We start from the raw sequence: 72089 nt of genomic DNA on the forward strand, positions 1-72089 counted from the left end.
CTCCATGGTGGCGGAGTTGCTAATAGATGAGTTCATAGTGACCCTTTATTAAAATGTTGTAAACCAATCACGGTTATACCGACAACAGACCAACGATCTCTAGATCAACTGTCTAGCAGAGAAACTCTAATACCATTCTTATGTATACTTGGGTTTGTCGCTGTACGGGGGATGGAACTAATAAGCTTCCTCAATCAACCTGTCTTAACCCTTAACCCAAAGTTCACAGTAAATAACGAGGAAGGATTGAATAATTCCAAAGTTCAGTCACTTTTAGACACCATATAATAATGTCAGTGAGTACAATTCCTTACTCCCTTACAGGGGATAAGTATCGATGGTAATAAAGATTAATGTTCAATAAGGTATTTTTTATCATCTTGGAAACTACATGTATTCTGACATCGCCGTTTTTATCGAACGTATCACCCATTGACTTGTTCATATTCATTTCATTTGCATGATTAAGTCAAATTTCTGAAGAAAAAAAATCCTCACGAGATTCCTATCAAAATTATTTATGTGAATTGTTGCTGTTTGTTGTTTGCTCCATCAGCAAACAGAACGGTCGTTAAGCAGTTTGGGTTAATGGTCTAGGGTTGCGTTGATATACTGTATCCCGACACTGCTTGACTTGGCTGCTGCGAGATCAATGATGGCCAACTTAGGCGACGCTGAAAAACACCGAGCTCAGGGAGTACAAAACTTAAAAAAAAAAGTTGGTTAGAATATATTCTGCCGAAACATGCACATGCTACCATACGAATGAATGTCTTTGATATATAAGACTTTCCAATGGCTGTTCTTCCCTTGGTATCTTCAGTAATTACCATTTTCTCAATATAATGTCAGCCAGAGGATTTCTTTGACAGTCTCTATCCAGTTTCCACCCCTGGATCAGTGTAAGGAACAACTCTAAATAGCCATCACGTGTGATGAGAAAACGCAAAACTCCATTTTTCCAGATATCTTTTCTGAACAATTATGTTCTTTTCCTTTATCAATCAATAATTTTTCATTTGTTTTTTTTTCATTTACTTTGCGTGTACATTAATAGGCTCAAACTCACAACGGTATTAGTAAGTCTATACCGAATACATGGTAAGTACGTATTATGAAAAAGCTTTTTGTCGTAATATTCAGAGAACTGATTTAAATCGGTAAGAAGCTGACTACGGCGAGGAGTGTTGCACGCTATTCTTTGAATCATCTTTTGACAAAAAAAGAAAACTTTTAAAATTTCAAAATTTCTCTTATCTCCCTTTAAATTGAATAAGAAGTACCAATGCATTGGTATTTAGAACTAAGCAGTTTTATTGAAAACTACATAATCTTAGGATGTAACAAAATGTCTTGTCAGCTTCAAGATTTGTGCTCAAAGGTATTAATCTGATAAAAATTCACTTTTCACAATTATTGCCCATTCTAAGGAGGAGGCTCTTGAAAGTCTAACCCCAGAAGCACACTCCTCCCTGTTAGAGGTCTAATAATTCATAATTGGAAAAGGAAAAAAATAACAATACATATTGCGGGTCACCAACTCTACCTAGCCACGCTTGTCTCATGGTCTAATAAGAAGACCGATGTTGTAGTATCAGAGTTATCGTTCCTTACAATTAGACTACATATATACGACAGTAGGTATATCAATACATTAAAAAGTTTGTTTGTTGTGATACGATATATAACTTAGGGCTTGTCTTTGAATCACAAAATTGTAACAATCTGGAGGAGCTAAGAAGAATAGTTAAGAAGAAACAATGGATAATATCATTATCTCCCCTGACTGTTGTATAGTCCAATCTACAGTGACTATGTTTATGTGACGCGAAACACTTACGTTAGTTACTGCAAACACAAACTCGCCAATATAACAAATGTGTATTGGAAATAAACGAAATCGAGATGTAGCCAAATCCTTTTAACCGACTGAATACATGCCTATATCACAGAAGGAACAAAAATGATGTTTTTTTATATTGGTTATGTGCTTCCTTCAGTGAAAACACGTTTCCGACAAACCATAATATTTTAATTGACAATCAAGTCAAGGTTGTTTACTGATATCGCATGTGAACTATCACCATAAAATCTAATTGTGCTGATGGATAGTATATTTTACAGATTTTAATATTTGTACACGAGATCTTAGTTTGATTGCTTTCTTGCTTGTTACATCATAACTGCTGTTTAAACACGTGCTGCGTTCCCTAGATACATACTATTTGGTTTGTAGTTCACAAACCTGACACTATGTGGCAGTGCTGTAATTATATTTGCGACTTTAACAGTAATTAATTTTGCACAGAACCGATTTTCTGTCGTAAAAAGGCAATTTTGAACGGTTTGGTTATAATAGTAGTCTTGGAAATTTTGGTTTCTATAACGAAGAAAAATCTAATATATATTTGTTTATCTACATAGCATAATAAGTGGTATACGATGAAGAGGAAGATTAGAACAATAATATGACGGTGCAAAACGTACGTACAACGATAAAGACCGTTACGCAATCTCGTTTAATATTCGGAAGTAAATACTTTTCTGAAAAAAAAGTTTTTTACGACATCTTGACTAAAGCTGTGTGTAAACATGGGTATAAAATGTTCCTTAGACCGGTTCCCGAATAGAAGGAGGTGAAGATAGCGTCTTCATAAAGATTAAGAATCGTTGAAGCGGAGTAAATTCAAACGTCAGAAAGAAAAAGACAAAACCAATGAATATTTGTCAGAAATAAATCCCTAGAATTCTATTGATCTACAACATACCTACTTTATTTACACACTCACATAGAAATAGTTTTAGGGTCAAATTTCACCATACAAAGTAATACTAAAAGCTTCTCAGTAAAAGTAATGTTGTATGTAGATAGGGGTCGCCGACACTTCCATAGTCTAAAATAAAGCATAGACGCATTAATCTAGAAACATCAATGACTACTTGTTTTCTTACTGACAAATACCGGTCTTCTAAATACCAACTTGTGACATATTAATTGATTGAGTCGCCCTGGAAACAGATAGACCTGTAATCACAAGTTGGGGATTACAGAACTGTTATTGCGATTCATTCAATCAAGCGTTTGGATAATTTGATTTCTATTGGCGTAACATCATGTGGATGTTTGCATCAGTAGGATAAAATGGTTACGGCGGAATTGCGTTTGACGGGCAAACAATGACTGTTAGATGGCGCTGATGTACCACGATCCAGGACGCGCTTAAACATTGTGTTCCACATATATAGTAATATATTAACCAAAACACATCACTATCCATCTATATATTCCAGTGAAGAATCAACAACACTGATTGATGGTGATGTTACGAATAAATATTCATTAAAGGTCAAATCAAATTACCGGGGTCAATGTACATATCAGGAGAGACTTTCGGAGGTTGCTAAGTGATGCGTTATCAGAAGGCGTTTCATTGGTAAACACTTTGTTCTACTGATATCCATTCAAGATCCCTGACGTGTATCTAAGACTTGTCAATATCAATTCACATAACATCGTCATTCCGAGTTAGTTCTATATAGAGGTACTACATGTCGGATAAAACTCTATTGAGATATACGCCACAGATTAGTCGACCTTTATCGGGACAAATATCCCTCTTTATCCGAACAGACAGTCTACACGCTAAGGGACTCCGGCTAGTCTCTATATAACCAATGACCAATTTCATTTTGACACAGTCATAATATCGAAATTATTGATGGGAACGAGATGGTTTTCTCCATGCTTAATTATTCTGGAAAAAAGTCTAGTATTCCATACAAATGTAAATGAACATGTTATACTGATATTGTTCCAATTATACTTCATTATCGCACGCGCTTTCAAGAAACCAATACTTTACCAGTAGGACGTGCTGAATTGCTATGCTCAGAGGCAGACTGGACTACCTGCATAAATCCTGTTTTCTCTGCAAGGCGTCACGTTTTTATTCAGTCGGATGTTTTTTCTACTATGATTTTTAGGCTAGTTACAATCCTTAGATTTGCCATTACCTGGCAGGACTGCCCCACGATGGACAGAAAACATATCTATCTGAATTATTATACAAAGATCCAAGAATGGTCGTTTTCTCATCGATACTGAAAAAGTCATTTTTGAAACGATGTCTGACAGAGGATAGCGAAACTACGATATACAAGTCTGTCATTGCATGAAGACTAATAGTGAAAGTAGAAATAAAAAAAGGATGGCTGTAAGGCAATATCTGTTCCAAGGCAAAGGAATTCGCTCGCTTAACCTCGGCTGAATCCGGTAACAATTACGGAATCAGCCGAGATGTGACGAATGATATAGATGATACCAGGAAGGGACTCTACATGTGCTTCGACATAGCTTTTTTCTTTTGAGGCCACCATGACAGAAAGGACAAGATCGAATTTGTTGCCAAAAATATGAGTAAAGCATCCACTTAAAGATGAAATATGTGACTTTGTCAAGCTGATGAATAAGGAAAGTGCCTGGTGATAGATAAACTGGTATAAAACAGTTCTAGACTCAGACATATTAACTAACAGAAACCGTTATCTATGGCTGTTCACGCGTGACAGAGATTTAATTATTTAATTATCTCACCGGTGAACTATTTTGTTGCTTGTAATTGCTAGAGGAAATTGCTCTTTAGCTCATCTGAACCGGTAATATGTGCATGTACATCGCGCGTATTTCTTGGTTCGATTCCTAACGGAAACATTAAGAAAATCGTTATTTTACCAAGATATTTGTGTATGTGAATAAATGATTTGAGAAGCAAACTATTCAGAAATTCAATAAACCTTGTATCATTTCGGAGTCAACACATGGACTGTACGCCATCGTCTGATGGGCTCTCTCACATTTCGACTGGTACCGTAACTAATGATCAATATACGATGAAGGTGCCGGAATCAGCCGAGGTAAGCCGATTTGTCAGATGAATTATATGTATTGCTTATTATCAGACTGAGATGAGCAATAGGTAAAATGACATTCGTAGCAAACTTCTTTTAAGAACACATTCTTGGATGGTTTTTCAATTTAGTATTGATACACCTTCTTAAATATTTATTCCTCAATACGAGCAGTACAGTGGAATGCGTCAGACTTTATTCTGGGACTCTCCGATGTTCCTTATACAGAAGACATCTCAGAAACTATTCCCGATTGCAAAGGCAGACCCACAATCCGTCGCCTCTTACGCCATGCAGTGAGATACAACAGGACAATTCTTTCATTATCATCTGCATGGGTCAGCCAAATCCGGATAACAAGAGAGGTGAATATCCCCGTGCTGAAAGCAAATTATCACATCTCTTTGAGCCCGATTTCTACTGTTATCCTTTCTAAGATGAGATCATATTATTCTCGTAACCTCAAAATCATCAGCAATATAATTTAAAATTGTCCAGGGAAATATAACTCCACCATCTGTAGCACCTCTGCAATGACGTTTTGTCATGACAATATCCACTGGTGGCTCTTATCGGACGTGTTCATCCAGACATGCGTATATCATGCGCACTCGATCAGGTCTAATGTCATCATTAATTGCCACAATTTCTAACACCAGACGTCGCTGCCTGTCATAACGTGCAATAGTCAATCCATTCTGTTTCCGTTAATACCTAAGAGAGTCGTTGATGGAGTTGCTATGGTTGTTTTTCGTCTCTAATGACTACCGACCAAAAGTGGTACACTGTCGTGATGGACAGCTGGTTAAGGGGTCATCAGGTCAACTATTATGGGTCACTGCATATCAAGGTCGTCTTATACTTGGAGGTCAAATGGTATTGCGTATAATGAGCAAATGTCACCAGGTCAACTAATTGTGTAATGAGGCCATCGTGCATGAGGGGAACCTGGTATAAAGGTCGTAAGACACAACCTTTAGAGATTAGCTCTTCAAAAATCATACGTCATAATCTATCAATCACGATATGTCGGGCAATTCCGGCAAGGCTCGGAATCCGAAGCCATTTCGAGTAAATGAAATTTGATTTAGTATTTTAGTTTGCATTAATTAATGGAGGTAACTTCATGTTAATGTCATTTACACTCGGAACCTTACGCAACACTATAACAATCAATTATTTTATGTAACTAGGAAGAAAATTTAAAGTGTTCACTCATTGTAGACTGTAGACCAACACTAAATATCCCGTAACGAAACGGTTTTTTTTTCATTTATTTCTTTATTTATTTCTTCATTTATTGTACTCGTAGTGGCCAGTTTTGTTAAATGAACCTAACTAGCACTCAGTATTGATCTTCACCTAAGCACAAATCTTGGCACTGCTAGCAACTAACATATCCTGTCCTGGCCATAGACCCTGTGTTTTTTTGGTTTATGTTGTTTTGATGGAAATCGTTTCCCATGTGACCATACGTAGCAAATGACTCTTTATGAGTCGATATCATTTGCGAGCGATTTTTATAGAAGTTTCTTCTCGCAATTTCAAGACAATTATCGGTATTGTTAATTTAAAGACCAATCAAGCTTGTTATATGTGCATTTTATCTTGTACGTCAGCTCAAATACAGAAGGAAAAATACTGTTTTTTTATTAAATAGCCAAATTCTATCGTCTTTTCCGGTCTCAAGCTTTTGGCTTATAAAATGTATATCGTTTTATAAACGAACCCGCCAGTGAAACGAATTGTATGAAAACGAAATGAATAATTGTATACAAATTACGCCATTCATACAAACGAAGACCATTTGATTGGTGTTTGACTGTATACAAACAAAAGGCGTTACATCGAGGTTGTATAGTTTACTGTTGACCGACCGACAAATTAATGGCATATATCGAGATTTTGCAGTAAATAAGAGAACGTTGCATTGATATTTTACCGGCGCAGACGTTTGCGGGGTCCATTTACATTCAGACAAAAGGAAACGTTGAAAATTGGATGATTGTGTCACTTTGGGATATTATACACGTGCATGACCGAATTTATTAATATACAGTCACCTGACCTAGTCCCATTCTGTAGTTTATCCCGATACGGTGATCATTGTGTGTTTCTACATCATTAACTCTGTAACTCCAGCACTACAGATAGTTTATGGTGAGTGCCTTGTAATTGAGAAGGAAGCCGTTTCCCGGTATCTTGCCTATATCGTCTTTAGACGTAAAGATACAGCCCGTGTGTTGCGAGTTTCCGGGTCCGGAATCTCTCCGATTCGAGGATTAGTCCGGCCGTGATTGTGTCTGCTGGGCGGGCGTAAATCAGATAGTTGCTGGTCCTCGTCAACCTAAACCACATCAACGTCATTGTTGATTCTATCATCGGACAAGAAGATCCATATCTCCAACGATCCCGGTGTCTGAATCTGATCTACAGCGGCCACCGGAAGGTACTAATGTCCGCCTCGACCAAAAATCAAATTACCGGCAGAAGTTTAACCCATTTTGAAACACAATGACCTCTTTTTTAAAATTTCGTTCATGATTAGTTTTAATTTGATTTCGTTATAAGCAACAGACGTAACGGCTTTCTGTTTAACAACCGATTGGTTTTCTAGATTATATCCCAGGTCAGCACTGTAGTCGGAGCATATGGTGGAAACTTGAAGAAAAATACGTCTAAATCAATGAAGAAAAACATTTGAATGTCTGATTGACATCATCTTGGTCGAGTATAATGGCAATACCTTCCAATAGACTCCTGGCCTACATATGACGGGAAAAGCTGCCCTTCTGTTGACTGACTTACTTTTGTTTTCACTTTATCAAAACTGGTGACGAAGACTGCAAAGTCCTTCATTGTCACTTTTAGAGATATTGATGACGCCTTGTCTTTAAGGACATGCAGTCATAAATATCAGAACTCGAAATCAAGAACACGATTCTCCTACTTGTATATCAGCCGTTTACCAAGATCCTTTTCTTTTGTTTTTAACCATTGGGGATAACTTTCCTCCTTACTGTATGAAACGTGATGATTTCAATTTCCATATTGTAAATTTTCCGTTTCTGGATAGCAATGACTTGCATCCCAAAGATTCACTCTTTAAGGGCTTGTTCCCAGTATCATTGTTTTCGTACAATACGACTAAGAGACAAACTCGCAACACAGGGCTTCGAGTGATTCAGGTTAGTGAAGATCATGGCGGTCATCATAGTGATCTCCTTGTACGATATGAAGTTGGGCTTGTTTTGTGATTGTTAGTTTGTCAAGTAATTCCTTTGTAGTTCAACTTGTTTCATTTGGGAACGTGACATCCTTATTTGGATTTTTTTTAAGATTTGCACGACGGGTGACGTCGATGAAGCAAAAGACACTTACTCTAGTATTTCGTTTTTTGAGAGAAGCACTCTGACCTTTCCATTATTTTAGGATCGATGGATCGTACGAAAGCCTGTATGACTCACGATATCGTTATCACTACTTAATTCTTTTCCTCTGGGACCTTTGATCGCATCAAAAGGAACTCAGGTGGACCAGTCAAACAGCACGGCCTTGAACCTCTTAGCGTGTCTATTAGTTGTAATGAAGAAATAGAGGTAATTTTGAATCAGAAAATGATACGTGTCAAGTTGTGAGTAAATCCATCACATCATACTCTTTATGGATCACAGTGTGGATCTGACACCGTAGACAGAATCGGCTATCGACAAATACGTCAGGTTCGATCCGCCATTGTCGATTGGACAATCTAAGAAATCAGTTACCTAAATGTCGGCGGGAATATTTACTTCCGTTTACTTGATGGAAACGCCCCGGTCTACCTCATAATAGCTAGTTTTCCTACAAGACTCTCGTGCTGCAAAGAATCCGTCGTAACCGTTTGATTTAGTTCAATGAAAACCGTCTTATACTAATATAGTGACACATAATGACCCTGCCACGTAAGAGCATAAAGTTATTTTACAGTCACACTAAACGCTGGTTGTCCACCTGCCAAGGTTCTGTGGGATCAGCGTATTTTATGACTGTCAATAAGCCTTAACCTGATCAATGTCCAAACATACGCCACTCTAAAAATGCCCTCTTAATCTAACATATGACATTTGGACCTGTAATTTCATTCCTTAGATTTCTAGGTTTGACCTTAGAATAATTTGGATGTCATTTATCCTTTGAAAGGTTAACGGAAGAAGCGACAGGATTACTACCCCTCCGGTAACAATAACGCCCATATACCGTTAAACTGTTGTAAAATGATTAACATTTTGATATACCAAGAACAAATGGAAATTTCTTGAAACAAGAAAAAACTTTTAAGGGCGTTCTGAAAGCCCTTTGACGCTATCTTCGGGAGATATAGTTATATAGATATATATATATGGGTCTATTTTCTTACAACAACATCATATGCCATCAAAAGACTCGATTCGTTAGGTAACATGTAAGGGAGAACACCAACCCAACCCCCACCCACCCCCTCCCCCCCTTTTTGAAGGTTTTTTAACCATCTCTGCGTTATGTTACATAATGATTTACATATATTTGTATATTTGACGGATTTTACTTCCGAACATCAATAACAACGATATTATATGATCGTAAAACATTATGCTAGGGAACATTTTCCTTCGGATATCAAATTTCGTCTGGAAACACCAGTAAACAAACTTTTGTTTCACTTTGTCGGTAAATATATATTTATTTACGTCACATTCAACTAAAGTGATTGTACACACTTTCCACTTATACAATTCATCGTAAGAACTTCCATGTAAGTTTTAGTATGCACATTATTTTCCTGTGTTCTCTCAAACCCACTTCTTGAAGTATGTTTCTGTACTTTGTGATACATACATATATTACCTGTATGTACTGCAAAGGGACAACAGGGCCTGTAGGTCATACGATTCGTGTTTTGTTTTTGTGACTTCCTCGAGAACAAAAGGTTTCACACACCATTCCCCATCTCCTTTGCGTCCTGAATTGTATCTATTCTTGCTCGGTACATGCCTTTTCACGAGGCATACAAGCGAGACCCTTGTGGAATATGTTGAGGCGTCGATGTTTATTCTCACCACAACTTAAATTCTTTGATTTTTGTGGAGTGCCTGTATAATTTTCATATCGTATATCAGTCTTTAGCGATCACAATTTTTCCTATCGGAAAGCAATCCCATTGGTTGTCACTTATAAACAAATCAAATTGTCAATTAAGATCGGACATTCCCTCGTAATAAACAAAGGATCATCGTAAATTAATTAACGGATCTAATAATATTTCTCTCACACCGGTTTCATGCTTAATTAATAGCCTTAGAAAAAGCTCTCTATATCAAGGACCTTTATTAAGATTCCATACTGAAGGTCACCTTTTCTTTACGACTGATACCATTATGAAGCGAAACTGCTGTCGGCATATCAATCAGGGTCTCCCGAACAATAAAGCCCCTTGAGCCGGACTAGGATCCGGAAATGATGGTCCGGTTCCTGCCTTATTTAAAACCTGTTGATCGAAAAACACTGCCGAAGACATGACAAGGTCGGTCTAGTACACACAATCACGAGCTAAGAATAGACCGGAATGACGTACGCTTTTGTTCTTATTACAGTGTTAACGTCCATTGCTTTATTCTGTCATCAACTTGTTTACAATGTTACCCTGGGTGCTGGGACGCTTGGAATTCTTGAGAGTAAAGTACATATATTGGGCTAATTTTATGTTGCTTAAATTTGACAAAAAAACGTTGTGCAGCAATATGACTAATATTACGTGTTTCCACAAACGTTCGTCTAGAATCCGAAATAAATTAATTTCCGTGTTACTGAAATCGCCAACAGCTTTATTTTGATACAGATGTGGATTTCCCAATGCAAGCTGAAAAAAACAATTGCATTGATCATAGCGTTTCAAGAAAAACATCTCTCAACAAGCTGGCTTCTGAATGCCTCAAAATATACCGTTCGTATTTTCTATTCACAATATTGAAAAGTTCTGAAAAAAACTCTATAGAGCTCAAGCGTATTAATGAACTAGATCGAATCTTTGAATTTATTTTATTTCAATCAGGTCCGTCGGCAGTTTTCGTAAACGAAAGACCGAGTCTGCTCTGATACCATTCATCTGTAACAGATTAGTGCTTTAGAGTATGTTGGCTCACGAACAGAAGTAAACCAGGCTCATGATGATACGAACGTACTAGCTATTTTAATACGTTCATAACAGCATTAGGGAAAACCTTGATTTAATTTTTCGTTGAAATATTTACTGTATAGATAGGGTATCACGCAGCGTTTCTGACATGTATTTAATATATAGCATCTTAGACCGGCACACTTTAATATGATTGCATTCCCATCGGTCTATTACCGGGCTGAAATGAACATGTAGTTTAATCGTCATAAAATACCTGTATTATCGACATGTCAAACGTTTGACAGCCAAGCCTGATTTCATTAACATGCGTGCCTACGCTATATAGCTGATTTTCTATAGCTGTTTTAATCAATGCGAAAGGTATGTGGCTTTTAGATTTCACAGACACGAATAAGGTTCCTATATATAAAACAAGAGAGATCGAAGTGTCAGACGTTTCAATCCCAGTTTACCTTCAACGAAACGTACTTCCGTTCCGGAAATATACATCACTTGTCATGACGTTTTAACTCTAATGCAGTGATCTCTTATTAAAACTGACCTCTTGAATAGATGCATCGATTTAGACACGACACAAATAATCATTTTACAACGGCGTCAAAAATATGGTCGGACATTGAGGACATGCGTAATAATCGACATGACATGAGCGTCCTCTTCACCGTCAAATGGCGGACATTTAGATATTAAACAGACAGTAACACGCCGGTAGAGTCCGCATCACTTGAAGTTTCATTTTTTTATGACTAGAGAGTGTCTTAGGACAAGTAAATGCTTCCTCTGACACACAATGATCTAGCAAATTGAATTTTCTAGATACAGTTTTATTGTTCCGGATTTCTTTGGTATGCCTTTGTTGAAATGGTCCATATAACGGAAATGTATTCTAACAAATGAGAAAAGTTGTGAACAGAAGTTAGCTTAGAAGAAAAATATCAAAATTAGCGTTTTTCGTCTGAAAGAATAAATATGACTACTACTACAGTGTGTTTGGCTATTTTGAAATCATCGATCTATAGCCCCAAACCCCCTTCCCTTTCAAAAAAGTATATATGGTGTAATTTCAATGGTCAGTGTCATAAATTCGTTACAACATGTCATAGGATTAAACAAGTTTCAATACAAAATATTCCTTCCCTATGGTGTTATCTTTATCTACACGACAGAGGTGTGTCATTTTACCAATACACGACAGAGGTATGTCATTTTACCAATACACGAAAGAGTGGTGTCATTTTACCAATACACGACAGAGGCGTGTCATTTTACCAATACACGACAGAGGTGTGTCATTTTACCAATACACGACAGAGGTGTGTCATTTTACCAATACACGACAGAGGTGTGTCATTTTACCAATACAGGACAGAGGGTGTCATTTTACCAATACACGACAGAGGTGTGTCATTTTACCAATACACGACAGAGGTGTGTCATTTTACCAATACACAATAGAGGCTGTCTTTTTACCAATACATGACAGAGGTGTGTCATTTTACCAATACACGACAGAGGTGTGTCATTTTACCAATACACAATAGAGGGTGTGTCATTTTACCAATACAGGACAGAGGTGTGTCATTTTACCAATACACGACAGAGGTGTGTCATTTTACCAATATACAATAGAGGGTGTCATTTTACTAATACAGGACAGAGGTGTGTCATTTTACCAATACACGACAGAGGTGTGTCATTTTACCAATACATGACAGAGGTGTGTCATTTTACCAATACAGGACAGAGGTGTGTCATTTTACCAATACACGACAGAGGTGTGTCATTTTACCAATACACGACAGAGGTGTGTCATTTTACCAATACAGGACAGAGTGGTGTCATTTTACCAATACACGACAGAGGTGTGTCATTTTACCAATATACAATAGAGGGTGTCATTTTACCAATACATGACAGAGGTGTGTCATTTTACCAATACACAACAGAGGTGTGTCATTTTACCAATACATGACAGAGGTGTGTCATTTTACCAATACACGACAAAGTGGTGTCATTTTACCAATACACGACAGAGGTGTGTCATTTTACCAATACACGACAGAGGTGTGTCATTTTACCAATCCACGACAGAGGTGTGTCATTTTATCAATACACAATAGAGGGTATCTTTTTACCAATACAGGACAGAGGTGTGTCATTTTACCAATACAGGACAGAGGTGTGTCATTTTACCAATACAGGACAGAGGTGTGTCATTTTACCAATACAGGACAGAGGATGTCATTTTACCAATACACGACAGAGGTGTGTCATTTTACCAATACAGGACAGAGGTGTGTCATTTTACCAATACAGGACACAGTGGTGTCATTTTACCAATACACGACAGAGGTGTGTCATTTTACCAATACACGATGGAGTGGTGTCATTTTACCAATACAGGACAGAGGTGTGTCATTTTACCAATACACGACAGAGGTGTGTCATTTTACCAATACACGACAGAGGTGTGTCATTTTACCAATACACAATAGAGGCTGTCATTTTACCAATACACGACAGATGGTGTCATTTCATTAATACGCAATAGAGAGATGTCATTATTTACAAGTACACGGTAGAGGGTACTAATTTTTCATAGATATACGATAGAGGATGCCATTCTACCACTACACAATCTTTATAGGATTTTTTCTGTTTAGTCAAGAATACCATTTCTAAAATAAATTATGTGCATGGTTACAAAGAGGTACAGTAATGGATTGTAGATTTGAGCGAGTGCCACAGGAAAAGCACGTGTTCAGGAACTTCAGTATCTAATTCCCTAAAATCACTGATTCACAGTCGTCAATAAAAACAAAAGGTAGAATTCTTACATTCTGCCTGCAATTTAATTGTATCAGTTAATCTAAGAAGGATTATAATGATTGACATCGATAGAAGAATAACTGGTAATAATACTTAGTGATTAATATTTTGATTAATTATGTTTCGACCAATTAAAGAACACAAACGGAATTGAAATATTCTTATCAAGAAGTGAATTCCACATTAGTCGTCTCTTAGTGGTATCATTATGTCATTTCTCGACCTACATGTGCCAGATGTTTTAGGAAATATAAAGATAAATATGTTATAGATTGCACCATAGACACACAATTGAATAGTACCTTTGAATACAAATTTAGAATTAATATCGAACTTCGTTAACTCAAAGTCGGACGACCGTGAAAAAAATCAAGCAAGTGACTTTGAATGTTTGATGTGGATTCTGGACGAGACCGACAATCTTTTTTCGAGTTAAATCGGGTTTTCGAGTTATTTGAACTCCAAATAAAGAGGTTCGAATGACGATACTGTAGAACAAATAATTATAATCAATTAAACTACATGCAGCTGTACCTCCTTCTTGGTCTCGTCGTCTGGGATACCATAGGCCTAAATGATCGTAAGAAAAATCAAGATCTAAATTTAAAGATAATGGGATTACTTTATGTGTGGAGAACGCGGCAAACAGATATTTGGAGTTTGGAAAAGATGGTTTATGAATTAAGAAAGTTATTTGTGAGTCTCATGGACATCGGATGATACTGAGCATGAAGTGAACGTGAAAAATGGTACTGTGTAGAATAATTTCCCCATATTTCCCCATATTCAAATAGAGAAGTCCCCCATACGGACATAAACAAGCGGCAATCTTTTTCCTTAACTAGAATCGCCATTGATGAATGATGTATCACGACGAGAGCTGCAAAAAGATGAGTTCGCGAACATCCATCAACGTTGACGTGTTCATACATATACAATATGCTCGTCACTTCCACCACATCCGCGTAAAAAGGACAACTTTATCAATCCCGATACCAGAATGATGAAGAGACATACGATGTTAACTGGACACTGAATCTGCTTTTTGTTTAATGTTGCGACTCTGCAATCCAGAAGAAAAGTGCCACAAAAGAGTTACCAAACACGATCGATCATGGACTTGTAAAGCAGAAAGATAATCGGCTCCCTGACAAAACTGTTGGAAATAACAATACATCTTCGTTAGGAGTAAGTTGGGAGGGCTGTTTGTCGCTCTTTCTTTGGAATTTGTTATCAAAACAATATCGTATTGCCTTTTCTATTTTGGCCATTATTCACTGAGGGAGGAGACTTCCTAATGGCTCACTGGAGTCTTCGTTATTATAATGACAAAACACACTGCTGGCGTTTTTTCATGTCTAGAAAAAATGTCATATGAATGCTTCTGGTTTACGACAACTTGTATAATATAATTATTTCTTCTTTTCTTAGACATATATATACAAAAAATTTGTAAAACATCTGAAGAAGAAATGAAAACGCTTATGTTTTACATCATGTGTTTTCGAGTGTTTTAACTTTTTTCTATTTATGCTTTAACACACACACACACACACACACATATATATATAGGTTAAAGCGCTAGTTCAACAGAGTGGTTGATTTTTATTTTTTAAATTTCTATATTTTGCTACTTCATTTGGCTTTCTGACACATTTATATATGGTCAAATCAGGAGTTACAATATGAGCTGTCAAGAGACATTACTGAAAGTAACAACGTAGCATTGCTTGTACACAGAGATGCGAGATCATTTGATTGCGTAGTCAACTGAAAGAACACGTAGGCCAACTGGTGATTTGCATTTAGTGGGCGTCCCACGTACACCTAATATATAGGACCCTGTGAATGGGAAATAGACAAGTCTTGCTCAATTTTAGTCACATCGAAAGGCGTTCAATATATCTAATTGTATAAAAGAATGGCGCTAAAAGCTTGGCTATTTTCATCCCCATTCTATAAAAGTCGACCAGTCCGGTTTTCACTTGGTATACGACGCACGAGAGATTGGTTGAGTTCAAATTATACATATAGGAGTACATACAGTAGAAGCAATGCTGTATCAATCAAGAGTAACTTGGTTACAGGGCGGCAAGCTTCCGGAAATGTAGACCGACTCGGATGATTGGCGGGTTTCTCGGCCGCCGATGGGAAATGCACGTACACTCTATACGTATTTCATTGATGTTTCCTTTATTCCTTTCTTTCGTGCCAATTTCCATTTTTATTTGTGTTCCTGTTTTGTTGTTGTTTCATTTGAAGGCTTTTAAAGTAGTTGTCTTTGAAAAACAAATGTATTTGTGTTGCAATGATTACTTTAGAACTATGCATCAGGGATTGGGGAATTTAAATGTAGAAAAACAGAAACACTGTAAAAAAAAACATTCATCACAATACTGAGCCAATGATTCAATAAACATATTTTAACACACTTTTCCTTTTTTTCTTTTTTGTGATCAATGGCATAAACTTTTACTATCAATGCTTATGAAAATAGTGCACCTGATTAAGAAACAACTTCCGCTTTCTTTGTGATGCATGTCAAAAATAGTTTGGTAATGATCCTTGAAGTGAGTTTAATGTCAAAAGTTTGGCCGTGTTCTCTGACACGCAGAAGTAGGTTCTGTATTGAATAAAACTCGGTAATAATAATACACTTGTACAAAAATACGGAAGAAACGGGCGAGATAAGGAGTAGACACTATAGTCTGGAAAGATAGACGGAAAGTTGTTTCCGGAATTTGTTTACGGTTGTTGAATATTGTCAAAGATAACAGCAGCCCTCCCTCGCTAATTACAGGGCCGGCTGAAGTGATTACAGACACTAAGAATAGCAGTTGTTTTACCATGCATCACATGTGTCTGTTGGCTTTTCTACTTGGTAAAGGTCGTTATTGTTAAACGGTTTTTTACACTTAAACAATGATTAAATATTTAACTAGGACATCTTACCTGATTTATCGCCAACTTTTACGTATTGTAATCGCCTGCTCCAATTCTGTTGAAGCTGTTACATGAACGGATTTCATCAGTCGAGTGGCTTGTCATTATAAGGAAACAGATTGATTTCGTGTTTAACTCTGTTACATTTCAGTGGTGTATAAATAAATGTTGAAATTCAGAAAATTCATTTTCTCAACAAATGCAAGAAAAATAATAGCAAAGTAACGAAAAATGATAATTTTCATCGACATGCAGCAATATCACGCTATAAACTAACCAGACATATGTGTTATATAGGGTATGGTAAATGATACCCGGCACCTGATTATTACAAGGTCATTTTTGCGAGCACGGAACCGGTCAAAATGGCTGTTCCACTTGACGTATCACTCTCCTGATAATGAATGTTTATTTTAGTTTTAAGTCAATTATCGTCACAAGACAGAAACTCGGTTGGTATTCCGTTAAGCATCGAACTGTTGTTATATGGCATTTATTGTCGTCTTAAATAACGGAGATTTACAGACAAACACTATATCGCACAAGCAAGCCAAATGCAATATGGACACATTTAATAAAACTCTGTCATTCATAACGACCATAAATGCCATAGCATGACAAATAAAGGTCAAGGGAAGACCAACTGCAAGAGCTGTATTATTTTATACGACTGACCAGGTCAAAAGGTCAACATAGATATTTAAAAGCAATGTAAAGGACTAAAATTATGATTATTACAAATACATGACCTTGATGTTATTTCAGGGTCACACGAGTCCAATATATCGAAAACTTTGATCAACTTAACACTGACGTTCTGAAGGCGGAAGTTTTCGTATGTAATGAAGACCATTCTATCTCCTTGTGTAATATCAAGTGAGTTGTGTTAGATACTAGCGTATGTTTGACAGTTTCCGGTGTTGTAGATGGAGCAGAAGACTATTCATCCTTCTATCTATCATTCTATTCTCCATACATATTTTCAAGGGTCTTCGTGTAATTGTTTTCTCTTTCTTTTGTTTCCTCTTGCTCCGCTGATTCAACATTTAAATCCAGATTTTTGTAAGCCACCAGAGTTTATTATTATTATATTTATCGAGTATCAAGTTGATCTAGTACAATTTTCCTCAAGTAAAACCTTCACTTCATGGTCATGGGGATCATATTCATTAAACTTTGAAAACAATTTTTAAGAAGATCTTTGATTGATTCATGATGCTAATTAGTCAACCGAACCTGTACCCAGGTTTCTTACTAATTGTGTAATCCTGGTAAAATACTAGCTGCAATATACTACTTTGCTATAGAGAACTTCTCTTTAGCTCAGTCGGTTGAGCGTCAGACTTATAAGCCAGGGGTCCTGGGTTCGAGAGGCATTGTGATAAAAATGAACTCCTGTTACAATAGTTTGAACGCACCCCTGTAGAGGAATAATGAAATGTAGATGATCAAAGATCTTAAAAGAGTTTTTCAACATGCACCCGTGATAAATATCTGTAAAAATTACCTCGATTACCTTGATTAGCGTGACGATTTGACTTCCCTGTGGTGAATTTTCCTTTTCGAGATAGTAACGATCTCTTCTCAAATCTGTGAATCACATGTCCCAATTCCTTTTGATAAACTATTGACAGGATTTTGTTTCATTTTGCAAACATTATAAAACTTGTGATATTTGTGCTTTATAATAAGTTCAGTTGAATTCAGGTATTACACGAAACAAGTTGACAAACAAATGGAGAGTAGTATGGCAGATATCTTCCGGCCATCTCCATTGAAACACAAACATTCTCAAGGAACAAACTTGGGTATGCCAGTTGAGTTCATATATGACTTGTGTGTTTCTTTCTCCTCTTTCTTGCTGACTTTTTCATGTCATCTAATTTGACATCTGCATCTGGTGACCATGACAATTATCACATGACCTGTATCATATGACCATGACATTTGTATCACATGACCTGTATCATATGACCATGACATTTGTATCACATGACCTGTATCATATGACCATGACATTTGTATCACATGACTATCACAATTTTAATCAAAGAATGATGACAATACACAAAAAACAGATAAAAAAAGTCAAGCCTTAAAACACGACAAAGAAAATCCGTAGGAATATTTATTTATCATACCGTGCGTATATTCCATGAATAATTAAAGTGTTCTATCAACAACTATCAGAAGTTACCTGTGTACTTTACAGAACACCTGGTTAAATGTGATTCTGTAGTTCATGCTGATTATGATTCCTGCCCTCCATAAAACCAGACCCCTGCCATACAATTCCAAATTCAGTTGTTCTACAAGCTTTCTGATCAAAGGTTTCTTCTAAAACTTTGGAATCACCATTATATAAAAACATGGCATCAAATGGAATCTTAATACTTATTTCAACAAGTACAGTGTTAATTTCATAATCTATTGTAATTAGTTATATGTATGTCTATCTTGCAATAAGCCCAAGGGGTCAACACATTACCCTCGTTTTGGAGTAAGGAGGAGAGGGGGCGAGTGGGGGGGGGTGTTATTACCGAAAATTGAAAAAGTAGTATTAAAGTATTTGTAATGCTACTGAGAGGCAATAGATATGGGCCCACTTATTACCAGACATGGCGGGATTGCCATGGAATAACAACATTTTATCAGTTTTTATTTTAAAACTAACAATGCTTTGAACTTCTGGGACTTGTTTTCCCAGTAGGTTACACCACTACAACACCAGGTATACTGACAACACCAATCATCATACACATGTTGTCAGTGTGTATAAAAACAGGTCACCAGCACTAACACAGAAACAGATCTACACAGATCAGGCACTTTTACTGAAGGTCAGTGGTAATGATCACAATTAAAACCACCAATGTTTTTTACACTGTCAGAAATATTTCCAGAGGTATGATGGACGCTGTCACAGATTCTACATGGCCCAGATACACAATTTGGCATCCTTGCCAATTTTCCTCTCCAAGAGTGGGTATGGACCAATTTTGTTTTTTGTGTACCACTGTCATAGTTGAGTAATTATGGTCGTCAACCATTTAATTAGTGTTGTCTATAGTCAGTAAACTGATTCCTGTCATACTAGCTCCCCACAATTTGTAATTGAAATTTTGTCTGTTGGTTTCCCTGATTTGGTTCCACATGCCTGAAAGTAGATGGGAAAGTAGTTTCAATGTAATAACATACATAACCACTATCTTTAATGATTTACAAACAACTCTCCAAAGTGTTTATTTTTCTAAAACTTTATGTATAGATTAATTAATCAATGGATTTATTATGGTATGAAAACTTAAATAAAAATTATACAAAAAAATAGGATTATTTGCTATGGTATTTATGACTAATCTCTATAAAAAACTGATTTTCATCAGTTATCAAAACACCACATCTAGTTCAGCCATGGGTAGTTACATTATCATGGAGATGCTAATACAATAGGTACAGAAAACCTGAATATTCTGACATAATCTATAACCCTTATAAAATAAACTGTGTAATCTGACATCTATCTCTTGTATTTCTACAGTGTTAGATTAGACAAATATCAAAATCGGAAAATCATACAGAAATTCATGTGAAGCAACTAATCAATAATTCATTTAACTTTTTCTCCAAATAATTCATTTTTTTTTTATATCAACAACAATAGAATGTATCATTTACCTCCATTTTCCTGACAATGTCATAACCTTCGATCACTTTGCCGAACACCACATGTTTACCGTCAAGCCTGTAAATTTGATACGTAAATCATCAGTTCTTTCAAAACAGCTTTTATAATTTTCTCCTTTTCTACGGGAATTTTACAGATCTATTGGAATGTACATGTACACTTTTTCAGCAAACCTATTCCGAAATTTGAAACAACTGCAATTTACTTTCTAATACAGAGTCACTGATGCCTGATCTGTAGTGAAAAAACTCCCCCTTCTTTTAAAAAATACAGCCTGCAAAATTGTGAAGGTGTGAGAAGGGAGATAACTTGAATACCAGTAAATACTTCTTAATTTTAAGGAAATTTGCAAGTAACATTACAAGAAATCCACCAAAATAAGGGGGAAAAGTGACAAACTTCAGTTGTGGTAATGTACATTACACCAAAAACTTAATGCACACATCATGCATACACACATGTTATGCAATATCTAATGCAAAATTGTGCGATAGGATTGCACATTTTGTGTGTTTGGTAAAGATGGTTTGCTAATATAAATATAGTTAAATGGAAAACTTATGTAGTTATAACTAAACAGCAATCACAGGCATATTAAAATTGATCTGTGAATAGCAAAGTCATTTTTAATTGGGCAGTTTTTGAAATAACAATGGACCCTGCATTAATTAAGTCTTTCCTTGGTATAGTTTCACGCCTCTGAGAATAAAGAGTGGTTTGTCTCAGGCAACAAAAATTACCTGTATACACGTGACAGGTCCAGATATGCACTGGCAAGGTCTACCGTGTAACAAACACAACACATAAGATTTACCCGAGTATGCATTTTTTGTTAACAAAATGAGAGTAATACAGAAGTAATGAAAATAAAATTTCCTTTCTGAAAATATGAAATTTGAGATGATTTATTGCAGCGACAAAATGAGATTTCCATTTTATTGCTAAAAATGTTGACCTCTTAGGAACAAGTTGTTTTTTTTTTCACTATGGAAAGATGTACCTTCATGTGAGGATTCTTGAGAAATTTTGTCAAACCCTACATGCCAGCATTTAGAAGACACATTGAGGCAATATAACCAGGTTTTCTGCCAAAATTTACCAAAATTTCTAAACAAGTTACCTCAATTCTGTCAAATCAGTCTTATCAGAGCAACAGCATTCAATTCAATGTTTTCAGAAATGACTATCAGAAGTTGATGCATACTGACTATAACGACATATACGGTAGGTTTACTTACTTGGCCTCGAAGTGACATAAAACAAATGAAAATGCTAGACATTTGGACAAGATACAATTAAAATAACTGTTGATATGACAGTATTTAGGCTTCATTCCATGCAGGCTCACAACTGTGTTCATCCACCTCATATTTAAACTATTATTCAGCCAACACACAAAAAGCTACTCACCAATCTGTCTTATCAGTACAAATGAAGAACTGTGATCCATTGCTGTTGGGTCCGGAGTTAGCCATTGACATGATACCTTTTATAAAACAATGGAAAAAGTTACACATCAGCATTTTGTACCATACAATACCTCAAAGTGCTTGCAGTTATAGAAATGACATGCATTTTTTTATCTGGAATACATTTCTTACCTGGTCCTGTATGCTTCAAGATGAAATTTTCATCTTCAAATTTACGTCCATATATGGACTTGCCACCTGTACCATTGTGATTGGTGAAATCACCTCCCTGACACATCTACACCTGGTTAAGGAATACACGTATCATACAAACATGCTCATGCTATCATGGTAAATTTTCTTCATGTTTTGCATTGTTTCCTTAATAGCAGAAAAAATATTATTTGATATAAACTCAAGAAGAGCATATTTTCTCACATGATGAATCAAAGTGAACCATGAAATTAATTAAGCTATATGTACATATTTTTGATTGATATGTGAAGGTTTTATTATCAGCTCAGAGACAAGAAGCAAAAACCCTGCAGAAACCAAAACTAGTATTTTCCTCACTTTCCTCCACTTTCTTTATTCTTTTTAGGTTCTAGTGGGCTTACTCTGTTGTTACTTTGATCATAATGCGATATAGTGTACGCAAAGATTCTTTAAAATTGTCACTGAAACTTGTCAAAAGGGATATCTTTGTAGATTTGACTCAGAAAAGTCCCATACCATATTTATCAAGAAACCAGTCCAGAAGGTTTGACACATATACTGTGATTCAAAGTCAGGGGTTGGCCTTATTTCAGAAATTGAAAGAGTAAAAGTAGAAAATATAACCGATCAGAAATACATATAGGTGGATATACCAGGCCAGGGCTTTTTGTTGGATATGTATGGTAATCATTTATCAGAAGCAAACCTATATCTGTCATATCAACATTTGTCTATCATAGTAACAATGAAGGATACAAATTGTGGAATAACCCTGTGGAAACTGCTGCCTTTGAAACCAAATCCTTTCTCATGCGAGCAGAGACACCTAAAGTTCTCTGAAATATACAAACAATATTTTACTTATTAAATTGTTGTTATATCATCATTAAGATTATATCATTCCATTCTTATATTGATGAAAGGTTTCTGTTGCTATCAACATCAGGAGATTTAATGTCTAGTGCACCAGTACAACCATATGTTATCAGTTACACTTCAAAATATAAGAAAATTTAAAATTAAGTTAAAACTAATTTCAGGGCATAACAGTTATAATATCTTCAAAAATTTTACCTGCAGTTTTTGGAACAACATCTGCTCGCAGTTCTATAACAACTCGTCCAGATGTCCTGTTACCAACCTTGATGTCTAGATAAACCTGTGGGTTACCTTTGCTTTTCTTCGGAGGTGGTGCTGTTGTCTAATTCAGAACACAAAGACAGAGAATGACACATAACCATACATGTACAGTGTACATTAGATAAGAACTTTCCTGGTATGGTATATGTTAGATTATATTTTCATGAAATCAACATAAGTATTAAACAGTGTTGCAGATTTATAAATGTAACACTGAGGTATCTAGAAAAGATGTAAAATGTATAAATAATAATATAAAATATATAATAAAAATATTGCAAAGTTTCCAAAATATGCATAACTAGAAGTTAACTAGCAAATATGTTACACTTGGCATTACTTTTTATAAATGTCTTTTGGGTTTTTAATAATTTGTCAATTATCTTTCAGTGCCACCTAAATTTTATCAATACCTTATATTTTATGTATTAAGTAGTACCTATTTTTGCAATATGATTTCAGTTTCTTTACAGATTTGTGTTGCTTAAACTTCTGTCCATCCGTTGTTTTAATACCACCTGCTAATTTTAATTTAAGTAAAAAGGATAACAGTATAATTTTACTATGTTTGTTAAATAATAAAGACCAGCATTTTGCCTCCTGCTGCGAAGCCATTTTTTTTACAAAATGGAAAAAAGGCAACTGAAATCTGTTTGTGTAGTATATAAATTGATTCAAGGAATGTCGACAATACTATAGTTAATGACATTAAAAATGACACCCACACCAGTCAATCTAAACTCCAACTTACTGTTTCTGAGTCCTCAGCAGCCCTCTTTACTCCAGTGTCACCACTTTCCTTCTCCTCCTTTGTGCTGTCTTGCAGTGTTTCACCAGCATGCTTTTGTAGCCAGGAGTCCTCTGACCAAACTGTAAATGGTACAACATTTTGGCATTCTATCATCTTACTTGGAATACTAATTAAACCTGTCTAAACTAGATGTTATCTGGACAAATTATTTAGTCTGTTTAGACAGGTATCTCATTTTCAAATGTTTTCAATATACACAAATACGAGTTCATGAGAAATGTCTGCCATCTTAAAGTCTGAAACTTTTATTGATAAAAGAAATAAATTAAGTTTCTTTTAAAAAACGTTTGTCATTTGCTATGTATAACATGCCAAGTTTTCAAGTACAAAGATGCTTTCTGTCATGGTTTCGAAGTAAGACAATGTTTTCAAAGCAAAAAAAAATAAGAACACAAAAATTAATCATTTAAGAACAACATTTGTGGAAAAAAAAAAAAAAAAACAACTTCACACTACACTACAGGCATAATATATGCATTGAAGTGATCATCTTAAAAATGGGTGCTTTAATGTGTAATTTTTAATGTTCTGACAGGTAGAAATTTGTCATTGCTTCCTCAGATCATTCAATGCTTCAGTATGTATTGGTATCAAATGGGTCTAACTATCAGTGATCTTACTTTATGATCATGTGTGATAGTTATAAATCAGACACCTAATGCAATGAAAGATCAAACATTTTCCTACTAACCTACATGTGTATCAAAGACATCTACTTTTATTGGTTATTTTATCACAAATTTTTCAAAAACTTTAATGTTTTTTTGTCAGGAATCCCTGAAATAATCTACAGTCGCAATAACAGCACCTGCTCTAGAAGCTCCTTCCTTGATTTTCATTGGTTTTGCTATGTTTACTCGTATTGTTCGCCCAAACAGCTCAGATTCATTCTGTAAATATAATAATATAATACAAATATTTGTGAAATCCACATCATTAGTTCATAAAATTAAAAAATATATGGATACCATGTTTTTCGTTAAAAATCGTAAATAGGAGTATTTCAGTAACAACAGTAAATTAAATATCCTCATAATCATGTCTCTTTGTTATAAAATATTAAAGAAATAAACTCACCATATTGTCTACAGCAGCTGCAGAATCCTGAAACATTAAGGTATAGAAAGACCTAATTTAAGAAATACAACTATTTGTCTTTAATCTTGTATCATCTAATCATATTATATCATTCTAAACATTTTAGTACCTGAAACTCTATCTTCTAACTCTCCTTTCACACATTTTCAAACATCATTAGAGAATCTAACTCCTCTGATATTATGTTTTGTAAGTTAAACAAGCTACTGTATTACAATTTCATGTTTTATGAAAAATATGTTGTTGTAAAAATCTTGTTTTGATCATTCTAACCTTTTAATATCCTCTATATATTTCTTGTTCCAACTCACCTCTAGAAGTTCAAACTCAATGAAGGCAAATCCTCGGTGTTTCTCTAAAACGTAAAAAGTAATCCCACCAACATTATTTCATCATGAACATGTTCAAATAAACTTTAATTATCAAAAATCTGCTTCCTACCAACTCAACAACAACAAAACATCATAAATCTAGGAAGATGAAGATCTCAGACTGGACGCTCGTGGTTTATGATTTATCAGAATTAACAACCCATACATTAATTAATAATTCCTTCATTATATGTTCCTACATATATTCACCTGTTTCATAATCCAGTGGAATCTGGATGTCTGTGATGTCTCCGAATGGTATGAAAGCTGCATGTAGTATCTTTTCATCCACTTCTTCTGCTAAACCGCCTAAAAATATTGAAAATAAATATATTAATATTAGCCACTCTTCATTTATTCTCATTTATACCTTCATTTATAACGTGAATATCTAGTGTCTTCGAAGATTTGTTCAACAGACACATACGTGAATAGCATATTTACTACAAATTTGCAGTTAGACAGGTAATCGCTTCACATCTAGAGACATTCTCTTGTTATTCCCAATCTACCGGCGAACCACATGTCGACAGAATTGCTTAAACATTGAATAGGATTAAGTACTTATACTTTAAGACATATTCGGTACATCCGTTTTTTATTCGTTTGACTAGATAAAAGTGGATGTCATAACTGATACTGTCGATATATATAAACAAAGCAAAACTTACCAACATATACTATACGCTTCGAGTTCGTGGTCGCCATGTTTTTATATATGTACAACTAAATACCACCCAGTTGCTTTCCGGACCAACACTTAATAACAACCGTCATTTCCAGCTGAATTCTGATGTCGGACAGCGTGAACAATACTAAAATTTATGTTGACAAAATCATTCATTTAAAAAGATTGAAGGGTATTCCGCTGATACATTTTGATCAATTCTTCATTTCACACACATTCACCGAAATATCTTTTCGACGAAAAATCTGCGAGATCTGTGCGTATTTAGGATCGCCTTCGAATGTAAAACGTTTGTCATGCACGGCGTTTCTTTGTTGAATGCTAGACGATTCGCCCCAAAACCACAACGTCCGCATTTCTTTGCCCCAAATCCACGGTGCTGCATCAAGCTATTAATAGCCGTTTTACTACTTATTCACTCTTTCATAACATGAAAAATGAATTGTTAACAAACATTCATTTACCGATATGAGAAAAGAAGTCAACACTCACCACGTTTTTATTACATACATTTATTCACAGTAGGTTATATTTCTTTTTATCAAAATTGCTTCTTGATACCAAAATTTATTTTCTGACAACAAAAAGAAATCGACTTTACTTATTAATTTCAGAAAGTATTTAGATCATCGATTTTTTTTTTTTATTATTTCAAAACATTCGTTTTTATATATGTTAGAAAATAAATCATACTTTAGTGAACACTATAAATGGCCTATCAGTCAGATTAAAAGCTAATTCTGTGTTTGCTCTTCCTAGGAGAAGTTTCCTGTTCATGTACACAAAAACATCCGTTCCTTTATATAACTTGTGACATCTTGTGCGCTCGCAACTGGGCGTACGCCAGTCTATGTATCAATGCACCTCAACAAAAGCATGCAGTCAAATTAGAGGGAGTGCAGATCGAGACGAGAGCCACCAAATGTCTTCCAGAATGAAAGTGTTCAAAACTGTATGATAAAAAGTGCTTTGACGAAGTTGTACATTCTACTGAACATCATAGCGCGAAATAAAAATATATGATGAAATAGAAAATAAGTCATTGTAAGGAAAAGCATTTTTTTAACAAAACTGTAAATATTTGGAATTACACGCCTGTAATTCTTGTTATGTGTGCAAAACAAACGCAATAATCATTGGAGGAATCATGTTCCATAACTTAAGAAAAACTGACACAACCTTAGATGCCTAGAGTCACAATATATAGCCGATAACAAACTGAACTTATTGAGTCTGATGTAGAGTACTATATCATAGTGTTTCTTTTCTCTCTAGTCCATAGTTACGTTTTTTTAATTACCCCACCATCATATTCATGTGTATGTAGGTTCCCCTTGGGTCCTAGTTGTGTCATTAACCTTTTGGGATTGATCAGATAAACAAAATGGCTGACTGGCGGTCATCTTGGATTTTGAAAGAAAAATATTACCGCTATGTCATGAGAAGTAAGCTATGGGTCTTACCCAAATTTCATTTCATATGTAGGTTCCATCTGGTCTCTAGTTGTGCCCAGAACAAGATGGCCGACAGGCGGTCATAAAATGTTAACCATGGAAGTTTGTTGTTGCTGTTTCGCCAGAAATACTGAATGAATCTTTCTCAAATTTTAGATATATGCATAGTAGGCTCTGTAGTTGTGTCTTGTTGATTTTGACACTGGTCAGAAAAGAAATAAAGATCAAACAATGGTGGGCACCAGGATCTCTCTGGGATATTATGTTTCATCTAAGATGAAACCTGCAAAGGTCCTCTGTGAATCTTGCGTATTTGAACTGGAGAGGACGTGAATCCATTCATAGCTACTGGACTTTTCTATGTCAAAGTACCCTTTCAAAAGTTCTTTTTACTTGAGATAGGTTCTTGGTTGCACTCATATTAACTTTAAAATTCACCCATACATCACCACTTTTCCCTAATAGTGTGTTAAAACAGCGTCTGTAATTAAACTTACATCATTTCTATTAAAGATGAGATTTGAATTGACAGCTTATCATTTTCGCGTAGGCCGGTGTAGGTAACCTAATGTGTTGATAGTGATAATTGTTTTTGACTAATACATGAAAAAATGTTTGATTTATGAAAGTGATGAATGTTTGTTGATTAAGAACCCCAGTCAATTTCCCTGAAGTTGATAATCCCCGATCACAGCTTTCGTCCTGTTGGTATGATAACGGTGAACATGATTTATTTTTAATTTCTGATAGTACTCATATCCACAGTTTTAGCACGCGCAGAAATATATGCTGATCAGAGTGTGTAATTTTCATCGCTATGGAAAAGTTTTCGATGATGCGTCATGTGTATTTTCTACTCACATAGTCTCTCCTTCTCCAGTTCTACTATTTGTACATATGTAAGTTTTTGTAAGAGAAATTTTAACTTCAATAATAATCGACGAAACAAAATACGAAATGTACGAACAAAAGAAAGATTACTACAAAGGCCAATGAAAAACTACGAGGATGAAAAGACCAGGTTTTCTAGAAGAGTAAGCGTCTTCTGCTTCATCGACGACGTCATGTGTGTTTTGTTCTCATTTTATTGAGTGCTGTTGAGGTCTGTCAAAAACTTATTCGAGTTGTCTCCCTTATAACGTAAGTAAAACTTCCGAGTCGATCGTTATGATCGTATTATTTTCTTTTACATCCAAGTTGAGTTTGATACATGTTGTGAAAATGTGTTTCCAATTTTCTGACTTTTCACCGAAGACTCATCAAGCGGGCGAAAATATATTCATATTATTTAAGTTTTGCAAAATCATGGGTTGTTTGTTTAAGTTAATGGTTTGATGAACACGCAACAAGAAATTACACTTCAAATATCTTAAAAGGTGGTAAGTCATAGCCAGCGTGACAGATACTTGTTACATTTCATCAGTTCTGTGGTATTTGTTCGAGATATGGTGCTTGTTGTGAATGTTCTGTTTTTATAAATCTTGTATAATTCCAAAATCACTCCACATCAATTCCATAGAAAACTATCTCAATATGTTGCACCTGCTACTGATTTTGAAAGTCTAAGAGTGCTTCATCATCCCTGATCAGATGGTCTAATCAGCCACAAAACCAGTCGCATAAAATCCAACAATGAAACTCAATTACCTCTATTTTCAGCTATATTTCCTTCTCAAAATCTGAAATTTATCAAAACTGTTTCCCCTATTGAAAACACAACAACAGGTACGAGTATAACAAACGTGTTTATCTGTCAAATTACATGTAGGTATCAAACACTTACATTGGTGTAATGGTACGACAGTAATGGGGTACTTTAACAGTAGGGTTCGTGTGTCTAAATATATGTAAGATATTTTGATTGTTGTTTAATCTTTAACAGAAGGGTTTTTCACTACATTGACAATTCAACTTTAAACCAACACAATTAAAAGATGAAAAAATGATAAATACAAATGTTTATCACAACTTTTCATTCACAGCATCTTTCATACCAAGTTATTCAAAATGTGTATTTTCTTGATATATTGAATGGAGAGATACTTATCGCAAGTTAAAATACACTGTTTTTCTTTAAAGAAGGGAAAATAGATGATATCATTCATTGCGATAAGGAAAAATGAATATCAAAAAGCCAAGAACGACAGAGGAAATGTACGAGAGATAAGGGTAGAAGGGAAAGGAAACTTGTTCCATGTTAGGCTAGCAATTATTGGATGCAATTAATGAATACCAATTAAATGTAAGTTTAACACTGAATCTTTATGATTCTGTCAACATCCTTACGATAATGCCTGGGATATAATATGTTTCTTCTCCCTATCTCTAAAAAGGATATTCCGGAGTCTGATGATTTTTTCTAGGTATCGTCAACATCAAAATTACTGAGCGGACAAACAAAATTGACTTAAATATCATTTTCCAATTCAACGTTAGACCGACTGAAGATCTAACATTTATCACGTGAAGATTTTGATATCGAAACTCGAACTCAAAGTCATCAGCGACACTGTGAGTGCGTTGCGCATATGCACAGGTGTTGTTCTATATAATATTTCTACAAATTAAATATTGTAGCTTGTTTTTGTGTCGGACTTAGGCGTACTTAGGTAGATACTTATGCGTGCTTATCCTCCTTCTTTTCCCCTCGGAATATCCCTTTAATATCATATGAAAGGAATGATGTGGCACTTCTCATATATCTACACACATACAAACACAATATACCTTTTTTTTCTAATGTCAACCTTAACGTGGTGAAGAAATGAACATGTCAAAAATCTCAATGGCAATGATAATGGAAAAAAAAATCAAGACAACTACAAGGCAACTCTAAATCAGACATCTTTGTACGAGTTACTTCCCTTTGCTCATCTCGTTTCTTTGGTCTGTCATGGAGACAAAATGGTGTAAACTGTTGACTTCTATCCTAACTCACCAACATGTTGTTCATGGAATATGAAGTATTTAACTGATTCACTTTAAACTTTAGAAGAGATCTAATGTTACAAATTTTCTCTGATAAAGTATTTAGATTGTCAATACCATGATATCAAAAAATATATGTTTGGTATTACAACTTAACTTGAACAAAGTTCACAAAATCTGTCATATGCAATGGGTTTCTATTTCAAAATCACTAAATTCACGACCGCGTAACAGGGTTTAAAATTCACCAATCGGTACATCAACCTGTTGGCATTAGTAACATTTTATCACGTGTCTTATGATATGGCTATACATTATCAAAACTCCAAATATCGTTACCGAGAATATGTTTATAGATGTATTTGTAGAACATTATATCATTAGACATGTGATATATTTTCCAGGTCATGGGTTGCTACTTAAATTGGAGTGTAATTTTTAACCCAACAGTGTCGTGGTTTCACTTATACAGATAGACCTAAGTTATATACACTTTGTGAGATAGTGACACTTGACATAATCCCAGTTACCTGTCAGTTGTGTTGATTTATAAACATTTTATAAAATGCTGTGTAATAATCCAATATATTTAACATCTATTCTATCGTATCAAGTCAGTACTACTTAGCGTTAACAAGTCCTCTACTTGAAAACTTAAATTCTGGTTACTGTCACGTGACATATATTGCCTTTGAAATGTATGTTTTTATCGCTTGATAATCTAGTGACTACAGAGCGTGGTGACGACCTCATCTCATTCCCGGCCCCAATCGGATGTCAAGCTTATCACTATACCATCTGACACTTTGAAACGATGGACAGTAATTCTGGGAGATCAGTATGACCTTATCTGTGTCAGGGCGAACCGTATTACTCCAGTTCACTCATATGATAAATTTATGCTAGTTCCGCAAGCACTACACTGACGAATGGTGTTTACACATACAGAATTATACTGTTTGATGAGTAGAACCAACACCTCAAAAAATAGATGTCTCGGTTTTGGACAGGAACTGGAAGTGTAATGCTATTGATATGCATATAAAAGTTTGCAAGGCCACCGTTTTTTTTCTTGTGTGGATTACCAATTTAATTTTTCTTTTGTCCCTTATTTAGAAAACAACATGTTTGCACTAATCAGAAAAACGGGAAATTTTCTCTGACAAACAAACTACCCGTTGTCCTTGCTACTGTACTCGCTACTTTATAGTTGACAAGATCACGATACTCTAGGTGTAAACTTCTCACGATACTCTAGGTGTAAACTCACGATACTCTAGGTGTAAACTTCTCACGATACTCTAGGTGTAAACTTCTCACGATACTCTAGGTGTAAACTTCTCACGATAATCTAGGTGTAAACTTCTCACGATACTCTAGGTGTAAACTTCTCACGATACTCTAGGTGTAAACTTCTCACGATAATCTAGGTGTAAACTTCTCACGATAATCTAGGTGTAAACTTCTCACGATACTCTAGGTGTAAACTTCTCACGATACTCTAGGTGTAAACTTCTCACGATAATCTAGGTGTAAACTTCTCACGATACTCTAGGTGTAAACTTCTCACGATAATCTAGGTGTAAACTTCTTTTTCTCCTATATTGGGTTGTCTGTAGTTATTTCCTTCCGTCAGAGGCATGAATTGGAGACCGTTATCCACAATTTCATCCTCTGGTTTCCGTTTGACCTCTTTTGTGGAAGACCCGAAGCATCGTATGGCAAACATAAATTCCTCTGCCATTTCAGAACAAAGTGATTGCTGAAAAATAAAAAAAAAAATCAACAATGGATATCGAAGACATGAACCATGACTGATATCATATATTTTAGCATAGAAATGGTATATAACAAGTTAGAATAGTAAAAGGTTGGACAATGGAGAGATCGAATATATATATCTATCACATAATCGACTTGTTATCCATGCAGTTAGTGCGCCCATGCAATATTTGCGAGTGTCTATCACCAGCGTGATATACTCTGGAGCTTTTCATTGGTTGAGCCAGTCCAAAATCGTTTGTGATGATTGTCATGAATTGGAAACGGATTTTTGAAAAAAATGGCTGCGTCCGCATTTTTACTTAAGAATCTATCAAAATGTATCGTTTTTTTTAGTTATGTGATAAAAAAATATCTTAAATGTTTTCATTCTATATGAGAAAATGAAATTGCCAAGGCTTGCAAAGATACTTTTAAAAAAATCGAAGACCTGTTTCATAACATCTTAAATAAAAACTCGTTGGAGATGTTATCCATATCATCAGTCACAAGTAGACAATAGATACAGGAAATGACACTTCTTTTGCATTTTACTATTTATTTATTAACAGAAACAGGAATTCTGACCGACAGTTTGTCTAAATTTAGCATCTATTTACTCACATTGCTATTTATGACAACATAAACATATCAATTGCAACAAACATACGTGTAAAATAATTGACACGTGACCACACACACGTTTTGAAATAGCAATCAGGTGACCTATCATTATTAGTGTGAGTTTCAATCTTTAGCACTCCCCATTTGAACTAAAGCTTCAAAAAGCTTTTCTGCGCATCGACAAAACTGCACTACAGCAAGTGTTGCTTGCCCGGAAAGCCAAGAACTCAATTTTGATGTAAAAGTGTGCAAAACTCCATGTCAGAAGCGAATAGTAACTTATTAACTCTTTGTACAAACAGTTTTCGCTCTACCTGATCCAGTCTCTATTACACAGACTATCGACAGATACGTTATGCCGCCATAAGACTGAAAAATATCTGTGTTTCCGGTTTCTACCCGAAAGAATCAATGTCGGCAGGTAAAGATTTCCTTTCTATGTTTGCTTGCTATGACAATGACGCTCAAGTACTACATATATTGTATTGATTTGGGAATGGTCAATACAATTATAGCAATTCAATGTTGTAAAGTAATTATTTACATTCATTTAAACCAACAACTAAACGTTCCAGTATATTTACTGTGGTCACTACTAAAAGATTTCCGCCAATCTCGCGGGAGTTTATTTTTTTGGTAGTGGCGGCCATTGTAAACTTCCAAGAAAGGTGTCGATAAAATGTTTGACATCGGTATGTTTAAATATATGTCAAGCGTCTAAGCGAATTTGTCCCTGGTTACTTGTATTTCTGTGGATCGCTGAACAAGCAATAGTAACATTAATTCGGAGATTTAAGAGTTTTACAAAATGATGAAAAAATTATGGTCGATAGCAAGCCAAATTGGGAAGGTCGAGAAACCAAAAACACAGATAACTTTTTTTTCCTACGACAGAAATAAGGGATGGCCCGCATATTCAGTATCGTGAAAACGACGTGAAAGAAAATAGTCTGACTGTCTAAGAATGAAGATAATCATCTTAATTGGATGGTGCCTGTAAGACACTTGATCTACAGAACAAAACAAAAATAGAAAATTATAGTTTCCTTTCGTTCCCTAATATAATACAGATAATAGTGTTCAGTATCTGATATATAAATCGGGACGCAATCAGTTACTGTATAGTCCGGACACATACAACCTTGTAGTTATAAAAATGTTTACCCACTTTCAAAGCCAGGGATAATGTTTTTATTTAATAATTGAACAAAAGCAACATTTTTATGTCAAAATGTGTAAAATAAGAGGCAGAGTGATTTAGTGTCTATAAATATAGCCAAATAAAACTACCAATAATTCTAAGGAACGAACTGGAAAAGTGGCATGTATACATGTATATCTAATTCCTCTTTCACTCTATTTGTTGATACTGTGAATATTACCTCTGTGAAAAAATGCCTAGTTTATATGGCTTACTTAAGACATATTTTTTGTAGGAAACTACTAAGGGAAAATTGTAAAATCTGTAAATTTAAACAAACAAGCTTAATTGGAAGGTTGAGACACGATGGTCATAAAAGCCATAATGATGGTCAAACACCCCGAGACCCTTCCATCCACGAAGAACATTTGATTCTACCATATCTGGGTGTTGGAAAGAGAACTTATGGAATTTCAGTTCATGTGCCCTTTTGGGCCTCGCCCATCTGCCCCTAGGTGCAATCAGGATCGTATTTATTATTCTAACCAAGTTTAGAATTATTACTTTGGAAATGAAATAAATTCGACTAAAAAGTGTCCCCCTTCCCTGCGGATAATAGGAAACATTGTAGTCACGAAGTTCTTGGTTTTAGAAAATATGATTTTCGAAACTTCCATCGATAAAAAGTATATCTAGATGTTGTGAAGATTGTTTTACAATTTGAGGCCCATAGGAGGTAAGGACAATACTTTTTACAATTTTGGTTCACCTTTAACCATGGAAGTTTTGGCATTGTGTCGCTTCAAATATTTTTCCCAAAAGTCGAAAATGTTAAAAGTTAACAACGCACAACGCATGACGCCGGACAAAAGGCGACCGCAGTAGGTCATCATGGGGCATTGTCTTAGGTGACCTAAAAGTCTGCTAAAGCACTTAAAGGTACCTGTCATACATTTTCAATTTCCAACATTTTTATGACCGTTTGGTGATTGTCGTAATACGTTTTCAATTTCCAACATTTTTATGACCGTTTGGTGATTGTCGTGATACTAATGTCTCTCAGCATACCAATACAGTGCTTTTGCATGTCTCGTGTTAAAGTGCGAACAGTGTCATTGGCATTGTAATGTAAAGCATGAGATGCTGTGTTTTGCTAATATTATCTAGATCCAACACCGGGCTACTTACTGCTAGTCTGTTGTTTCGCTGGAAAAACATGCACAATGACGCGTTATTGAAATATACGTCAAAGTGTGTTAAATAACAGTACAATTAATGAAACGTAGTAAAACTGAAAAAAACACGACGAGTATGGAAAAAAGGATGTTCTACAATATCTCCGAACATTCTACAAGATCGTGAAAAACAAAAATGAAACAACGATTAACTATGAGGCTATATGGAAACAGATATGATACCTGAAGGATTTACAGAAATTTGTTTCTAATGTGCGTGTCTTTTGTACAATACTTGAATAACTAGCTTTAATTTGATCAGAGAATATTTTAGATCAATTGGGCGATGAGTTTCGACAGTTCAATTACCTTGTCTTCTCGAGCATTTTTCTTGGCAGTGTATATGAATTCACATATGGCTACCACAACAGCTGCAAACATTCCTCCAATAACAACGACAAACACACCACCCACGTTCTTCACACCAAGGGCGGCGCTTACTTCCTTTGCCTTGGTTACACACCTCCCTCCACCGTACTTCTCCTTCCACCAAGTGTTATACACTTTATGTATTTCCTGTTCTTCTTGTAGTTTCAGAATCGCATTAGAAATAGGATCTCTGTAAGGCGAATCTACGAGGGAAATTAATTAAGGTTATTTATCCTAAAACGTAGTTCACAATGTCCTGAAAAAAATGATACCATACTGAACAGAGACACATAGCGCCTTATACATCAATTTATTTCATTGGTGCATGTTGCCTACCAATCAGAATTCACATACGGTTTACTCACATGGACATACATGTCGATATCTGTACGGTTTCAGACCATTTAACCTTTAAATTTGCTACATAAATATACAAACTACAGTGATCGATCCCAGCATCACAGAAAGGTATCATTTATCAAATCACAAAATTAAACGAAACGACACGGAAACAAGCATAGATCAAATTCCAAGCAAAATACAGGCGTTGTATTAGTCTGTGTAGACTATTAATGATTGGACGTGATGTACAACAATTTTCATTTCTTTCTGAGTACCAAATATGATAATTTAAACATTGAATTTCCTCTGTTACACGATATTCAATTTTGAGCTTATTCTATAATGTAATAGTTTGTTTTCTTGGTTACGTGTTACGATTTATTGTATACTGTACATATAATTTATGCTTAAAATGTAATTCTGTTGCAACTTTGACAAATAGAAAATAACCAGTTGTTCAGAATATGTCTGATTGTTCATCAGTATAAACCATCTTCTTCATCATGACTTGTAAACAAGCAAATGTTTATTATGGAATATCATCATAACCAGATTTAAACATTTCAGACCCTAGCACCTAGCCTGTAATGGTAAGGGAAATTTGCTGTGTGTCAACACTGTGTAAGACCATACCTCCTTGAAAGCGTAATGACTGACTTATGCGATTTTTAAAGAATTTTTACCTCGTGGTAGTGCGATGCCGTATCCTTTTGAGTCTAGCAAACCTCCAACCTGCATCAAGGAACACTGTCTCTCGATTTCATACTCGACTTTAGACGATTCGGCAAAGAAAGCATATTGTCCTTTTTTCACGCGTGCTATTCCTTGTTCAGAACCGTTGACAAAAACACTAGGCCTTGTTGAATACATAAAGTTCCACATTCTCTGATAGATTGGGAATTTTGAGTTCTGAAAATAAGAAATGATACGAGTTTCACTGAAATAAAGTTTTTTAAGTGTGATGTTTAAAGAAATACAGTCTTATTGCAAAACGAGAAAATTAACAAAATTGATTGACTGATTGTCCATCCCTCTGTCTGGTTCAGATTTTCATGCAAGTATTTCTTAAGGAGAATTGATAAAAACATACGGCAAAGAAGTTCTTCGTGCTGCCTTCATTCAGAGTTCCGTATTTGATCTTTGTCTGTTTCGCAAGATCTTCAACGTTAGTGATGTCGGATACCATTCTTTCGTTAGTGAGGAAAGCAGCCAAGTTAGCGGTATATGAGGATACCATGATCAGCGTAAAGAACCACCAAATACCTGCTACAAGTCGAGTTGAAACCGCACAGGGCGCTATTTCACAACCTAGGACAAACAGTTGATGTTGTTTCAGATTTACAAAGTCAGAATGCCAACTGAATGTTATTTAACAGTTACACTGTATGTGTATTATGAATAAAATAATCACATTGCGTCAGACAGAAAGTCTCATTTCTGATTCAGCGCATGAAAATTGAAATAAGCAAATTAAAAATTATGCATATCAGTTTACCTTGCTGCATAAGGGCGCCTATGGTGAACCACAGGCTATTGAGGATGGAGAATTGGTTTTCTACCACATCTTGATCTGGATTACAAGGATGGGGGTTATTCCACTCGTATGGGGTAAACCTGGCGATTGCAAACAGCATGAAACTCACGCAGAGGTAGCCGGCACACATGTACACCCAAACGTCAATAGAAAGTGGGTCTAGGAAAGAGAACAACTTGGGCGGTTCCGGTTCCGGTTTTTTATAGAGAATAGTGATACCCAGATTCAGAAACGGTTTAGTGAAGTCTATGACTTGTTCCCTGTCCCATGTGATGGTCATTCCCGCTACAGCCAGGTCAGCATTCTAGAAAATCACATTTATACAATGACCTGGTGAAAGGGAAAGGGCACATTTTAGTAATAACAAAAAGTATGTATTATTTGCACATTTCAGTAATAATGAAAAGTCTGCATTATTTGCACCAAGTCCTAATTTATCTATTCGAAATTGATTATTACAACACAACCAGAAAATGAAATTAAGTAAAAAAACTATTAAGTAACTAAAATCTCGATGATGACATATCTTCAAAGATTTTATAAAAGGCACACAAACCATTTGTACCTTTCACTATACAAATAAAAAATCTGACTACATCTTAACAAATAAACAGTTTCCGATAAAGTAAAGATAGAACATCACGTGATCGTCGTATACAGTATTAATAAAGTAACAATTCTAATTCAAAATCATTTAATAACTATTGTCTTTGATGTTTATGGGTTCAGATTTCGTGGTAAGATTGTCAATGATGATTTACCCGTTCCACTAATTCTTTGACCATGCCTGTACAATTCTGGAATCCCGGCTTGCAGTTGCCGTATTGTTGTGTCGGCTTGATGGTGTAGCTAAAATTCAACCTCTCTGCTATTTTGTCGAGTAGATCGATACAGAACCCCTCGTATTTCTTCTCAGGACTAGGTCTGTTCTCCAGCGGTATCTCAAGTATGTACGGTGTGTCCTTGATTAAAATTGATATAATTTGAAAATTCCATCTGTTTTCGTAAGATCTTATTACGAGAATGAAAATCAAAGGAAATGGACATGAAATACGTAATGTATGTTGTTTTTTGCCGGGTTGTGTTCATTACGATATGATTTTTTGGTGAAAAAGTAATGAGCCAAGTGATATGAAATAAAACTTTAAATGGAACTGTGTAAACTAGATAAAATGTCAAATATTTACCACTAATGAGACCAACAATTTTATTCCAATATTTAATCTACAATCTTAACCTATGGCCATACAACTACTCGTTTATTTCCAATAATCTTATATTAATTTTATCATAACAAATTATTTACTAGTAAATTAATAGGAAAGATGACCTCTGCATGGACATATAACCTTGACCTTCGATCATTTTATCCTGATCAAATTTGCGTCACAGGGTCATAACGAAATTACGGTGAAAGATCAAATTTTGGCTTGAACTCTTGATGAAGTTTGACGTGTTTTATGCTCGTTTGTTTCCATTGTTTTATACATGTCCTCATTAGAGATCGTGACATTACTTACTTGAATTTTACAAAGATTTACATGGCATGTGTCGTCGATGAAGAAGAAGAGTCTTGCTCTTTCGGAACACTTGGTCCTATTCTCTCTGTACTTTTTTCTCCGTGTAAATCCTACTTTTTGTTCATTTTTTTTATTTAATCAGAGTTTGGATTATGATTCTGTTCATATTTTGGTATTTTGTTGTTTGGCCGTGTGATATTGTTTTAGTTGTATTTTTTTGTTTTTGTTTTTTTCGTTTTGCTTTTTGTTTTTGTTTTGTTTTGGTTTTTTTTGTCAGCTATGCCTTATAATAGCGCAATTTCAGCGCAGTGCACACCGCCTGTGGGTGAACAAGGTAACTTTAAAATTTCATTGAAATTTCACTATTCAAAAGTTCATTAGTGCACTGAAATGTTTACACTGATCTGATGTTTGATATTGAAATGAAGTTTATCTTATGCACTGTACATTTGTATACTGCCTGTGTTTGATGTAGTTAAAATTTTCATAAGATAGTCTTAAATGGTTAAAAGGTTAAAAAACAGCATTACATATAGATTGAGATCAACAACGACGAGAAGAACCAGGGCTAATACATTATGTTTTCCTACAATCGAAAGAGTACACATAAACTTAGAAAATCGCAATGATACATATTGCCAGCATATATCGATAAAACAAAAGGACTCGAGCTTTGGCAGTCAATAAGTGGTATTATCGTGATTTCCGTCAAAACACATTAAGCTTTTTCTGCATAAATACGAACTTACATTTATTTTTAACATATAAGAGACTGCGTCCGGAAATTATCTGTTTATTAATCATATTCTTTGCAAAAGAATAATCAATGAAATATTTAGCAATTATAACTATATATGTAAATGTCTAAAAATAGAAAAGGATAAAATAATTTCAATAAGTGTGGAGACGTGTTTAGAATTACTTACAAGGACAGTAACAACACGCAGGGTCTTGTTTGCTAGTTCCTGTAGGACCTCTTCTTGTCTCTCCTTAAACGACTTGGTAATGTTCACTCCGCTTCGTGGATTCCATTCTCCTACCTACATATTACCATACAACAAATTTCATTTCACCAAAAAAGAATACGATAGATCCACGATATCGCCAGGTACACTTTAATTCATTGATTGCGTTGAGAAAATATTTTTTGGTAACCGATATTTCTATAATCTTTATCTTTTCATTTGACGTTCTAGAGAGATATTTATCGGAAAATTATGTACTTGATACGTATGTATCTGGTAAGTTCCTACCTGAATATGCTAAATTGACAGCAAATAAAACAAGGGCCGAATATCTATGTATACGTATATTACAGTAGTGTATTTCAAACGCAAGTGAAAAATAAATTAACACGATTGGAATTCAAGCTTTAATCAATTTTTTTTCTTAATTTCAGAATATCTTGTTTCTACCTTTTGTATGCCATGTGTAGTCAGCTCCACGATATCCAATTGAAAATCAGTTCGTTTCCTGCCGTTCGTGTAGTGCACGCGACCTGTAAGACCTTCAAAGTCCATCTAGAAGAAAAACATTGTATTATTAATGATAAGTACCAGAAATCTATCATCATTAATTGTATATCTATCTCAGATCAGTATACAGAAGTTAAGGTTGGCTTGTACTTGCGGTCCCCACGTCTGTGCGTCCGTCGATGCGATTTACAACAGAATACCACATTTACACTATTATGGATACCTTATCTTAGTCTTTGTAACTGTATCTTCGCTTTTGTTTTGTTGCCTTTCTTGCTGATATAGATGACAAGCAGTATATACTGAGTATGTAGATACTATGTAGACTCTAAGGAGATTGTACAAAATATACACACGTGGGTAGCACTTTAAATACAAGTTTAGAATCAGATACAGTAGATACAGCCAAATAATGACGTATACTGCATCATATTGCTGTTTTGTTCGTCTACGACTTAAACTTACCTGAGAGGAAAATCAACCTTGAAAACAACGTCAGAGTGTAGGAGGGGTGCACTTACCCCTTCATAATTAAAAGTAAGATTACGCTCTAACAAAAAGTCACGTGTATGTATATCTGATATCATTATGTACCTAATTAATTTTCCTTGATATTGTTGCTACCCTGGATTCATGAATTCGTATGTAAACCATAGGATAAATAGTGACATGTTGACTTGATTGTTAAGTAGTAGTGGATGACGAAATCAAGTCAAACATAACGAGATTAGAGCTTCAGGAAAATTCAGTCATACAATATAAAAAAAGGAAGTACCGCTCTCATGTAGTTGAGGAGACTGATGCCATCGTTCCAAGGCTGTGGTTTACTGCAAGACAGGGACACGGTCTTCACACTGTGAGATTTGAGGAGCTCGTGCAGAGCACGGGCGAATAGGTATGCTGCATCATACATAAGGGCTGTTTCAGTCTATTAAAAGAAATTATTCGATTATTTTAAATGAAAAATTAATACAGTTAAATCTGTCTTTACCGAACTTAACATGAACCAATATCATCGTAAAAAATTAGAAAGGTTTAAGAGTAAGCCATGTTTAAAATGTTAAAAGTATCCAATATATTGAGTTTTCCCATGATTCCATTTTGATAATGAACATGTATATATTAAAAAAGCATTCCTGATTTTACATGTACTTTAAACTCAACAGAATTTACATCGATTTCAGTGAAAAAGATACCACACAGGGAAAATAATTTGGTAACAATTTGCGTCTGCAACAGCAAATTAGACGAAGATACTGTAATCACTCACACCAAAACTACAAAGAAGTTTTGTAAATATTTCAGCATTGTAAATTTTCACGCTTTAAGAAAAAGAAATTAAATAATTAACAATAAACTATATATATTAGAATAAATTGGATGACAACGATTTCATTACAAAGGAGACAACCTAGACGTCCTAGGATCTTACATGGGTTTCCATTTCATATAAATTCATGAGTCTTAGAATTTTTCTTCTCACCAAGCATCTGGCGAGCTTAAAAGAAAATGCTACAAGGTTCACTTATTACATTATGAAATGGAAACCCGTAACATTTTTCACATATACTGTAGAAAACGTTCCTTTCCACGTCTAGCGTAAAGTCATCCAAGTTTTATATCAGCTTATTTTCTCCATGGTAACGTCACTACTAGCTGTCTACTAATGTATATCGTCATTTAGCTACTGTCAAAGTACTGATTTTGGCGATAATTCTATCTTAGCGCTAAACTATATTGACGCGCAATCTTCTTTTTTTTTTAATTTTTGCTCTAAACTGATTTCAAAGTAGGATATATATAGTGTTATTCACTCTCGAAATAATATGGCAATCGTGTAATAAATATATACCAGTAAACAGCAATATATATCAACGTCTTACAAGATCAGCTGTATTTGTTTCGGGAGAAAAAGACAATAGTGGACTTCTGTTTTCTTTTCTTCCTGTTACATTTATTAATCGAAACTTCAATTGTATCAAACCTTTGTTTACCTAACTACGCTTATTTAGGCCAAATGACGTTTGGTTCAAAATCCAATGTATACAATGCTGTTTTGTGACTTTACTTAAATAAAACTGATCATGACAACACGCAAAATTGCTTAACCTAACAATCTAATTAGTTGCAGGATGAATAGCAGTAGCAGATCAGTGCTGATATCAAATCACCAATATTGATTATCACAAAAACATTATTTAAGTCATGATATTTGGACTACAAATCAGGAAACAGAATAAAGGGGAAACAAGATGAAGAAAGAAGTTTTGTGTTTTAAAAAAAAATGGTTACGTACACAATGAAAGATAAGGATAGTTTCTGTATTCAAACCATTCGATGGGATGATAATCTTCATTGACAGTAAGTATTACATCCTCTAGCTTAACAGTCAATCAATACTCCGAGCTTCTAACGTAAGGAGTTCCATCCAATATCAGTTTATGATCAACAGCTATTTACCTTTATGACTGCCTTACTGATTTACTAAACACTAAAATACATTTTGAATTCTCACAAATACAAAACTAAAGACGATGGTAGCAGTGGTAAACATAGATGTTCCTATCTTGATATACGAAGCACAAAACAGGTAGACAGCACTAACAAGTTACACCATACAAGTTACACCATACAACACAATAGTATGCAGTGAGAGAAGGATTTAATTATATACGAGATTGAGGTCGCCTTCCGTGGGTTGTGTGGTACAACCAACCTACCATAATTACATTAGCACGATGCAAGACTTCAGATACTCCTCTGCATTCCAATGGTAAGCATAAACAGAAATTAAGACAACATGACTACATGACGTGTGTTTGTCAATTAAAACATACCATAAAGTCATCCATGCCGCTTTCTTGTAAGTTATAATAATCAAAGATACACCTTGAAAAGTCACTGATTAAACCACGTTATCAACGCCACTCTGTCTATCATTCAAAGCAATGTATATATACACGTAGATTCGTTTATCATTAAGCACGTTGTGATTAGGTTTGTGATAAGCTATGATCATTATTTGTTAAAGAAACCTTCCTTTTTTATATGATACACGTTCAAATGAAACTTCTAACGGGGCACTTACAGCAAGATTTCTATTTCAGCACAACATCATGGATAATAACTGTACCACAGAATGTTTTTGGACTTTGTAATACAGGTGTATTACATGTCGAGTTATATCAAATACTAAAGAAATGCTAATATATAATAAAAATATCTGTAAATATAGAAATGAAAGAATCAAATTAAATTAAATGAGGAGAGAAATGTTGCTAGCTTTGTTTTAATGAGCACGGGTGTCTTTGAAATCTATCTGAATCTTAAAGGTTTTTCAAAATGATGACCACAATAATGGTTCTTATATACAACTAATTGCTTTTACACGCTGTTGATATAGACCTTAACGGGACGGTACTATAATACAGAAAATACTTATCATAATATTGACTCTTAAGAAAATTATGAATTGCTAGAATATGTTAACAGGTTCCATGCTTTTGTGACAGTAGTTAACAACTGCCAACGAAATTCCAACTAAATCCATAACGGTATAAATTAAACATGTCTACGTATGTATGTGTTCAACGTTTTTAATCAGCATTCTCAATATAGATGCATACTGTTAAATCTATATAAAGCATATCTATGATATATGGAAAGCATGCATTCTGTGCTTTTTTTTTTTGATATTCTTAATTGATCAAAAACAATTACACGTGTGTAACATACCGGTATCTGTCTTTGACCTTGGAGAGGGGAAGGTCGTGAGTTTATTTCTTCAAATATCCAGTCCTCAGTTACAGACATCACCTTTGGTCGGGAAGCATCCACTATTCGCATCGCTGTTATGTTGGCACCACTATATCTGTATTCTTTCAGGTCAACGAGACCTACATCCTACATTATATGTAAAATAGCTCATTCAATTCTAACAAGCTTTAAAACAGAAATAGATCAAAATGTGTTTACTGTTTTAATCACTCGATGTAAAAATTCAAAGATAAAGACAACAAGAAAATACTAACATGTGAACATAATCATAATCCAAACTCAACATCAATATAAGTAGGGCAAAAATGTATAAAACAAAGATTAACACTCCTGAAAAAGTACAGGGAATACAAGACCAAATGTTCCAGAAGACTAAGCGTTGTCTGCTTCATCGGCAACAAATGCCATTTAAATCTTTCTTAATTGAAGTAAGCAATGTCGCGTTCTCAAATGAGAACAAGGTATAAAATAACGGAACCAACAGGTAAACTCACGAGTATCGCATTACGTTCATTTTCGTATCGCACAAAGAAATAGAATATATCTTAACGAGATCATTATGTCGACCGCAAAACTTTTTTATCAACGTGCATCTATTGAAACCATGGTTCATAAGTTTGTATATCAGTTAACGTCATCTTATACGAAAATCTTGATACTAGAAACAAGCAATTGGCATCTAAATAAAATATGGAATAGAAACAAGAGAGAAGCAACGCTTGGCATGGTGGAAAGCTAAATAAAATATGAAATTCTGCTGAACGTGGTCAATAAATGTCATATTATTTAAAGATGAGACGTCATGAGTATACATGAAAGTGAAATGGAAGAACTTTACAAAGTCGTTTTGACCTATCCGATAAATTCGAACATGGCTACCGGTTTTATTTTAGTCTTCCTATCAGCTTAATGTTGAACATAATACCAGACAATGCGCTTACACCTAGAACAACGTCATTTGAATCCACTTACCAAACTTGTGAAGAGATAGTGAAATGTTTCAGAGACCATGTTGACCCTTTTGGCCTGAAACGATAAAAGATGAAAGCTATAGTTGCTATGAAAAGAAACCGAAACATAAAAGGTTCTATGTTACAACCGAAAGTCTTTTAGTTTTGAAATTTCATATCTGACATTACCGACAACTTTTGAAAATATTATTACATGTTCTTACACTTTTTTCTCTCATATATATATTTTCTGAAGAAAATGTGTACCTGTTCTAGAATTTTGTCAACCTTAGATACATCACAGTCAACAATGATCCTATTGTCACCTTCCATTGGATTCTCGACAAGTTCTTTGAACATAGAGGCATAGTTTTCCACCACAGTGTCGAGTTTACGGACAGTGATCCTCATTTCCTTGTTGGCCTTTAAAACTTCCTGCAATCTGACTAAACCTGAAATCAGAGAGTGATATAGCATAGAATGTTTCATTATGGTGACAGCAATAGGTCAATTTCGATATGATAGTGTATGCTGTACAGTTGGAATTATTCGAGGACATCAAATTTTGCTATATTCGCTGTTATCTAAAATGAAATGAAAACACAGCAAAGTATTTCCAAAGTTAAAGAAAATGTATATGTTGCGTTCTTTATTGCTAAAGGTCTCGCTAGACGAAATGTGATTCACATGAAGAACCCGAAAAATCACCCAATATTCGCCCCACGAAATTTAAAACAATACAGTATAAGCTCTTCCATAGCAAGAAGGTATCCTCAATATGACTTCAGTATTAAGTAATAAAACAAAATCAAATCAAAAACATTCATTTTGTTTGATTTCTCAATGATATAAAATGCGAGAACAGTGTATGCATATTGTTGCAACTTGTCATTTACACATGTGACATATCAAATGACTTATTCAAATTAAATCCAGAAATAAGCTATCATAAATTCGAGAAGGAAAACAATTGTTTTCTTTGATTAATGAAAAAACATATAAAGAAACTGTTCCTCTCTACCATTAATGTAAATACATAAATACGATTTTACCCTCGTTATCCTCATACAGCACTGTGAATGCCGTCCATCCCCAATATTCCACAAGAGCCTTGTACGCCTTACTAAGTGTCATGTAGTCGGGGTACAGGCTAATGGAAAAGTACTCTCGAGTTTCACGGGAGTTCCAATGAGCCTGGATATGGGGAATGGACAAAGAATTACAGATTGACTGAACGTGTCCAGACGCTATCGGAGACACGGGTCCGAACATAGCTGCTATTCCCGTCTTAACCTCCCGACATACTGAAAATAACAAAGGTATTTAAAAAAAAAATGAGTACGGCAGCTTTTATCAGTAGTGATAACATGACAACTTCTTACTTAGCAAAATACTCAAAGGAAATGAGTCATTTTCTATATCTAAAATCAATTAATCATTGAATATTGTTGGATTAGGTATGGTATAATCCGACAGCAGGTAAAACATTATGATGTTTTTAATGTCATCACAGTCTATGTTTACAGTATGGTGTTGTTTCATTCATTGTTTGACTCCACTCTTAATTTTAATTTAGTTTTTAATTTTGTATAATATTCAAGTATTCTGTATTTCATGTTGTTATTTTAGAGTATATATATATTTTAAATCAAATTTCCGTTTCAGTGTATAACTTCGAATTCCTTATAAAGTCAATGCCTGTCAGTTCACGTGTTGCTTATAACGTTATGTTAGTGGCCATGTTGTCTATGATTTACAGAGTCTGTGATCGTAATGTTTATATTGTTGTTATAGTGTATGTGGCCTTGTTGTTTATAATGTTATTTTGTGTATATGGCCTTGTTGTTTTTATTGTTGCTATAGTGTATGTGGCCGTGTTGTTTATAATGTTATTTTGTGTATATGGCCTTGTTGTTTTTATTGTTGCTATAGTGTATGTGGCCGTGTTGTTTATAATGTTATTTTGTGTATATGGCCTTGTTGTTTCTATTGTTGCTATAGTGTCTGTGAACGTGCTGTCTATAATGTTTTACTGTGTCTGGGGCCGTACTGTTTCTATTGTTGTTAAAGTGTCTGTGGCCGTGTTGTTTATAACGGTTGTATCGTGCCTGTGGCCGTGTTGCTTATAACGGTTGTATCGTGTCTGTGGCCGTGTTGTTTATAACGGTTGTATCGTGCCTGTGACCGTGTTGTTTCTAACGGTTGTATCGTGTCTGTGGTCGTGTTGTTTATAACGGTTGTATCGTGTCTGTGGCCGTGTTGTTTATAACGGTTGTAGCGTGCCTGTGGCCGTGTTGTTTATAACGGTTGTATCGTGCCTGTGGCCGTGTTGTTTATAACGGTTGTATCGTGTCTGTGGCCGTGTTGTTTATAACGGTTGTATCGTGTCTGTGGCCGTGCTGTTTATAACGGTTGTATCGTGTCTGTGGCCGTGCTGTTTATAACGGTTGTATTGTGCCTGTGGCCGTGTTGTTTATAACGGTTGTATTGGGTCTGTGGCCGTGTTGTTTATAACGGTTGTATTGAGTCTGTGGCCGTGTGGCACGGATTTTTTTCCCTGTTGATTTCTCCTGATGGTGAATTCTTCCGCTTCCATTATCATCATTTGGGACGGAGACAAGATTGAAACTCCCTATTTACTTCTGTGGTACTACTTCTTGACAATTGTGCATATCAGTTATCTTGGTAAGTAATCTCACATAGGTAGATTACAACACCAGTGACTGTTAAATAAAACCGTTACCAAGAAAAACACACACTAACCAAATTCGTATTCGAAGGTTTACAGGACACAACAACCGCGTGATCCAGTGAATGTATTCATTTTGATAAACTGTATCTTAAAAAACTCATTTTTTACAGAAAGGTGCAATTCATTTATGAGTTTTTTGTACAGTTATTAAGACGTAGAAAACCCATTATTCGCCAGAATACCTGGATAAGATCCTGTAGCACTTGGCACCATCATCTAGTTCTTAAGACACAGATGGGTGTCATTACCAAAGACTGGCATGGATGTAGGGACCCTGGTGTGTGTTGTTTATGGAGCTGCGTGTGTAGTGGTTCTGTGATGTGCCTGCGGTATATCCTGTGTTTTGTAACGTCGTGGATTGTTGAACATGTAATCTGGCCGTCATTATACTGTCTGTATAAACTATATCAAAGGGTTATGGTATATTATGTATTCAGACAGATGTTCAAACTTTTTTCACGCAACCGTAGTCATTTGATACGGTAAAGCTTAACTTCCCCAATAGTGATATTTTATTGAAGAAATAGGGATTGATAAACATAGCTTGATCCCTTTGACTTTTACAGAAAAGTGACATCTCTCAAAATAACCTTCATATATAACAATGTTGTGTATTATATTGTAATATTTCACATTAGGAAACATTTTCTTACGATTTTTTTCACATGAGATCACCTTTTTGTGTGAAATCGAGTGTAATATCGCTAAGGCGGCCATCTTGGTTCTGACAGAAAATTTCACTTGTCTCCTTTGGTGTGTTGTTGCGCTCTTGTGATTTTGGGGCCGATCAATGAAATAGCTGACATGAAACATCTTGGATTTTGCCTATGAATAAGGTGTTCTCTCTATTTCATATAAAGTGCTGGATAAATCTTTTCTAGATTTCAAATATAAGTTCCCCTGATCCCTAGTTGTGTCCCTTTTTTTATTCTGATCAGAAAATCAAAATGGCTGACAGGCGACCAAATCAGATTTGACAAATAAAGATTATTAAGATTAAGAACATGAACAGAGAAAATAATCGAAAAACGGAAAAGATCAAACTTTTAATGAGACGGATCAAGACCAAACATGGTGGTAACTAAGATCACTATGGGATTTCGTGTTATAAAATGGTACAATATTTGTGTTGTTAATTTTAGTTTTTTTCTTATTTTTTCACACGTTCTGTTTATATTACCTTTTTTGTTGGCCTCGAAGCTATCTTGAGGTTTCACATCTTGCATCTCATACACAAGTAAGGTGTGAGATAAAATGTCATTCTTCAGGTTAATCTCGTCAATGGCGTGCATCAACGCTAGTTTAGGTCCGGTGTGCGCAGTTTCGAACAAACCACCTAAACGAGAAATTAAATGTAATATAAATAACAGCGTTATTGTAACAGGAACAAACATGTTCTTTGAAAACAGTCTTCTCATCTTTGACATAGATTATTGATTGGCTCTTCGCCATGGGTTTACGGTGGCCGGGTGGTTAAGGCGTCTGACCATCTTCAGTCTGTGGTTTTCTCAAGGAACTCTGACTTCCCTCTACCACTCAAACGTGACACGTCCTTAAATGACCGTGGGTATCAATGGGACGTAAACTATGTACTAAACTTAAGGCAATATATTTATGTACGGTACTTATACTTGTACACGTGAAAACGCACATGGTTGGGCAGGTTACCCAATACCTTTTCACGTCCGTACCGGGAATCGAACCCCGAACGCTATGGTGAAAGGCGAGTTTGTTACCACCCGACCCTGGCACAGACGTGAAAAGGTATTTGGAAACCTACCCATGCACGTGGGTTTTCCCCGTGTACTCCGGTTTTCTCGCACAATAAGACTTCTCGCGCGCTTCCATCAGAGCCAATAAGAGTAATTAATATAAGCTTAAAACTTGTTTCGAAATTGTTGTATGATTATTAAAGTTTATATTTTTCTTTTACACGTCCGTTCCGAAAATCGCCTTGGGACGGCTAGGTGAAGGGCGAATGCTTAACCACTGCGCCATCCTACCGATCTTATCTCACGTTATACCAGTGAGAAAAATGCTCTGTGATGCAATTATGCAACAGTTGCTGTAATATCTCAATATAGCCACAGAGTAGTTATTACAGGATGCGTTCTACGCAGTAGTTTTGTTATCTCCGGGATAGTTTTAGGCGGAGTATCCTTATAATCACTGGAAAATATAACAGAGGCCTATCGCATCCAGAGAAAAAAGGGTAAAGTCCCTTACTGTAGGTAATACCTACATCAGCTTAGACCAATCCATGTCTCAGTTGTCTGGGAAACACAAACCGCCACGGACAGGGAATCGAACCACGCACCGCGAGATATCTTAACCGACTGAGATACTAAGTATCGCAGTCCCCATCGCATTTGTTAGTACAATGTATACAGGAAATGTAAACGTATTCGGTGTCTATTTGAATGTAAATATATATAATTTATAGATACCAACGACTTTTAAATAAGTGGTATCACCATAAACACCTTATCGGTGGCTACTAGGCTGCACTGTACAGAATTCCAAATCCTACACTGCCTGTTTTAATTCTAAGGACAGTTTGAATACAATGTATGTATATTGACTCTTACACCAACAGTGCTTGTGTGAATAACATTAATCTTTATTTGCAATATGTTAGTCGACTCTATTATCTCCCTTGAAAGCATTGGATGGTTCAAAGCCATAGTCGATGATATTAACCCTGTAACTGGTTATTTAAATTGATCTGTGTAACATATATACTATTCGGTACTAGTATATATATAAGACGTTCTCGTATGTCACGAGGAAATGTTGGTGTTAACGATGTCTGTGATGATGTTTGATAGAGGATGCGGGCTGATCGTTGTGATTATTGACTCCCCACAAATTCCCTCGGTGTACGTGTCATGAGTATCCTTAGAAAGACAATATGTATGTTAACAGAACTGACGAGATACAACTATGTTGCTTTAGGCGTTAGCATTATCTTAGATACACCGCCATCGTGGCATGCGATTGTTCAGAGGAATGACAGCCAACAACGCACGTGCGAGATTGATATCACACAAGAAATTGTTCGGCACCTGCGTGATGCACCTAATTAGTTTCATCACGTGTTGATATCAAAGTCCATGATCTCTTCACATCTTTACAATAACACTAACATATCAGAGACGATCAAAACACATAATAATCTCAAACGTCCTGCTGTTTTTCCACTTATGGTTTATAAAGACAGAAACGTTTTTTTTTTTAAGTTAGTGGGGTTCCTTCTTGAAGTAATATCATAAGGTACAGCAACATACAAAGGCAAGTTACTGATATAACTAGTAATCACTAACATAACTACATGTGAAATACGAACACTGCAGTCGGAAGAACTACTCTTTGGCACGTGGTCACATTCTACATACTCCGCTGTCGGAAGTGCTACTCTGTGGCATGTGATCACATTCTACATACTCCGCTGTCGGAAGTGCTACTCTGTGGCACGTGGTCACATTCTACATACTCCGCTGTCGGAAGTGCTACTCTGTGGCATATGATCACATTCTACATACTCCGCTGTCGGAAGTGCTACTCTGTGGCACGTGGTCACATTCTACGTACTCCGCTCTCGGAAGTGCTACTCTGTGGCATATGATCACATTCTACATACTCCGCTGTCGGAAGTGCTACTCTGTGGCATATGATCACATTCTACATACTCCGCTGTCGGAAGTGCTACTCTGTGGCACGTGGTCACATTCTACGTACTCCGCTCTCGGAAGTGCTACTCTGTGGCGCGTGTGCACATTCTACATTCTCCGCTCTCGGAAGTGCTACTCTGTGGCACGTGGTCACATTCTACGTACTCCGCTCTCGGAAGTGCTACTCTGTGGCGCGTGTTTACATTCTACAAACTCCGCTGTCGGAAGTGCTACTCTGTGGCACGTGGTCACATTCTACGTACTCCGCTGTTGGAAGTGCTAATCTGTGGCACGTGGTCACATTCTACATACTCCGCTCTCGGAAGTGCTACTCTGTGGCACGTGGTCACATTCTACATACTCCGCTCTCGGAAGTGCTACTCTGTGGCGCGTGTTCACATTCTACAAACTCCGCTGTCGGAAGTGCTTCTCTGTGGCGCGTGTTCACATTCTACGTACTCCGCTCTCGGAAGTACTATTCTGTGGCATGTGATCACATTCTACATACTCCGCTGTTGGAAGTGCTAGTCTGTGGCACGTGGTCACATTCTACATACTCCGCTCTCGTAAGTACTATTCTGTGGCATGTGATCACATTCTACATACTGCGCTTTCGGAAGTGCTACTCTGTGACGCGTGTTCACATTCTACATACTCCGCTGGCGGAAGAACTACAATGTGGCACGTGGTCACATTCTACATACTCCGATATCAGGAGGGTAGTACTTTAGGATACGAGTTCACATTCCATGTGAAATACCCTGTTGATTGTAGTCACATTCTACATATTCCACTGTCTGAAGTACTCTAAATTACGCGGTCACTTCCTATGTAATCCGCTGTCGGAAGTACTACCTTGTTGTAAGTGGTCACAGTATTGTCAGAACAACCACCTTGTCGTTAGTGGTCACATTACTGTCAGAACAACCACCTTGTCGTAAGTGGTCACATTACTGTCGAAAGTACTACCTTGTCGTAAGTGGTCACATTATTGTCGGAAGTACCACTTTGTAGTAAGTGGTCACATTACTGTCGAAAGTACTACCTTGTCGTAAGTGGTCACATTATTGTCGGAAGTACCACTTTGAAGTAAGTGGTCACATTACTGTCAGAAGTACCATCTTGTCGTAAGTGGTCACATTACTGTCAGAAGAACCACCTTGTCGTAAGTGGTCACATTATTGTCGGAAGTACCACCTTGTAGTAAGTGGTCACATTATTGTCAGAAGTACCACCTTGTCGTAAGTGGTCACATTACTGTCAGAAGTACCACCTTGTCGTAAGTGGTCACATCACTGTCAGAAGAACCACCTTGTCGTAAGTGGTCACGTTATTGTCGGAAGTACCACCTTGTCGTAAGTGGTCACATTACTGTCAGAAGTACCACCTTGTCGTAAGTGGTCACATTACTGTCAGAGGTACCACCTTGTCGTAAGTGGTCACATTACTGTCGGAAGAACCACCTTGTCGTAAGTGGTCACATTACTGTCGGAAGTACCACCTTGTCGTAAGTGGTCACATTACTGTCGGAAGTACCACCTTGTCGTAAGTGGTCACATTACTGTCAGAAGTACTACCTTGTCGTAAGTGGTCACACTATTGTCAGAAGTACCACCTTGTCGTTAATTATCGGAAGTATTACCCTTTTTTATTACTCAGTCACAAATCCCGCTTAGAGTACGCACTGGCTATATACACTAAAATATAATCGGATTCAGCATTTCGGGATAGTCCGTGGAACAGTCGGATTTACATATTCTTTTTTCAGTCTGTGTAATAATACCACTTCATTTAAAATCCATTCAAATAGATAATCTTATGAATTATTCCAGTTGTTTAATGGTTCCATATATCAGTGCCGCAGAGTTTTAACACCTATTTATAGTTTAACTTATGCGTTTTTAATCTTCGCAGATAATCAGTTTATCTGAAATGGTTCGTGTCTCTTTGATATATCGCCTTTCCTGGTAATTAGTTTGTGAAAAGTAAATATGAAATACTCTCTTATTTTGAGATTCGGATTAATATTTCATACAAAATAATTATTAAGAATGATTTTGAAAATCAAACCGTAGTGATAACCACAACAAGGCTGAAGACATGGGGAAGGGAATCAGTTGCAACGAAGGGGAGGGGGTAATTTTATGTAGTAAAAGATGAGGTAATCCGAAGGGGCTGAAGTTGAAGATTTGAGTAACGAATCCATCTATAACTTCAGCCCTCCTGATAATCCTAGCGATGTCACAAAAAGCGTGAAAGTCATCAGCCAACCTGGTGTTCCTTTATACGAGAGGGACCCATACGTTGTACAAGAAGGGGGTATCCCCTGGAATGTGACGTCACCGGAAGTATCGGAGACTTTTGATAACAACGGTGGAGGATTCGCCCATAGAGGGTGACATCACCACAATAATAGGGGTATTCCCTGGAGAGTGATGTCACCAGAGTGCTGACATTTGTTTGTCCGACAACGTTTGTAGCGATAAGAAGAGTCAAGGAGACAGGGAATCTGTAACTAACAAGTTCTCCTGAATGGCATTGTTGTACGTACCTATGCGGATGGTGTCCTGTAGACTGCTGGATGTTGTCACATAAAGGAGCAGCAATGTCCCCAGCCAGAGGATTTTGGAGACCATTGCATGTGTGTGATTTGAGAACGGGGCCTCCGAGCCCGTCCTCAGCAAACAGTTCCCAGATGTCGGGAATCCTCCCTCGATGAATACAACGAATACTTTCCTTTCTTTTTATCACCAACTCTCCGGTGTACACCACCCACAATTATATACTACACTTATGTCGAGTCAGACCACTAATCTCACTAATGTTAATCCCAACTCAAAGAAAGCCAGCTTTTCCTCGCCCTCCGTCGGGGTATGGTTCTACTTCTTCCTTTGTAGCTGTTAAAACGAAATGAAAGAAGACGCTAAAATAAGTTATATGAATTTGGACACGTTCAAGGCGAGATCACAAGGCAATAAAACACAAAGATACAGCTGTATCAGAATCAAACTGGTCACTTTTACATACTTAAAGTTTCTAATCATATGAGAAAATATAACTGTATCTCTGAAATGACGTCGCTTATACATCTTCCGATGTTGCGGAGAGAACGCGATCGACATCAGTTACAGAAAAATCTGGAGGATAGAACTGTCAGATTAGCGGTGATATGGTAATGGGACAACCAGATCAATGGTGATAGGGTAGTGGGGAAACCAGATTAGTGGTGATAGGATAGTGGGACAACCAGAATAGTGGTGACTGGGTAGTGGGACAACCAGATAAGTGGTGACTGGGTAGTGGGGAAACCAGATTAGTAGTGATAGGATAGTGGGACAACCTGAATAGTGGTGACTGGGTAGTGGGACAACCAGATCAATGGTGACTGGGTAGTGGTACAACCAGATTAGTGGTGACTGGGTAGTGGGACAACCAGATTAGTGGTGATTGGGTAGTGGGACAACCAGATCAATGGTGATAGGGTAATGGGGAAACCAGATTAGTGGTGATAGGATAGTGGGACAACCAGATTTGTGGTGACTGGGTAGTGGGACAACCAGATTAATGGTCATAGGATAGTGGGACAACCAGATTAGTGGGGATTGGATAGTGGGACAACCAGATTAGTGGTGACTAGATAGTGGGACAACCAGATTAGTGGTGACTGGATGGTGGGACAACCAGGTTAGTGATGACTAGATAGTGGGACAACCAGATTAGTGGTGAGTGGATGGTGGGACAACCAGATTAGTGGTGACTGGATAGTGGGACAACCAGATTAGTGGTGACTGGATAGTGGGACAACCAGATTAGTGGTGACTGGATGGTGGGACAACCAGATTAGTGGTGACTAAATAGTGGGACAACCAGATTAATTGTGACTGGATAATGGGACAACCAGATCAATGGTGGCTGGATAGAAGGACAACCAGATTAATTGTGATAGGGTAGTGGGACAACCAGATTAATTGTGATAGGGTAGTGGGACAACCAGATCAATGGTGACTGGGTAGTGGGACAACCAAATTAGTGGTGACTAGATGGTTGGACAACCAAATTAGTGGTGACTAGATAGTTGGACAACCAAATTAGTGGTGACTAGATAGTAGGACAACCGATTAGTGGTGACTAGATAGTTGGACAACCAGATTAATGGTCATAGGATAGTGGGACAACCAGATTAGTGGTGATTGGATAGTGGGACAACCAGATTAGTGGTGACTGGATAGTGGGACAACCAGATTAGTGGTGACTGGATAGTGGGACAACCAGATTAGTGGTGACTGGATGGTGGGACAACCAGATTAGTGGTGACTAAATAGTGGGACAACCAGATTAATTGTGACTGGATAATGGGACAACCAGATCAATGGTGGCTGGATAGAAGGACAACCAGATTAATTGTGATAGGGTAGTGGGACAACCAGATTAATTGTGATAGGGTAGTGGGACAACCAGATCAATGGTGACTGGGTAGTGGGACAACCAAATTAGTGGTGACTAGATGGTTGGACAACCAAATTAGTGGTGACTAGATAGTTGGACAACCAAATTAGTGGTGACTAGATAGTAGGACAACCGATTAGTGGTGACTAGATAGTTGGACAACCAGATTAATGGTCATAGGATAGTGGGACAACCAGATTAGTGGTGATTGGATAGTGGGACAACCAGATTAGTGGTGACTGGATAGTGGGACAACCAGATTAGTGGTGACTGGATAGTGGGACAACCAGATTAGTGGTGACTGGATGGTGGGACAACCAGATTAGTGGTGACTAAATAGTGGGACAACCAGATTAATTGTGACTGGATAATGGGACAACCAGATCAATGGTGGCTGGATAGAAGGACAACCAGATTAATTGTGATAGGGTAGTGGGACAACCAGATTAATTGTGATAGGGTAGTGGGACAACCAGATCAATGGTGACTGGGTAGTGGGACAACCAAATTAGTGGTGACTAGATGGTTGGACAACCAAATTAGTGGTGACTAGATAGTTGGACAACCAAATTAGTGGTGACTAGATAGTAGGACAACCGATTAGTGGTGACTAGATAGTTGGACAACCAGATTAATGGTCATAGGATAGTGGGACAACCAGATTAGTGGTGATTGGGTAGTGGGACAACCAGATTAGTGGTGACTGGATAGTGGGACAACCAGATTAGTGGTGACTGGATAGTGGGACAACCAGATTAGTGGTGACTGGATGGTGGGACAACCAGATTAGTGGTGACTAAATAGTGGGACAACCAGATTAATTGTGATAGGGTAGTGGGACAACCAGATTAGTGGTGACTAAATAGTGGGACAACCAGATTAATTGTGACTGGATAATGGGACAACCAGATCAATGGTGGCTGGATAGAAGGATCACCAGATTAACGGTGACTAGATAATAGAATCACCAGTTTAACGGTGACTAGATAATAGAATCATCAGATTAACGGTGACTAGATAATAGAATCACCAGATTAACGGTGACTAGATAATAGAATCACCAGATTAACGGTGACTAGATAATAGGATCACCAGATTAACGGTGACTAGATAATAGAATCACCAGTTTAACGGTGACTAGATAATAGAATCACCAGATTAACGGTGACTAGATAATAGAATCACCAGATTAACGGTGACTAGATAATAGAATCACCAGATTAACGGTGACTAGATAATAGGATCACCAGATTAACGGTGACTAGATAATAGGATCACCAGATTAACGGTGACTAGATAATAGAATCACCAGATTAACGGTGACTAGATAATAGGATCACCAGATTAACGGTGACTAGATAATAGGATCACCAGATTAACGGTGACTAGATAATAGGATCACCAGTTTAATAGTGACTGGACAGTGAGAACCCAGATTATTGGAAACACTCATGAAACAAGAGTGTACATCTGTTTTTTAACAGTGTATGTAGTGGTGTCTGTTTTTGTATTTATGTAGGACCCTGTTATAGTACTTACATGTACGTGTATGTTTACCTGGTATGTACTTGCGTACTCAGTGTTGTGCATGCACGGACGTGTAATATATACGTGGGTATGGTGCCACGAGGAATGTAAACAAAAGCATTGTTAGCTTTATTCTAATTAGTATCTTAATTAGTTTAGACATATTTACTTCATTGTGTTGTAATTGGAAATGTTGCTTGTGTGATATCAAGTTTATGATATTAAGAGCGATATAGATATCCAAACATCTATAGGTCCTACTTTTCTAGTGGTTGAAGAACAACTTTTCCCGTCTACATCAGCACGAGTGGATGGGGAAATATGTAACTCACAATGACTTTACATGTGGAGCTCTGTCGAGACTATACTGTGACAGAAGTGCTAGCTGAAAGCTACCGGGACTTCAGATTTAGTGGATATATAACTATATATATGTATGGCTAGAGAGACAGATAGTCGAAAGCTACCGGGACTTCAGGTCTAGTGGATATATAGCTATTTATATGTATGGCTAGAGAGGGATATATAACTATTTATATGTATGGCTAGAGAGGGATATATAACTATTTATATGTATGGCTAGAGAGAAAGAGAGGACTATTCAGGATGCGGTTTGCCATGTTATATAAGGTGTATTATCATGTATTGTTAAAAAAAGACACAACACTACAGATTTGACTTCATGGTGTGACTGGATAATGGGGCATTAACTTCAATGTTTGGTGAATAACTGGACAATAAGATCAATAGCGACTGGATAAAGGGACATTTAAATCAATGGTGGTTGAGTATGTGGACAATAAGATAAATAGTGACTGGATAATGGGACATTAAAGTTAATTTAGGTGGAATAGCTGGACAATAAGATAAATAATGACTGGATAATAGGACATTAAAGTTAATGGTGTGTAAATAACTGGACAATAAATAAGTGACTGGATAATAGGACATTAAAGTTAATGACGGGTGAATAGCTGGACAATTAGATAAATAGTGACTGGATGATAAGAAATTATAGTTAATGGTGGTGGAATAGCTGGACAATAAGGTAAATAGCAACTGCATAATGGGACATTAAAGTTAATGGTTTGTGAACAGCTGGGCACGAGACATCTTAGTAGAGACTAGCACGTGATATAACAACATCAGTGGAGATCAGATAATGGCAAACGTGTAATATATATATAACTTCTAAACATATTCATATTCATATTCGCCAAAACTAATTCTCTGGTCCTGAGAAACCATTGCGACCTTACCCGTCTTACCTTTTTTGTAGAGGTGGTGTTCCGAACATCCAAATAGATTACGGTCGTTCGACACAATTGTTTATGACGTGAGAGGTAACCTCCGACACCGCCATCACTGTGATATATACTATGTACTCCCTCTGAATGTAACGACCAAGGAAGAGATGCTCATCGCCTGGCCTCTATTATTGTGTGTAAGACTGCGGTACGTGCTTAGTACCCATGGATAGCCAGTCCATGCGTCGTGTTGCGTGGATTCCTCCCGTGCTACAATCGGTGACAGGCTCGAGCACGTCACAGTTCTGTCGGTGTTTTAAATTAGAAATGCTATTTACTGTTGCGGCAGATATGTGTCATTTCGTGATGCCATGGCCAAAGTGTTGTTAATTCGCTCGTCAAACGTTGTCGATTCGACAGAACGAAATAACGAATATATGTAAACAAAATAACCAAAAAACTTAAGTCGTTGTTTAGCGATTCGATGCAAAATGACGACAATTGTCGTTCTGTCGCTGGTAATAACGACAGAACGAAAAAACTAAAATTATCGTCTTTGCGCTCGGTGTTGCGTCATAACGTAAATTATCAACTTTTCTTCTCGTGGAACAAAATTATGAATATTATCGCCTTTCTCGTTCTGTGGGGAGCAAAAGCAAAAGGGTAAATGATTGATAGTTCGTCTCGTGGAACGACAAAATGGATATTTCATATCGCTCGTGCGCGAGAAGCAATAACGATTACAGCGAGAAGGAATACTCTTCTCTGTTCGTCACTTCACGTTACGTTCTTTTATTATTTCGTTCTGTCGATGTGAAAAGACGATTCTTAGCGACAAACGAAATGGTACGTACACATACATAGTCGACAAAAATGTTTGAGTCAGAACTTTTAGTTCGCATAGCCGTCATGATCTAAATACGTGTATTGATTGTGTATATAATGATGTGTATACGTATTTCTAATGAACAACAACATGATACCATGATTAACATCTGATGAATTATGTATGATTTGTTTACTTGGTTTATTGTTGTTTAACGTCCTTATAACAGCCGTAGTTACTTAAGGACGTCTCAGATTTGCGTAATGGAGGAAACTAGAAATATTTTTAAAGTCCTGTGTATTTTTATCTGTATTGCACATCTCATCTTCACTAATTAAAAAGGTATTTACTATCATTTCATAATTCTCAATTGAACAGAGACTTTTGAAGTGAAATTAAATAAATAAATAAATAAACCACACAATATTGTCAAAAGGACATGACCTACCACGGTATTATTTTCTGTCTGTTTATACAATCCTTGCTGGTTTTTTGTTGCGTTAAAAGTATTCATACTTACCCGTACCACTAAATGTCTGTATCATCTGCCATACATCGTTTGATGGCTCTTATTTATGTGTAACTTGGCGGTTTGGCGCGCGCTTGGAAGCTGATGAAAGACACGTGTTAAAAAAACGAATACACACAAAGAGCGCTGTATGACATCAAAAAAGTATCAGACAACAAAGAATTAGTCGATGCTCCGTCAACATCTCCTGTATTATATTTACCAGGCAGATGATATGTTGTATGTGTGTATACGTAAATACATGAGCTTGCCTGTGGTAGATAAGGAGGTAACTTATACATGGTGAAGAATGTCGTAAAACAGAATACTTTACACTTACACAGAAAAGAAATGTATATCTCACATTGTCGTTACCGGAGATATACACTTACACTTCTGAAATATTCCCCGTCGTCGATTACATAAAAATTCAAGTATTTACAAACCATGTCTTGTGGCTGAAATTGGTAAACACTTGGACAACACAGTCATGATCTGTGACTTAGTGTTATATCATTTATAATATTTACACATATATCATCAGCAAACATCGTGAAAATACAATCTTTCATTTTGGTAATCATTTCAATTATAAACTAAGAGAGTAGACAAAAATCATTTAAATGTTATTATTGTATTAAATTGAATAAATAACGTGCATCGTAAAGAAATTAATTGAACAAATAGAAATAACACCATAAAGAGAGAAACGTTTTACGTGTGAGCGATGGCATATTCAAGGGAGATAAGTCAGTTTTGAATACAAATCCAGTCTTGGCAATATTTATTCTAACTTATCACTACTATGAGGTAACACCAACAATACTGTAGAAAGTGCGTATAAAGTACAAACAAAGTGTAGTAAATTCAGTGTAACAAAATATTGTAATAAAGACACACAAATAAAAAGCACCTTTCATCCTCGAATCAAATAATAGATTATACAGCTTCATACTGCTGTTTCATCCTTCTTAGGGGTCATCAGTGAAGTTGAGTTCCCAAAATAGGGAAATCAAAATTGGCCGAAATCAATGTCTAAATATAGCTGGAGAGTTACACTAACTCTATAGTTCAGAAACTTTCATAATCATCGAGGGTAGATTGTTTTTAAATAATGTCAAGTGCGTGTGTGATATTCTTGTTTACAGTAATGGCGAAAATGTTTACTTCACTCCTGGATTTGTAGACTTTCTGATTTTCAAATTTTGCCGTCTCTTTGATTGTATATGGGTCCCAGATATGCTACATATATAATCTAATCAAAACTTTAGAGTAGCAGAAATGTAGTTTTAAACTTGATGCGAATAACTTCGTTACAATTTATTGATCAATTAATAGATCTGTTACGTAAATTCACAAAAATAGATTGAATCGATGATATTGGTTTTATTTTAAAAGATGAAGAACTACAAATCATGTTGACCTGTCAGTTAGGCGATCAAGAGTTTTGCTTCTGTTGATAATTTTATTTGTTTGTTTATTTAATTAACAAAGAAGTTAGATTTTACAAAAAAAAAAAAAACCGTATGAATAAATTAATAAATAAGTTTAACTCCAACACCTATTTATTAAAGCATACAGATTCCTATCGAAAGGACGAAAGTGTAAGATACATTCCTTTAGAATTTAGTATAAATTGAAACTCCGTGATAGATGTCCTTACTTCAGATCAAACTTTTTACTTCGTATTTAGTAAAGATATGTTCGTGATTTAAGTAAGAACTCGCTGGCGAAGAGAATATGTCGTCAGAGACCTATCTTCCGTTCGAAATCGGTCGTTCTGGAAATAACATTTGGGGCGAGATGATTTTAAATTTTGGTCGAAACGTCTGTGATTCATGGTTTCAAGCGTCTGTGCGATTATGTTATTGGCTCGAACTTCAAAATAAAACTGTCCGCTGACGTCTGCTGCAGGTGCGTATATTTGAAAATTAGAATGAGATTAGGCAAAGAATTTTTGTGATTTAATTAAATAAAAAATTAAGATTTTGTACGGTAATTTGCGATGTATTCACATTTAATAAAAATACCTCAGTGTCTTGTAACTTCTTTCGGTGTTCGCGGTTGTTGTGTTTCTGATAAACAATGAAGTTGGCCATTTTCAAAACGCAGGCACTCGCTTCTGGTCTTAGAAGAATATTAGATCATTTTGTTTACGATGCCTAACTCGAATTATATAGTACACAATAATCTTACAAATTCTTTGTTCAATAAGCGAATGCATGTGGTTTATTATTAACTGAAATGTTGTAGCTCGGACAATAACGATTTTGTTACATGTTGAACACCAGACAGCATAAGACAAAAGTAGTCGATGGACTACGTGCTGTTTAGAACCTTATTTGATGGCTTGGAAAGAATGATTCTGGGTAATAATATTAGTACAAGTCTTTGTATTTTATGTAGGCATACAGCTGTGTATTACACTAGAACATGACCGTTTCAAGATTTAAAAAAAATTAGCTTTAAATGACTCCAGTTATAACACTTGGTGTAACATTTCATTCACACATATAAACACATATACAAACCATCTCAGAAACGATAAGAAACACTTAAAATGTGCAGTTCACACATTCTAAAAACTTACAAAACAGAAGGTACAGTAACTTCAGTTTAAGTAAATGTCAAATGAGCAGTTCTTTTGATAATATTAGGTCATAAAATTTACTAACATTGAAATATAGTAGTCACTGTTTTGTCTTGCCAAGACTTGGGAACACCAAAACGGTTGACTCCAACAATCCTGAACACTGAAAAGTTTGACTCTAAAATCCCAGCCACCATCCCACTCTCTACTTTCATTTTCCCTGTCTACTAACATGTTTCTTTATTAATCTACTGAATGGCCAATATATTGTTTTACTAACTTGTTTGTCAGTTTGTTTGATATCCAGAGCAATTGGAATAATGTTTCTTGCCAAAGGTACACACAGCTGCAACTCTGCCATACAATCTGTTTTCTCAGCTTCCCAAGAAACACAAACTGAAATGTGTAGGAGATTAGATCTCAAACTACACATCTCAAATCCTCTCAAAAGGCAGAAATAGCAGGACCAAAGTCTGTTACATCAATAAAGTATAGATGTCATTTGAATTTAAGTTAAGCCATTATCATAAATTATGTTGATGATTTCAGTTAAAAAGCATACTGTACATGTTACAATAACTAATTTTAGTTGAATTATTATTAAAGGTGTTTTTTATGCAAAAACTCTGGGGGAGCACAAGATCGCCCCCTTGTCCATTTGTCTTTTTGTTCTTTCCTTGAAGGAACATAACTCTGCCCATAGTTAAGCAAAGATTATAAAACATGGTATATACAATAGTTATACAAAAGGGATGTGCAGTGTACTACATTCAGGGCCCTCAACCCCTCAATTTACTGCCCTTTGTTAAAATTTCGTGTAAGGAGCATAACTTTGCTTTCATTTAAACTAGGATAATGAAATTAGTGGATACATTTATCATACTAAGATGATGTGCAGTGTACCAAATTCAGGGCATGAAACTCCTTAATTACAGAGTTATTGTCCTTGAATTTTGTGTAAGGAGCAGAACTTTAAATTGCTTGCATTTTAACCAGGACATTGAAACTTGATGGAAACATTGATCATACTAAGACAATGTGCAGTATACTAAATCAACATCTTAATTACAGAATTATTGGCCTTTGTTAAAATTTGTTTCCAATAAAGTCATTTTCGGGGAGCATTCATCAGTTTCACTGATAATCTTTTTTTTCAGGTTTGCTTAGTAGCAAGTGAACATTGGCTGTCAGTATGGTGATGGGTGATAAGCTTGCCTACTTCCTTAACACCTGTGATGCAGACACAGTCAGAAAGTATATCAGCTATGTGAAGACAAAGCTATTGGCTGACAGTGATGACATAAACACAGGTTATATTCTAATTTGTTTTCTGAAAATAATACTGATGCAGGCATATCTAGATCTAGTTAAACATTTAAGAAAATCACTACTCACTACTACTCATATTACTGTAATTTGACACATACCTATAATTTTTATATAAAGTTTGGTAATTTTTCTATTGATATACCAATAACCCTCTTTTTAGGTCACCTATTTTGATCACCTTTTGTCCAGTTATTTACATCATGCATCCATAAACTTTTAACATTTTCAACATTTAAAAATCCCAGAACTGACTTCAATGAAATTTATAGAAACCTTTCCCTGCTAAAGATGAACCAAATTAGTGAATTATATGGTCCGCAGCCCCCAGGGGCCTGATGATCGGGATCAACTTGACTAAGATTCAAAAATCATCTGATGAACACCCACACATGGTAGAATCAAATGCTTTTAATGGATGGAAAGATCTCAATGTGCCTTACAAAAAATTGTGAATTTCATCATGACCTCAAGGTCTTAAATTTCTTGCTGGGGTAAGGGTAATTTTTTTCCATAATTTATATAAGAAAATTGGATTTATGAGCATAATTTGTTTTATTTCCATTAGAAATGTTTAAAACTTTGTTAAAATTATTATCAAAGGATGACAACTTGATGGTATGCATATATTGATCTTGACTGACTTCCAGGTGCAGGGACAAAAGGGGTCAATTTGACCCTAATTTCAAAAAATCTTCTCAACATTCAGATATGATAGAATCAAATGCTTTACATAGATGGAAGGGTCATCAGGTGCTTTACCAAAATTGTGAATCTCATGACCCTACAGTCTCGCATTTCTTTCTGGGGAGAGGGTGAAATTTCCTATAGTATTTATTGGAAAATTAGATTTTTGAGAATAAAAGTGTTTAATTTTTATTTGAAATAACTTGATTTATATCTGTTTTTGATATATTCTTTTTCAGATACAAGATCATGTGTGGTGGTAGATTGTGGAGGTGGAAGTGGCCATGAAGGGGTTGTTAATTTAGCACAGTTCTACATGTCTCTCTGTCGCAAATACAAACTTCTCCCAAATGAACGGACAACTCTGCTTTCTAGTATAGACCAAGTCATCGCATTACAGCTTTGTTTGGCAGAGAAAAATAAACAGGTAAGATATAATGACCATTAATCAGAGATAAGAGGCCAAGAGGATGTCAAGTGTTGAGATGTGAATGCCTTCATGTGCAAGTCATTGGTTCTCAGTTTTCTGGTCTGAAACATTGCCTAGAAAACAAATACCCCTCAAAGTTATCTTTTTGGTAATACATGTATAGAACTGTAAAGCGGTAGTCCGTAATATAAACTTTCATGCAATTTGTCTGAATTTTGTTTTATTTATATAGGATCATAAATAAGTTTCCATTTCATTTGAGATTTTATGATAAAGTCTTAGATGTTTTTATTTTTGGCACTTTAGTGAGTAAGCAAGTGTCATAAAATCTCATATGAAATGCAAACATGATTGAGATACTTTTATCACAAAACTCAGAAAAGTTACACTTTGACAACTTTTGAAGAAAACATACAGAGGATAAGATAAAACAGAGTCAGCCGTTTTTGTGTGCCATTTTAAATTGATGTCATAACTATATTGTCCATTTAATGACATCACTATTAATTTCCAACTGAGAAAGCCAATGAAAAGCGCCCCAGACTATGTTTCACTAGTGACATATTCACAAAATATCAAGTTCACTAGATAACAGGTTGATTATATGATGAATGTATTGATCCTGACACTGGCATGTTCAAATGAGGGTTCATATTTGTTGAAATGGAAACTTAACAATAGATAGAATAATGCAAGTTGACTGACATATATCATAATCTAGTTTTCTACTCCTGAAAGTAATTTTCTCAGTTTTATGTTTACATTGGACTTGGTGTAATATTTTTCACATAGTTTTTTATTTGTTTTGAGAATTTAGTATTCCAAATGTTTGCAGATTTCTTTCTTTGCATTTTACTAATTTTTTTCTCTATTTTTCCTGACATTTTAGGAGAGAGGAGAGTTTGAAGTTGAGACCAGCACTGTGATTCAAGCAAACAAAGACATCGTTAAGTACAAACTTTCTCAAGTCAAGACAGCTCGAGAGAATGTAGAACAGAGTTGTCTCCCCTCAGTTGAGTCTATGGAGGTGTACCCAGTGGGAGACATAATAAAACAAGAGTATCAAGCATTCCTTAAACACTGTAATTACATTGACATGGTTGAGGTTCTGTTGGCTGTGTGTAAGGCCCGTCACAGCAACCAAAGTCTCAAAGCTGAACTAGATGTGGCAGATATCATCATCATAGGACTTCCAAGAAATGAAACTGAGGTTTGTTGTTTGAATATAAGTGGTTAAATTCACAGTGAACTGTTAAATTAAAAGCAAACCAGCATAACAATTAATCTGATACATGTTCTTATTTATTGAATTAATGTTTATTCAAATATAGAAGTAAATATTTGCATTAGTCTTACATGATGTGCACGATGGTGACATCCAAGACTAGCTTTTACTTCTACAGTTATCAAAACTAGTACTAAGCTTTATTTTTTATTAAGGTAACAGATTTTATCTGCAGATAAATAATCTAGACATGAAATCCTAAAGGTCATGCTAAGTGTATTTCACAGCCAGTGATAAATCTTTTTGCTCTTATATTGGCTTTCAAATAGATTCAATTATCTTTTGACAATGTTCCAATTTTTGACAATGTTCATATATTGTACTTACCAACATATATGTATTGTTTTTTCTTTAATGATTTTTAAGGTTTTACATCCTCACAGCAGCTTTTTTATATACATTATATAGACTTTAAGAAATTTATAGAAAGAAAATATAACAGTTATTAAACACTGTATGTGTTACTATTATTTTTCAAATTTATCAAATCATCAGAGACATTGTCATAAGGCTTAAAGCAAATTTAAATATTCTATGACTATAGAAATGATCTCTCTTGTCAACTTTGAGTGAATATTATGTCTGTGTCCTGTGTATGTTTCAGAGAGCAATGGTGGAGTACCTTTGTGAAGGACGTTTGATAATGAACATGACATTAGAGGTTCCCCTGGAGTTGGATGAGGAAACAGTTGTTAAAGAAGATGTTAATGTTTTATACAATGAAGTCACTCTCAATGAGGCTCTTGGGGAAAGTGGTGGAGACAAAAGTTTCTTTCAACCTACACCTATGTCAGGCCAGCCCAAGTCCCTCACAGAGGTAAATGTTCTGACAGTGGTATTTAAAGGCACATTTCATGTCTGAAAATGTCATGTTTCTGTCAGAAGGATATTACCAAGGGTTAATTTTTTGTCTTCAGTGTGACATTTCTTTAAGCTTTTACTACAGATCACTAGTAACAAAGAATGCTTCCTCCAAAAGCGTTGTGACTAATGCATCTACATACCTGTTTTCAGTCTCAAATCAATATGTCACAGGTTAACATAATGTTGCAAACTTAATTAATTTTTACAACAATGGCAAAAGAAGTTATTAGCTTATATAAGTCACTCTTGTTGGCCTGGCTGAATGCCCAAGAGAGGTCTTACTACAGGAGGAAACCAGAGAGCCTGGAGAATACCCATGTGGTCAGGCAAGTGACCCCCATAATTTTTCACATGTGCTCATGGAATCAAAACCTAGATTACTAGGTGAAAGGTGATTTTCTTACCACTGCAGCAGCTGACTAAGCATTATGACCTTTTTAATTTGAATACTTTTAATACACATCTGAATTGGTCTTATCTTATCAATATCTTCAGTTGTATTTATTATTATATTATATGATTTTCAGTGTCTGAATGTTCTCTTTTTCAGAGTTATATCCAGCTAGTGTATGGGTCATACTTAGAACTGCTGGTGAACTCCCGGGCAGAACTGGCTCTAGCTCGCTCCATCAATGTTCCAGAAAGGGAGCTTACTCACCAGGCTTTCACTGACATCAAACGTGAATCTAAGACAAAGAGTATGACAATGTATCAGGTAAGTGTTGCTTGCAACATTACACCTTATGTCTCAGAAAAATGGCAGAAGGAGCTCTGAAGTCACGATAACAGCAAGAAACATCTGAGAAATTTTGTTTCTCTTCCATTTTATGGCTTAAAATCTTTCAGTGTAGCTTTTTTCAGTCTTTATGTGGTTTCAATGTAGCTTTTTCTGTTAGAAATCTGCACAATGAAACTTTGGTTAGACTACACATAATGCATTTATCTTCATTTCAAAAAACTGAATGGGGCATATCTGTGTAAAGCCTAAAGAGTATAGTCTAGCTTCTATATAGACAGACTACCATAGGTCATGTTTATGTAGACTACCAGTGCTGTATTGCTTTGTGTATCTTTCTAGACTGCAGTATCCTATGTAATGAAGATTCGTCTTGGAGGTAAGGGATATGCTCCAGACCCTAACAATCTCCTGGCTCAACATATAAAAGGTCTTGGCGAGTTTGTCTCCCTTGTTCATAAACTACAGACAGTCATAGAAGAAGAGACTGATAAAAGGTATGTCACAAATTTATATCAATGTAGGAAGAATACATTCCCTGTAGAATTTAGTTTATTTTTGGTCTGTATGTATTGAGACAAAAGCTTAAGATTTTTGATAAATGATTACTGGTACAAGGTTTTGATGGTTTGTTCTTTTTAATTCAGCTTTAGTTGTAAGGCCTATTGCAAGAAGAACTGTGAAATATCACATGAGTTTTGCTGTCCATCCTTGGGATGAGTGATAGTTTTTTTGGGAGGGAGAAATGGTGTATTTGAGTGAATTTTGAGAATTAAATAATTTACAAAAAATTCATTTTATGTTTTGCATTGCATCAATATACATGGTAACAGCATATCTATGGTGTTCACACATTACATGTATTAAATTTCCATGGAAATAATTTTGTTTTTTTTTTATTTGAAAATTACCAGACTAGCAAAGTTTAACAGGTGACGTATATTATTATGCTAAATTCTGGTATTGCTTTTGAAACATTTGAGGTAAATTGATAGAATAGGAAACACAGAGTTTGAATTTTGAAAGAAGTAAATATCAACTTTGTTTTACAACAATTATTTAAGCTTATGTAAAGGTGAGTGTGTTATGTCCATTCTGGGAATCAAACTAGATGCCTAGGTGAAAGGCGAGTGTGTTACCACTGCACCACCTTACCACATTAAGAAATAATGTTCTTCCTTTAAGTTACAAACAGTGCTAAATTAGAAAGAATGCTTGCTATGAAACACATAGTATACCCTTTAAGGAATCCTACTATAAAACAAATTCTGTAATTTTGATTTTAGGGTATCCTGTCGTAAAGTGTTGAACATTATAAAGAAGGAGATCATCAAATGTCGTGAGAATCGTCTGCGTATCACCAATGTTGAATCTGTGTGTGAAAAGCTCCAGAAAGAGGTGGCCCGAGTCATCAGCATGTTTGAATCATCTGTCTCCACTTCTCCAGATAAAGTGAGTCCATCTTCATTTTGAAGTAGTAAGATAATTTTTTGATCAGTAAGGTTTAAACTTCTGAAGTTCATGTACATGTGTTTGTAGCTGATCATTTCCTGATTATAATTATGAAATTGGTCAGCTATATGAGATTGGTCTGGAATGCATATCCATAATATTGCTTATAATTACATGTATGTTTAATCTTGAGTTAACTGTTAATTTCCATGATGCTAGCTTTGTTTAAATGATGTTCTATAGATCACTTTCATGTTTCTATGGTTTCCTACAGCTGATGTGATTTGAAATAGGTAACTGTTTCAAATTAAGTTTGAGTCTGTTAATAATGCAAACAAAGATATGTTGTATCCACTGAAAAAGACCAGTCACACATATTGTGTATTCCTCAACAAATCTTATTTGACAGTCTGTATTGGCAATTTTAGATGAAGAAGTAAAATGAGTAGTTCTGGTTTCCTTACCAATGTATTCTTTTAGTAATACTGCATTTGATTTTAGTTTTTCTGTACTCAGAAATTGAGAAATTTCACTTCTCACTTTTGTTAAAGGTAAGTGTACTGTCACATCCATGGTGCATATTATAATTTTACAGACATCCTTTCATACAAAAAAAAATCTTTTTAATTGCCTTCCACTCTCTATAAATTTGAGATGAATTTTAAAAAATCACTATTTCATTGCCAATGATTCTATCACACAATGACTTGTTTGTTTTATGGCCATTGGTTATATATCACAAAACAAACTGATTTACAGGCTGTCAGAGATGGTGGGTCTGCTGTTGGGCGACATACTCTCAAAGTCCTGCGTTACGTTGTAGACAAATTGGTGTCAGGGATGGATGATTTCAAAGTACAAACACTTGACTTCCTGTCTGATGGATTCTCAAGTCAAAGAACCCCTGTACACTTCCCCTGTATCATGTCCCAGTTCAGGTATGTGTATATCTATAAACTGTAAAGTTACAGTTATTTTGATAAGAGGCATATCTCTACACTTGGCTGTGTAAATTAAACAGTAAATGTGTAAAAACCTAATATACTAGTTTATGTACATATCTACATAAGTCTAGTATGGTAAAAGCACTGTCTAGATGATAATTTCATAATTACTACATTTGATTTTAAAAAATGCAATGAATGCTTTAAATACAAAAGCATGGAGGGGGTGAATTGAATTAAGATATTTACATGAAAAGTCTCCATATGAAATGTATTGATTCTTTGGTAGAAAATTTGAGGGAGAAAATGTAACCCTCAGTTAAATCATATTATTGACTAGGTCTATGGAACACAGAGTTGACAGAGTAATGTATTGATGGATAAGGGAAGTAAACAAACATTTTACTGGCTTTGATAATGTGCACTCATCCCTGGGATGATTCACTTTTCCATAGAACTGGTGGGAAAGCACTTACAGGAAGGAGAGTGGTGCTTATTTGATTGTTATGGTGTTAAGTCTTAAATATTTTATGCAGATCTCCTGAAGAATACTCAGACAGCCCTGATGACCCATACAATCAGAGTCTGTGTGACCGTCTGCTTTCCCAGCGATCATCTGAGGTACATACTCATTTCATTATTACTTGATTGACAAAGTTTAAATTTTCTCCATTATTATTACTTATCAAAATAATCATGTTTGTAAAAAAGAGGACGATGAAGTTTTTTTTTTTTTTTTTTTTGCAGACACCAATCCATCAGAAGCGATATAAATCATGTATGGATTGGGCTGGTCCTACCCATAATGTAGACATCAAAGGGCAGGATAAGGATATCGTACTCACACAGTCAGAGGTTGTGGTCATCCCCAGGTATGTAATCATACTCACAGTCAGAGGTTGTGGTCATCCCCAGGTATGTAGTCATTCTCACACCATCAGAGGTTGTGGTCATCCCCAGGTATGTAATCATACTCACACAGTCACAGGTTGTGGTCATCCCCAGGTATGTAATCATACTCACACCGTCAGAGGTTGTGGTCATCCCCAGGTATGTAATCATACTCACACAGTCAGAGGTGGTAGTCATCCCCAGGTATGTAATCATACTCACACAATCAGAGGTTGTGGTCATCCCCAGGTATGTAATCATACTCACAGTCAGAGGTTGTGGTCATCCCCAGGTATGTATACATAGAAATAAGTAATTCTGTTGTATACATCAGTAAAAGCATTTTCCTTACATGTGTTATACCATAGATAACTGCTACCTTATAGAGATTTCTTCCCATAGTGTTTGGTTGGGTTATGCACGCTTTTTGATGATGTAATGATTTATTTTGATGTGTCAGTTCAAATTTTCATGATCCCTGGACTCCATTTCCTGTAGCTGTTACCATTCAGATCACAGTCTTATTCTTCTTGTACATT

General features: G+C 35.9%; 3 protein-coding genes across 4 annotated transcripts in view; 1 reads left to right on the forward strand and 2 right to left on the reverse strand.

The window, feature by feature from the left end:
• Positions 1-18945: 18945 nt before the first annotated feature.
• On the reverse strand, positions 18946-26843 carry LOC132543263 (peptidyl-prolyl cis-trans isomerase E-like). Of its 2 annotated transcripts, XM_060206755.1 has the most exons (12): positions 26242-26843; positions 25781-25879; positions 25511-25554; positions 25179-25205; positions 24910-24991; positions 24042-24160; positions 23225-23351; positions 22907-22986; positions 22127-22232; positions 21936-22011; positions 20516-20582; positions 18946-19994 (listed from the first exon to the last, which is right to left on the reverse strand). In XM_060206755.1, the coding sequence occupies exons 1-12, from the start codon at positions 26276-26278 to the stop codon at positions 19926-19928; spliced, it is 933 nt and encodes a 310-aa protein (XP_060062738.1). In that variant the 5' UTR covers positions 26279-26843; the 3' UTR covers positions 18946-19925. The 2 variants fall into 2 exon arrangements, with proteins under 2 accessions (XP_060062738.1, XP_060062731.1); XM_060206748.1 differs by having other exon boundaries at positions 25781-26843.
• A 2595-nt stretch (positions 26844-29438) lies between these two features.
• Positions 29439-59307, reverse strand: LOC132565695 (glutamate receptor ionotropic, kainate 2-like). Its single transcript, XM_060230396.1, has 16 exons — positions 59033-59307; positions 54343-54688; positions 49301-49456; positions 46421-46672; positions 45636-45820; positions 45391-45444; positions 44377-44544; positions 41417-41569; positions 40582-40686; positions 40093-40206; positions 38408-38608; positions 37608-37950; positions 37203-37420; positions 36796-37021; positions 35711-35973; positions 29439-32402 (listed from the first exon to the last, which is right to left on the reverse strand). Exons 2-16 carry the CDS (start codon positions 54425-54427, stop codon positions 32217-32219), a joined length of 2709 nt encoding a protein of 902 aa, XP_060086379.1. The 5' UTR covers positions 54428-54688; positions 59033-59307; the 3' UTR covers positions 29439-32216.
• A 4820-nt stretch (positions 59308-64127) lies between these two features.
• Positions 64128-72089, forward strand: part of LOC132543099 (PCNA-interacting partner-like) — a 9031-nt gene continuing 1069 nt past the window's right edge. The window contains exons 1-10 of the mRNA XM_060206559.1: positions 64128-64245; positions 65188-65375; positions 66268-66588; positions 67268-67480; positions 68078-68242; positions 68606-68760; positions 69550-69715; positions 70475-70653; positions 71196-71280; positions 71407-71531. Of these exons, the coding sequence (XP_060062542.1) occupies positions 64128-64245; positions 65188-65375; positions 66268-66588; positions 67268-67480; positions 68078-68242; positions 68606-68760; positions 69550-69715; positions 70475-70653; positions 71196-71280; positions 71407-71531 (1715 nt within the window). The remainder of the gene's footprint in view (positions 64246-65187; positions 65376-66267; positions 66589-67267; positions 67481-68077; positions 68243-68605; positions 68761-69549; positions 69716-70474; positions 70654-71195; positions 71281-71406; positions 71532-72089) is intronic.

This window comes from Ylistrum balloti, unplaced genomic scaffold (assembly GCF_031769215.1).
Source record: "Ylistrum balloti isolate Yb309-2 unplaced genomic scaffold, AGI_CSIRO_Ybal_v1 Utg369578, whole genome shotgun sequence".
Classification (NCBI taxonomy): domain Eukaryota; kingdom Metazoa; phylum Mollusca; class Bivalvia; order Pectinida; family Pectinidae; genus Ylistrum; species Ylistrum balloti.

Bases quoted from the DNA above. Each gene is read 5' to 3' on its own strand.
- LOC132543263 (XM_060206748.1), bottom strand. From the start codon at position 25,934: ATGAGAATAAATGAAGAGTGGCTAATATTAATATATTTATTTTCAATA. The intron at 22,987-23,224 runs GTAAAATTTTTG...TGTATATTTCAG, and splicing joins TGTTGTTCCAAAAACTGCAG to AGAACTTTAGGTGTCTCTGC. The intron at 22,233-22,906 runs GTATCCTTCATT...AACCAGGTGTAG, and splicing joins ACAGGGTTATTCCACAATTT to ATGTGTCAGGGAGGTGATTT.
- LOC132565695 (XM_060230396.1), bottom strand. From the start codon at position 54,427: ATGGTCTCCAAAATCCTCTGGCTGGGGACATTGCTGCTCCTTTATGTG. The intron at 45,445-45,635 runs GTACACATTTTC...TTATCGTTTCAG, and splicing joins TTGACAAAATTCTAGAACAG to GCCAAAAGGGTCAACATGGT. The intron at 35,974-36,795 runs GTAAAAATTCTT...TTTCCCTCGTAG, and splicing joins CGGCATCGCACTACCACGAG to ATTCGCCTTACAGAGATCCT.